Source organism: Durio zibethinus, chromosome 19 (genome assembly GCF_047325235.1).
Source record: "Durio zibethinus cultivar Kanyao isolate XHJ-2024 chromosome 19, ASM4732523v1, whole genome shotgun sequence".
NCBI lineage: Eukaryota > Viridiplantae > Streptophyta > Magnoliopsida > Malvales > Malvaceae > Durio > Durio zibethinus.
In genome coordinates, this window is record NC_143180.1 from 4713920 (window position 1) to 4786008 (window position 72089).

Here is a 72089-nt window from a genome sequence, read left to right on the forward strand (position 1 = left end):
TATTGATTGAGGTTAAGCCACAATTTTACAAACAAAGACAATCCAACCTTTCTCTGCCATGTTTGGATTTCACGAGAAGAAAACATTGTCCTTAGAACCACAACAGTAAAACCAAAAGACTATAATCGGATTAAATGAAACATTGATACAAGGATCACATGTCATTTTTGGACTAATCCAACAAGCATATTACATCAATTTATTTACAAGATACCTAAAATGGAGAAATCTATAATTTTTTTTTTTTTGTATCATTTACTTGTTATAATAATTAGATGTTCATTCATTAGTTTTGAATTCAATAAATTTTATTAGAAAAGAAACAATACCATTTAATCTATTTATTTTTATTATTATCAAAATGATATTTTCAGTAAACTAGTTTTACTTTTATGGTGGAACTGAAGAATGGTAAAAAAAATTAGTTTTCTTTGATGATCTTATCTCAACTGAAGCTTACTATTATTATTTTGTGTAAGTGGTATGATTTTACACTTTTTCACTGTTTGACAGCAGTTTTGATCTCAGTTTTACTGGCCTAATCTTAATGATTAGATAATTTTACTTAATGCAGTAGTTGGGTACAAATAATTAAGTGAAGGAAACGTTCCTACATGTAGCTTAGGTTTTCAACACTAATATATTGCAGTTTGGGCAAGAAAGAAATTAAAGATTTATTTTAATTAAAAGAAATTAAAGATTTATTATAATTAATTATGTTTAGGAATCTGACTATTTCTAAAAGCCTTGCAGATTCTTAAAAAGGCATTTGGTTTAGGAGAATTCAAACATTTTGTCTTAGAATCTTACTGTTGGGTATTTATTTTCAACGTTTAGATTAGGGTAATCTGATTTTAAAAAAAATTGATGAATTTTCAATAGTACCCAAAGTCCTGAAATTAAAAACCCACCTCTCCCTGTGGTATTCTAGAATTCTAGAGAGAAGTAACTTTATTTCATAATTTGACCTGATTAAAAAATTATGAAATATCTATTATTATTTTGAAAAGCAAGTTTGAAGATGAATATAAGCCAATTATAGGTTTTTGCTGATAAAAAATTTGGTTTATATATGACGTTTGACATAAAAACACCTTCAATAATTTTTTACAAAAAATTGAATGGTGTTATTAAAAATGTTTCTCATCAAAAACATCTTGAATAATCTCCTTCAATTTTTATGAAGAGATTATTCAAGGCGTTTTTGGCCAGAACAACCTGTTCTTCCTAAATACCTTGATTCAAGGCCAAAGAATTTCCTGTCACTACCATATAATATTCATCTTGACTTGGGGATAAATAAAGCATCTATGTTTTTTTTTCTCTCAAATATTTTATAAACTGGACTTTCTAGAGACCCCCAATGACCAATCCTAGTATGAATTGCTAAAGATCAAATAAGTTCAACATTGATTCCTTCAGACATGTCACTTGGGCAAATGCGTCAATTTAGAAAACAAAACCCATTCTTTGACATTTCAATCTAACAATAAGGATATAATTACACCCTTCCCATTTAGATTGAAAAAAGAAAAGAAAAAGTAAAGATAAATAGTTTTCTTCATAATATATAGATTTTGAATACGGTAAAAGTAATTTCTAGAGAAAGAATATAAACAAGTAAAAGACTTTTTATACTTTTTTCATCATACCTAACCTAATTGTCAGGAAGAAATTGATCTTTTTTACAAATTTGATGTTGATAAATCCATAAATTTACCCAAAAATGCCTTGAATAATCATTTTAAATTTTTTGTAAGGGGTTATTCAAAGCGTCTCTAGCTAAAAATGCCTTGAATAATCCTAAAAAAAAATGGGAGAAAATTATTAAAGGCATTTTTAACACAAAATGCCTTGAATAACCTCTACTCATAGGGGTTTGTAACGAATTTTTTAAGACATTTTTTGGCAAAAAAACCTTGAATAATCCCTTCCAATTTTTACAAGGGTATTATTCAAGGTGTTTTTCTTGCCAAAAATACCTTGAATAATCCCCTCTCTTTTTAAGAGAGGATTATTCAAAGCGTTTTTAATCAGAAAACACCTTGAATAACCCCATTCAATTAATTGAATGAGATTATTTAAATTACCATCATATATGCCAAGGAGAATGTAGTAATTATTAAGGATTTAATATACATGGATTCCCTCTAACCAATTGAGCCTGATAATGCACTTTTTGGAGTGTAGACACCCAATTTGGTCCAAGCCCGGATCAATTGGGCCTAGGCCCATTTTATTTTTATTTTGTATCTTGTATTTTTATTTTTTGTATCTTATTTATTTATTATTACTATTTATTAATATATATTTTTTATTATTATTTATCTATTGATATATATATACTTTATTATTAGTTATCTATTATTATTATTATTATTTATCTATTAATATTTTTATCTATTAATATATTATCTTTATTTTATTTTTTTCTTTTCTTTCTTTCTTTTTCTGCTTACCCGATTGGGATTAGGATTAGGAATAACTGATATTCTGGCGTAAATTTGGCGCTGGCAGAGTTGGGATTGGATTCCAAGATTGAATCCAAATCCTAAAGGGAATTAGGATTTATTAGAAACTTTCTGATCAATTCCTATAAATAGGTGCTGGAATAGAACAAAAAACACATTGACAGAGAGAGAGCGAAAAGAGAGAAAAAAGGCGTTCAAAAAGGTCAAAAACAATTTCAGGATTTTTTTGGAGAATTTTAAGTGAATTTTTTTTGGAAATTTTTGAAAAATTTCTAGATTCCGGTTGAATTTTCTGACAAAGTTTGAATTTTTCGATTACTTTTTCGGCACCAGTTGAATTTTTCAGCTAGCTACCCAGTTTTCGGTAACTATTTCCCAAAATCGACCAACTTTTCAACGAACTTTTGACGAAAAACCCATATTCTGGTGACATTTTCTAGAATCTGATGAGATTCAACCTGAGTTCTTCATTTGTTTAGAGAGAGAAGAAGAGGAAAAGAAGGGAAGAGAGAGAGAGGGAATGAGCGATCTGCTGAAAAACAGAGGTTAGAGCCTTTTATACCTCGTTGAAACGACGTCGTTTTGTGCTTAAGAAAATCTCAAGATCCGTGCGTTCCCATTCGAGCGATCCGACCCGTAGCGCACCAGATCCAGCGACCCGCTTCTAGTGACCTGGGTTCGAGCCTAGTCGAAGCCGAGTCGAGCCGAGCCGAGCCACGTACTCCCAAGCCGCGTCTCCGAGTCGTTTTCTGCCTCAAGCTGAGCCGAGAACCGATCCAAGGTTTTTGTTCTTTTTTTCATTTATTTTTTATTTTTATTTTTATTATTTATTTTTATTTTTATTATTTATTTATTGATTAGATTAGAATTATTTAGTACTTTTTATTTTTTTTTTTATTTAAATAAAATTCAAAAAAAATATTTTTAAGAGAAAGTTGAAAATATCAATTTTCCTTGAAAATAAGTTTTCTAGAAAATATTTGAGGAAAAGTTGAAAGTTTTAATTTTCCTTAAAAATAAGTTTTCTAAAAAATATTTTTGAGGAAAAGTTAAAAATATCAATTTTCCTTGAAAATAAGTTTTCCTTGAAAATAAGTTTTTTTAAAAAATATTTTTGAGGAAAAGTTGAAAGTATCAATTTTCCTTGAAAATAAGTTTTTTCTAAAAAATATTTTCGAGGAAAAGTTGAAGGTATCAATTTTCTTTAAAAATAATTTTTTAAAAAATGTTTTTTTCGAGAAAAAGTTGAAAGTATCAATTTTCCTCGAAATTAAAGTTTCAGAAAAAGATTTTGGGGAAAAGTTGAAAGTATCAATTTTCCTTGTACAAAACAATGAATTTTTAAAGAGAAAAAGATTTATATCTAAAGCTGAATCATTATTATTTTTTTTTTATCTTTTTTCCTTTTTGTTTCTTGAATTTTCTTTAATGTTAAATAATCCGACGATGAAGTCTCTGCAAATGAAACAATAGTTTCCTTGCATACTCCTGAGGTGAGAGAATTTTTCTCAATTTTTTGCTAAAAGTATTAAAGTCAATTGAGAATAATTTCCAATAATTAATTACTTGATAAATTTTTAAGGCTTATTGATAACACAAAATTAAGCTGGTACCATCTTTCGATGGGCATTATGGGGGTTTTATAACCTTCCTCACACGTAACCGAACTCCCGAACCCTGTTCTGGTTAGTAGACCTAAACCTATTCTTTTAGAGACCCTTAAGCTCAAGTGTTCTTTGAAAGGATAGATTCCTTATGTGGTCAATTGCACCTAGAAAAAAAAAGATTGGTGGCAACTCCTTCAACCCAATGTCTAGCGATAGATCCCAGATCTCGACGTTATGACAGTTTGGCAACTCCGATGGAGACGTCTGAGAGTCAAGCTAGCAAACAAATTTGTGTTATCCGAAAGCCTAATAAAATTAAACCTTTTGTATGGATTCTTTTATTTACTTTATTAATTATGTCATTCATATGCATATGCATAACATGAGCTCTATACCCAAGCTCTATCCCTCTAGGAGAGAGTAAAATACCTATTACTTTCGTGAGGTTTAATGCCTCCGTAATGGCTAGCAAAATACTCCCACTCAAATTGAACCTTTTTTCGCTTGTAGCTTGTAATGGGTGAGGATTAGGGTGCCTTACTAGTCTATGATGGACAATGATGTAAGGAGCAATTTGGGAACCTTTAGACTTTAACCTCAAACCACATATAGTGAACCTTAAGATTGCCTAACCTATAGATGAGCCATCATTCTTCCTTTTTAGAATTGACCAAAAGCATAAGGTTCATTCCTTTTATTTTGTGTGATGTTTTAATTTACCTAATCATTTATTTATTATTTTTTTTGGGCATACTAACCTTTTTTCTCATTCTTTTGCATTGGTTCATGCTCATATCATAAAGTTACATAAAGAACATTTGCTTGAAAGATGATCTTCAACAAAAATTTTTCATAGACTCCACAAAACGACTAGTTTGTTCTTCATCTGTATTAGCACCTTATGAGTCATCCAATGAAGTAAGGGTCCAGTCAGAAAAGATTCAACTGAAGATGGGAGATTGCTTACCAATCGAACATGATTCTACCTTGTCTCAAGAAACATCTATCTTCTTCAAACAAAATAATCTGAAAGATTTGGTTGATATATGAAAGAAGATGAGTCCTTCAACACAAGAGCAGTTTTGCCAGAGACACGGGCATATAGCACACCTTCTTGTAGTAGTTGTCGATGATAAACTAATCAAAGCTTCAGCCCAATTCTGGGATCTTGCATACAAGTGTTTCATCTTCAATGAAGCTGATATGACACCGACCATCGAAGAATATTCAACTTTGTTGGGTTTGCACCTCAAGGCTCCTGATAAGATATATGTCAAAAAACACAAGTTAGGATTTCGTAAGGGTTTGGCTCGACTCATGGGGATAGACAAAGAAGTTGTGGATTCTCATACAAAGAAGAAACAAGAGCAAGTTTGCCTACCTTGAAAGTTCTTTCATGAATTTTTAATGCAACATGTCAACGAATAACTGGGATTAGATGTATTTGCCTTAGCTATATATGGAATGGTGATATTTTCAAAGGTTTTAGGTTATATTGAGATAGCGGTGGTTGACTTCTTCGAGAGTGTGATCAATGGCTGTAACCCTTCAATGGTAATATTAGCAGAGACTATCAGATCTTTGAGTTACCGTCATCGAAATGGAAGGCACTTTATAGGCTGTATACAGTTATTATACTTATGGATGAAAAGCCATTTCGAATGGAGAAAAAGTATTTTCTCAAAGCTTTATATCCGTAATCGAGCTCCGATTAATGAATTCTGTGAAAGTGGGTGGTCAGAACAAAAGTCTAAAAAGGAATGGATAACTTTCCTACAAAAATTGACCAGTGCTGAAGTAAGATGATTGGCCTCGTGGATGAATCGTGAACCTATGTTGTATCAGTGTGGGGATAATACAATGGTCTCACTTTTGGGTTTATGGGGAGCGATAAATCATGCACCACTTCTAGTGAGCAAAGCAGTTTAGGGCAAAACAGTTCATTCCTATGACGCATGGGCTTCATTAGTTAGATTTCTCTTACAGTAAGCCAAAAGCATTTCAGAGGATGAATAAGATGATTAAAGCATGGAAAAATCCCTGAAGAGTGAGTCCTGGACCATTTACTGATAAAGTCACTCTAGGTTATTTACCTTGGAGAGCAAAATGAAGACAAGAAATGGTATTCACTTATGAAAGCTTTCAACCACCAGCGGGAGGAAAGCTTGAAGTGACACCATCAGAATTAAAGCTTACGACAAAAGAGTTTGAGTCTGAAAAGGATAAATTAAAGCAAGAAATCCAAAAACTTCAAAAAAAAAAGATCAGTGGAAAGATAGAGCTGAATGTCATGAAGCCAGAGTTTGCAAGATTGCTAGAGAATGTGATACAATTATTGAAGACTTAGCAGAGCTACACCCAGAACACAAAAGGTTATGTGTGAGAGAAAAGGCCAAAGAGATAACCATTGTTGAGATGACTGAAGAGAATGCAAGATTGAAGCAAGAATATGCTGAATTGGAAGAAGAAAGTACCTAAGTACAGATAGAGAATAACATGCTGAATAGCTATCTAAGCAGGCTGAGACAAAAGTTGAATGAACAAGAAGACCATATTGCTACATTGGTTAGAAAGCATACAGAGTTATCATACCAAGTCTGGTGTGATAAAAGAGAGAACTTAGGAAGACAGAAATACATTGAGCACCTAACAATCCAAATTTATAAAGGGGTACGTAAGGCAAGAGAGATGGTAAAAGAGGCAGAGACATTGAAACAAGTGGTGGCCCCAGTAAGAAAGCATGGGCAGTGTCTATTAAACTTCATCAAAGAAGCTAAGGCCTAGTATGAGCAGATCAAATGATTTTATGGTTATAACTCTAGGATGATAAACTCAATGTAAATAAAAGTTTTTTGGAATAAATGAAATCTTTAGTTAAATATCATCTTTAAGGCAAATGTTCTTTGCATACATGCATTTTCATTCATTGCATCCTTACTCGTTACACTTAACAAAGTAACCAAGAGATAGTCATACAAATTTCCTAATTTTAAGATATGATATTCAAGGTTCAAGGATAGCTCTATCTAGCGAGAACCATGTCCATCGATATAACACAAGAGCTAGAGCCAAATAAATGGTGCAAAAAAATTCTCACAGATTTGAAAAGTTAGAGAAAGCACAGAAGAAGATTGAGAATGAGTTGAGCCAGATTCTAGATGCTTTCAATAAGCTGAACAAGAGAAAAAGAATAGAAGAAAATACAAGCCAACAAGGTCCCCTATCACAAGAAGTGGCCGACCGTTTGTATCCTTCAGGTTTTGGTTCACCTCAAGCCCAGTTTACATAAGAGGTTCCACCATAACACTTCACATATCCTACATATCCAGGAATGTCATCAGCCTCAAATTCAAGACATTACCATAGCTATGTAAATCCTGTCTTTACTGAAAAGGTAGTAGAATCGATTTTTAATCTAGATGACTTGAAAAAAAAAAGAGCAGGAAAAAACAAAGGTGGTAGAATCTCAAGAAGATCCAAAGATTAGTATGCTTGAACAAAGGCTACGAGCTGTAAAAAAGATTGGATTTTATGGTTCTGTTGATGTTGCTGGGCTATGCTTAGTCTCGGATGTAGTCATTCCACCAAAGTTCAAAGTACCAAAATTTGATAAATATAACAGTATGAAATACCCAAAAACTCATATTATCATGTATTACCGAAAGATGGTAGCTCATGCCCATAATGAAAAACTATTAATTCATGTTTTTCAAGATAGCCTTATAGGCTCTGCTGCCAGGTGGTATGTCCAGCTGGATAGAATACACATTCGTTCTTAGAGCGATATGGCTCATGACTTCATCAGTCAATATCGACATATTATCGATTTGGCTCATGATCATTTGTCTTTACAAAACCTGAAAAAAAAGGCAAATGAGTCTTTTAAAGAATACGCCCAGAGATGAAGGGATGTAACTTCTCAGGTACAACCTCTTCTGACTAAGAAAGAGACTACAGTGTTGTTTGTTAGCACCTTGAAATCTCTTTATTATGAGAAGATGATAGGGAATGCAATCAAAAATTTTACTGATATGATAATTTCGAGAGAAATTATTGAGAGTGCCATCAAGAATGACAAGTTGAAAAGAGGTAAAGCATCCAACAAAAGAGTCCCAAAGAAGAAAAAGATTGAAGCTCAGGCTGTAAGCTTTAATAGATAGTAATTTGGGGGTTATCAACCCTACTCATCACAAGGATACCTTTCATATTACCCTACTGTAAATAACACTTCTCTTTACCCATACCAACTATTCGTACAGTCATCTTATCCCCAAACATATCAACATCTTTTTAGGCCTCAGAATACCACATATAGTCCTAGCACTCAGCCTACCCTAAGACCCCAAACTCGTCCAGCTAGCCCAATTGGTGGTTCACAGGAGCAATGAACTATTCATGAAAAACTTGTATTTGACCCAATTCAATGACCTATATAAAATTATATCGTGAGCTCTATAACAGTCATCTGATTGTTCCTAGTAAATTAAAACCCCTCAAGCCATCGTACCCTAAGTGGTATGATCCAACAGCCCATTGTGACTATCACTATGAGATTGCTAGTCACTCCACTGAAAATTACATCGTTTTGAAACACAAAGTGCAACAGTTGATCAATGATGAAATGATTAGCTTTGATACAGGAGGGATGACTGCACCAAATGTTAGTGATAATCTTTTGCCTAATCATAATGTGAATGCTTTGAGTGAAGAACAGGAGTACCATTTGAAGAAAAAAGTGACAGATATTAAGACACCTTTTAGTCAGTTGTTTGATGTTTTATAGAAAGATGACATGATACAACCAATGAGTTCGCACAACTATCATTGAGTATATATAGCTGGCACTAGTTGTAAATATCATAGTGGGGCAATGGGTCACTCTATCAAAACTTATGAGCAATTTCACCAAGAGGTGCAAAAGCTTTTGGATTCATACCAGATGAGGTCTACAAAATACGAAAAGACTTAGGAAGTGTTGAAGTGTCCATGACTAATAAGCTTGCAAAGCTGTTTCCATAGTCGGTGACAATTCATTGTGGGAACAAGCCAAAGTCAATCATAATCAAACTTATTCCTAGGTCGATAACTTTTAAAGTTTCAACTTCTTTCCTATATAAGGATGATAAAGCTGTGCCCTAAAAATATTGTTGCGATACAGTAGTTTAGGGGCAAGAAGAGGATGTCTCTAAAGCTGACACCTCTAATATAACTAGTGTAAGAGGCATTACCCGAAGTAGAAGGTGTTGCACTCTAGAAATATTAGAGAAAGCTAGAAGAGAGAAAGCCAAGGAAAGAGAAGGATGAAATAACTCTGAAGTAAAACCTGAGAAAGATCGCCCGAAGTCAGTGTCAGAAAAAGAGGCTTGTGAATTTCTGAAGTTGGTAAAACATAATGAGTATTCAGTTGTTGAATAGTTGAACAAAATGCCAGCACGAATTTCATTACTATCACTACTATTAAATTCAAAGCCACACCGAAATGCCTTGCTGAAAAAAAATATTGAACCAGGCATATGTGGCACATAATGTATCTGTTGAATATGTGAACCACCTGGCTGGAAATCTAGTCATGCCAAATTACATTTCATTCAACGATGATGAGATTTCCTCAGAGGGAAGGAGAAATGCCAAGGCTTTATATATCACAATCAAGTGCAAAAACCATATCATAGCCAAAGTCCTTATTGATAATGGCTCTGCTATCAATGTGATGCCTATGTCAACTTTGGCAAGGTTACCCATTCACTACTCTCATATAAAAGACAGTCAGATGATCATGAGAGCTTTTGATGGGACTAGAAAAAAAGTCTTGAGGGATATCAAGATGCCTTTACAAATTGGGTCGTGCACTTTTAATGTGAAGTTTCAAGTGATGGATATCTCTCCACTTATAGCTATTTATTGGGAAGGTCATTGATTCACATGACAGGTGCTGTGCCCTCTACCTTACACCAAAAGATCAAGTTTAATGTAGAAGGTCAATTGGTAATGGTAGTTGGGGAGAAAAACATGCTAGTGACCTAACCATTGAATGCTCTGTATATAAAAGCTATCGAAGAAGTAGTAGAATGCTCCTATCAATCTTTTGAGCGAGTTAATTCTGTAGGTGAAGGACTTAAAAATTAGTCTTTTTCAACGATAGTGATAAGCCAAGTCATCAATAAGCACTGGTATCCAGGATTAGGGCTGGGCAAGAACTTGCAAAGAATAAAAGAATCCCTGACAGTGGTAGACAATAGTTAAAAGTTAGGCCTAGGCTATGAAGTAACAGAATGGGAGATCAAAAGAAGGCCAGTAGGTAAAACAGTAAGATTAATGGTTATCCCACACCTGTATAAGACTTTCAGACTTGAAGGATTCATGTACCCAGATACAGAAAAAAGCATGGAAAGAGCTTTTACCTAGTTAACCATTCATGTTATTGAAGATGAAGTGGAGCTTAATCAAGAATGGTGGGTCTACCTTTGTCTGCCAGATTATAAGCTGAACAATTGGAGTGCCATTGAAGTGCCTTTGACCTTTGAAACTAATTCAATGTAATTGAAACATCCCAATAGCTATTGCCCAAGGCATTGGGGTGATCTTTCTTGTTTAGGCCATTTATCTTTTATTATTCTAATAAAGATTAGAAAAGATGCATTTTCATTCATTTATTCTTGTGTCTTCATTATTGCCATTTTTTCAAACACATCTTGCCAACATATCCCATTTCATTCAATTTCAAGTCCTTAAATGAACATAAAGATAATTATAATAACAATCAAGAGGTTAGTTTTAAAAATTCGATTAACATTGATGAACTTGACAATGAGGAAAATTCTGAGGAATATGTTATGCCTCTAGACCTAATGAGATTGATTGAACAAGAAAATAAGCCAATTGAGCCTCATCAAGAGATAGTTGACTTAGTGAATCTGGGAGATGAAAAGAATAAGAAAAATGTCAGAATTGGTACTTTACTTTCATCAGGAGATAGGTAACGTTTGGCATATCTACTTTGGGAATTCATAGATGTGTTTGCTTGGTCTTACCAGGATATGCCAAGACTGAGCACGGAGATAGTCAAGCACAGATTGCCCTTAAAGCCAGAATGTAAGCCAGTCTAACAAAAACTGAGGCGAATGAAGCTTGAAATGCTACTAAAGATCAAAAAAAAGGTGAAGAAACAATTTGATGCAGGTTTTCTACAAGTGGCTAAGTATCCAGAATGGGTAGTCAATATAGTACCAGTTCTTAAGAAAGATAGAAAAGTACGAATATATGTAGACTATCGTGATTTGAATAGGGCTAGTCTAAAGGAAAACTTTCATTTGCCTCATATCGACACACTGGTAGATAACATAGCTAGGCATTCAATTTTCTCCTTTATGGATGGTTCTCAGGGTATAATTAGATAAAAATAGTTGTAGATGATATGAAAAAGACCACTTTCGTGACTATATGGGGAATATTTTGTTACAAAATCATACCTTTTGGGTTAAAGAATGCTACAGCAACATATCAAAGGGCCATGGTAACACTCTTCCATGATATAATGCATAAAAAGATTGAAGTGTATGTAGACGATATGATTGCAAAATCTTGTGAGAATGAAGATCATGTCACCAGCCTAAAAAAGTTATTTGAGAGATTGAGAAGGTTCTAGCTCAAGTTAAACCCAGCCAAGTGCACCTTTAGGGTAAAGTCAGGGAAGTTACTAGGTTTTGTGATCAGTGAAAGAGGAATTGAAGTCAATCCAGACAAGATACAGGCCATTCAAAATTTGTCACCTCCGAGTACACCAAAGAAAGTTCAAGGTTTTCTGGAAAGATTGAATTACATTTCTCGGTTTATCTCTCAACTTACCTACAAATGTGATCTCATATTTAAGCTTCTCCACAAGAATAATCCTGAAAAATGGAATGAGAAATGTCAAGTGGCTTTTGATAAAATTAAGTAATACTTGTCAAACCCTTAAGTGTTGATGCCACCTGTTCTAGGAAAACCTTTAATCCTATACTTGACAGTGTGTGAAAATTCAATGGGATGTGTACTGGGGTAACAAGATGAGTCTAGCCGAAAGGAGAGAGCTATTTACTATCTAAGTAAAAAGTTCACAGAATATGAATCCAAGTATTCTTCATTGGAGAAAATGTGTTGTGCATTAGCGTGGACTGCCAAAAGACTCAGACAGTATATGCTCTATCATACCACATGGCTTATAGCAAAATTAGATCTAATTAAATATATTTTTAAAAAGCTTTTTTTGTCTAAAAGAATTGCTAGATGGTAAGTAATGCTCTCGAAATATGATATTATATACGTAAGCCAAAAGATAAGAAAATGGAATGTTATAGCAGAGTTCCTTGTAGATCGTGCTACTAAAAAATATGAACCAATGAGGTTGGAATTCCCTGATGAAGATCTAATGACTATTTCCCAACTGGAGAAAGGGAAGCATGAAGAAAAGTGTTGGAGAATGTATTTCGATGGAGCTGCAAATGCCTTGGGACATGGAATTGGGGCGATTTTGATTTCTCCCGAAGAACAATACTGCCCTATAACAGCAAGGTTAAATTTTAATTGCACAAATAACATTGCTGAATATGGGGCATGTGTCATGGGTTTACAAGCTGCTATAGATAGAAAAGTGAAAGCATTAAAAGTGTTTGGGGACTCAGCTCTAGTTATATATTAGTTGAAAGGAGAATGGGAGACGAGAGATTCAAAACTCGTTCTATATCATAAGTATATTTTAGAGTTGATAAAGCAATTTGAAGATATCCAGTTTGATCATTTACCTCGAGAAGAGAATTTGATTGCCGATGCTTTGGCTACTCTAGCTGTAATGATTTGAATTAATGACAATATTGACATTCAGCCTATCAGGCTAAATGTTAAAGATATGCCAGCTCATTGTTCCAATGTAGAAGAAGAAAAGGATAGGAAGCCCTAGTATTATGATATTTTACATTATATTAAGGATCAGCAATACCCAGTTCAAGCAACAAAAAATCATAAAAGGGTCATCCGAAGATTAGCTATGAGTTTTTTCTTGGATGGTGATGTTCTGTATAAAAAAAGTCGTGATCAAGTATTACTTAGATGTATAAGTAAGGCTGAAACAAGAAACATTGAAGAAGTACATGATGGAATATGTGGGGCACATGCTAGTGGAAATATGATGGTGAGACAGATCATGAGAGCAAGATATTACTGGTTGGCAATGGAGAGTGATTGCATTGACTATACTCGTAAATGCCATAAATGCTAGATATATGCTGATAAGATCCATGCTCCGCCATCTACTTTACATGTTATGGCACCACCTTGGCCATTCTTAATGTGGGGCATGGATGTCATTGGTCCTATCACCCCAAAAGCTTCTAATAGGCATAGATTTATTTTTGTGATGATAGATTACTTCACAAAATGAGTGGAAGCAGCATCATATGCAAATGTAACATAATCTATGGTTTGGAAGTTTATAAAAAAAGAGATCATTTGTAGATATGAACTTTCGAAGAGAATTATTTCAGACAATGCCAAGAATCTAAATAGTAAGATGATGCAAGAAATATATGCTCAATACAAGATCAAGCATCATAACTCAGCACTATACCGTCCGAAAATGAATGGGGCAGTTGAGGCAGCCAGCAAGAACATAAAAAGAATTCTTGAGAAGATGATCAAGACTTATAAAGATTGGCATGAGAAGTTACCATTTGCACTGCATGCATATCGAACGTCAGTTCGCACCTCTACTAGGGCAACCCCATTTTCTTTGGTTTATGAGATGGAAGCTGTACTACCAGTGGAAGTGGAGATCCTATCCTTGAGGATTCTAAAAGAAATTGGATTGGAAAAAGCTAAATGGATTTGAGAATGCTATGAACAGTTAAATTTCATAGAAGAAAAGAGATTGACTGCATTGTGCCATGGTTAGCTATATAAAAAAAGAATGATAAGGGCTCATGACAAAAAGATTCGACCCCGTTGCTTTCGAGAAAGAGAGTTGGTCTTGAAGAGAATCCTCTCAATCCAGCATGATAATAGAGGAAAATGGACTCCGAATTGGAAAGGGTTGTATATGGTGAAACGAGCTTTATCGGGTAGAGCACTGATACTGACTGAGATGGATGGAAATGATTTACCCTACCCTATAAATTTTGATGCTGTGAAGAAATACTATGCTTGAAAAAAAAGAGAAAAAATGAAATGAAAAAAAATGAAAAGAAAAAAAAAGTGAATGAAAAAGGAAGACTCAAGGCGAAAACCCTAAATGGGCAGTTTGAGTCATAGGGGGTTTATCTAAGTTGAAAACCTAAAAAGGCAGCTTAGATAAGGGACTACATCATCAAATTTGAAAATCCATTAGCATAGAGACTAGCAAATTTGGAAGAGCTCTAAGTTGTTGAATGCATTATATGGTTGGGATTTTAGAAAAATCTTGAGATGTGTTATCATGATTGTCCGATTGTTTATTTTTGGGCTTTGTCTCCCCATACTTATCCATGTAATTCCTTATTGGCTAAAGTTTGCCAATATTTTTTTCTAATAAAAGACATTCTATTTCACCCTTTATATGCCTCTTCTGTTGACTGTTTCCCAACCATTCTTATTCTTTTCTTCTTAATACTCTACAATGGAAGAAGTGTGCAAATGCATTCTTACTTTTTGAGTTTGAAATAATGATTGATAAATGAATAATGGCATGAAAGATTTTTACATTACATTGAAAAAGTCAAGAGTGATAAAGGTAGAATCGAGATGTTCAGTTCCTGATAAGAACATTGAATTTGGAAAGAGATTTCTTATAGGAAGAATGTAAGAATTGAGTGGAAGAGATGATTGAGAGCTATGCTAGCTCGATCTTAGAAGAGTAGCATAATTTGGTCTTTGAAGAATCAAGGGTTTGGGGCCCAAGAAAAGAGCTTGAGAAACTTGAGTACCACAATTGAATAGGAATCAATTAGCCAACATTCGCATAGCATGCATTGAATTTCACATGCATTACATAGCATATACTACATTCAAGAAAATATAGTGCATAAATTCAAGAAGCAGGGGTATTCCAACATCCCACATAGAGAAGATAAATGTGAAGACATCTTTAAATTTGAGAAAAAGCTTGTCAGGTAAGTTTTTAATCCTTGAAATAGGATATCTCTCAATATCAGGGTTGATTTATAAGACCTTTGGGCATAATCTCCTGAAATTCTCTCAAACACGATTTTCAACTCCTTTGGACATGATTGTCAAGGAGCAATTTCTTTTTCAAAGTTGTGATGCCTCTGTTTAGAGGAGCTTTGTTTATTTTTCCAAAGTTATGGAGCCTCTACTTAGAGGAGCTTTGTTTATTTTTCCAAAGTTATGGAGCCTCTGTTTAGATGAGCAATTTACTTTCAAAAGTTGTTGAGCCTCTGATTAAAGGAGCTTTGTTTATTTTTCAAAGTCATAGAGCCTCTGATTAGAGGAGCGATTTACTTTCCAAAAGTCATTGAGCTTCTGATTAGAGGAGCCATTTATTTTCCAAAAGTCATTGAGCTTCTGATTAGAGGAGCCGTTTTATTTTCAAAATTGTTGAGCCTCTGATTAGAGGAGCTTTGTTTATGTTTTTCAATGTCATTGAGCCTCTGCTTAGAGGAGCCTTGATCAAAATTTTAACCAAAAAAAAATGTGAAGTTGAGTCTTGAATGGGTGTCTATGTCTTTGCACAATTCTTGTCCCACAGAAAATGTGCAAAGAATGGTAGCTATAGACACCCAATTTGGTCCAGGCTCAGATTAATTAGGTTTGGTCCAAATTGGTAGGCCTATTTTATTTTTATTTTGTATCTTGTATTTTTATTTTTTGTATCTTATTTATTTACTATTTATTTATTTATTATTACTATTTATTAATATATATTTTTTATTATTATTTATCTGTTGATATATATATACTTTATTATTATTTATCTATTATTATTATTATTATTATTATTTATCTATTAATGTTTTTATCTATTAATATATTATCTTTATTTTATTTTTTTCTTTTCTTTCTTTTTTTTTTCTGCTTACCTGATTAGGATTAGGATTAGGAACAACTGAAATTCTGGCGTGAAATTAAGGCTGGTAGAGTTGGGATTAGATTCAAAGATTGAATCCAAATCCTAAAGGGAATTAAGATTGATCAGAAACTCTTCTGATCAATCCCTATAAATAGGTGCTGGAATGGAATAGAAAACACACTGACAGAGAGAGAGCGAAAAGAGAAAGAAAAAAGGCGGTCAAAAAGGTCAGAAGCAATTTCATGATTTTTTTAGAGAATTTTAGGCGAATGTTTTTTGGAGATTTCTGGAAAATTTTTAGATTTCGATTAAATTTTTCGACGAAGTTTAAATTTTTTGGTGACTTTTCCGGTACCGGTTAAATTTTTCGGCCAGCTACCCAGTTTTTCGATAACTATTTGCAGAAATCGACCAACTTTCCGACAAACTTCCAACGAAAAACCCAAATTTCGATGACATTTTCTAGAATCCGATGAGATTCAACCGAAATTCATCGTTTGTTTAGAGAGAAAGAGGAGGAAAGAAAGGAAAAAGAGAGAAAAGGAAGGAGCGGTCTGCTGAAAAACAGAGGTTAGAGCCTTTTATACTCCTTTGAAACGACGTCGTTTTGCATTTAAGAAAACCCCAGGATCCGCGCGTTCCCATTCAGATGACTTGACCCGTAGCGCATCCAATCTAGCGACTCGTTTCTCCACTTGGGTTCGAGCCGAGCCGAAGTCGAACCGAGTTGTGTACTCCCGAGCCACGTCTCAGAGCCATTTTCTGCCTCAAGTCGAGCCGAGCCGTTAAGCCAAGCCGATCCAATGTTTTTTTTCTTTTTTTTTCATTTATTTTTTATTTTTATTTTTTTTATTTATTTTTTATTATTATTTATTAATTAGATTAGAATTATTTAGTACTTTTTATTTTATTTTATTCTTTATTTTTATTTTTATTTTTTTAATTTTTTTTCTTTAAATAAAATTCAAAAAAAATATTTTTAAGAGAAAGTTGAAAATATCAATTTTTCTTGAAAATAAGTTTTCTAAAAAATATTTTTGAGGAAAAGTTAAAAATATCAATTTTCCTTGAAAATAAGTTTCCCTTGAAAATAAGTTTTTTAAAAGTATTTTTGAGAAAAAGTTGAAAGTATTAATTTTTCTTGAAAATAAATTTTCAAAAAAATATATTTTTGAGGAAAAGTTGAAAATATCAATTTTCCTTGAAAATAAGTTTTTTCTAAAAAATATTTTCAAGAAAAAGTTGAAGGTATCAATTTTCTTTAAAAATAATTTTCTAAAAAAAGTTTTTTTCGAGGAAAAGTTGAAAGTATCAATTTTTCTTGTATAAAAGCAATGAATTTTTGAAGAGAAAATGATTTATATCTAAAGCTGAATCATTATTCTTTTTTTTTTATTTCTTTTCCTTTTTGTTTCTTGAATTTTTTTTAATGTTAAATAATTCGACAATGGAGTCTCTGCAAGTGAAACAGTAGTTTCCTTGCATACTCTTGAGGTGAGGGAATTTTTCTTAATTTTCTGCTAAAAGTATTATAGTCAATTAAGAATAATTTTGAATAATTAATTACTTGGTAAATTTTTAAGGTTTATTAGATAATACAAAATTAAGCTGGTACCATCTTTCAATGGGCATTGTGAGGGTGCTATAACCTTCTATACACGTAACTGAACTCCCGAACCCTGTTCTGGTTAGTAGACCTAAACCTATTCTTTTAGGGACCCTTAAGCTTAGGTGTTCCTTGAAAGGATAAATTCCTTGGGTGACCAATCGCACCTAGATAAAAAAAGATTGGTGGTGACTCCTTCAATCCAATGTCTAGCGATAGATACACGGATCTAGACATTATGACATGCAGGATCATACTTTCCCTCAAAATCTATAATTCGACGAATCAAATTAAAGCTTCACCATGCTGATACATATTCATTTCATTGAATTGGCCTTTTAATTTCAATAATGAAATGTGATAGTTATGTATCATTTTCAATACTAAAAAATCCATTAAAATTAATTTAATTTTAGTATAAGTGATGTAGAGACCCCAATTTGTCTGGGGGTCTACTAGAATAATTCTATTAATTAAAAAATAAAAAAATAATAATGAAAATAAAAATGAAAAAAGGTGGTTGAATCTAGGTAAAATTGGGTTGAAGAGTTTGAGATGGACTGGAAGAGGTTGAATGAAATTGGGATTTTTATTTGGATTTGGATTATGTGCCTCTAAAGTCCTATAAATACAGACCCTAACTGAGGTTAAGAGAACACACAAAAAGGGGGAGAAAGAAAGCGAAAAGGTAGTAGAAAAAAGTTCGAAAAAGTTTTGGTTTTTTTTCAAAAAAATTTTGGAAATTTTTTGAAAAATTTTCAGATTCCAATTAATTTTTCCACGAAGTTTGAATTTTTTGACAATTTTTCTGTGACTTCCTAGATTCCTATGAAGATCCCAGTTTTCGACATCCATTTTCCAAAATCTAGTGAACTTTCAACCAGATTTTGGCAATAATTTTAGAATCCGATTAAGGATTCAACTAGTGTTCTTGAATCATAGAGAGAGAGGAAAAGGGGAGAAAAGAGAGAGAAAAGAAAGGAGATCTATTGAAAAAAGTCGAAATCAAGCTTTTATACCACTTCAAAATGATGTCATTTTGGGCGTTAAGAAACCCCAAGATCCATGCATTTCTATTTGGACCAACCCGACCCAATCGTGACCTGCTCCGCTGACTCACATTTTAGCCGATCCATTCCAACAAAGCTGAGCTGAGTCGCGTCCCGAACCATGTTTTCAAGTCGTTGTGATTCATTATATCATTTCTTTGACTATTGTGATTCAGTACTTTAGAAACCAAATATATATATATATATTTCATAATTGGAGGAGCAATAGGAGCAGAAAAATTATCTTCGCTAAAACCGCTCAACATCAACTCTACAAATTAATCCCATATATGTGTAGCAACTTCCAAAGCTTTTGCCACATACATGCCCCTAACGCCTCAACTGTTATGCATATATCAGTAGCCATGCATTTTTTTCGTTGGACTTAAACCAAGTACATGTACAACTTATAATTATAGGCGTGAATGCATGGTTACGTATATAATATATAATAGTCTTTTGTAACCAAGTATATATAAAAATTTTAAAACTGTTTTATTTTGCTTGAAAGGGTTTTCCATTTTTTTTTGTTCTTAATTAGCATCAATTAAAATAAAATTTATCTTGTAAAAATAGACAGGCGGTGGTGCTGGTGGAGACCACTTGACATGCTCATACTTGTATGCCAAATTTGATTCTTGCTGCCAATCGTTTTAAAGCAGATCAATAAAGATTTTATTGATATAAAATTAAACTTAAAAACATAACCCAGATAATTATAAATTAATCACTGCAATAGAAGTGGAAAATCACACATGTAAAGCAACATTCATTCCACTCGGGCTGGAAATTTGATTGTTGTCCCGCAATTATCACGAACATTCTCTTTTCCTACATTGCATAATATCACCTTGATTCCTTGTTTGTCGACACAAACTATTATCTCTGACAATAGATAATTGCCATTTGGTTTCTTCACACATCAAAGGAGTGGAGTGACATTTCCAACTTTTCCTCTCACCGCATTGATGATATCACCTCTAGGAGTAAAACCTCCCATTGGAATTGCAGCTTTGATAGCCAAATCAAGGTCTACAGTACTCTTCACCAATTGAATGGCAGTGGAATAATAAGGCTTTGGCGGCTTGGTTTGGCAAGAACCGTGTTGCGTCCACTCATGCACCCAAAACTCTTTATTGCTAGCAAAGTTACCAATGGAAGGCCAGAGTCAGCTCATGTCATTCATTAATTGCAGGGGAAAATAATTGAACTACAAAATGACATTTTGTATGTTAATAAATATAGACAAATAATTAAGGTTAGAATAAAATGAAAATCGAAACAAATGACATACCAAAGGTCGTGGATCAGCGACAATATTCGGGCACAATGTAGGAGTCAATCCAGAACTATTAGCTGGCCAAAGGCCATGCATCACTAATCTCTGTGGAAGCACTGTCAGACGATAAGGATTACTAGAACAGTACCCATTTGGCCAGGTTTGAACCAACCAGTGGTGGTCGTAGTTGCTCTGTGCGAGAGCAACAGAGCAAAGAGCCAGGAGGGGAAGGAGGGGAAGGAGGAAGAAAAGCTTGAAAGCATTCATTTCTCTTTTGATTTTTGTTTTCTTTTCAAGTTATTTCAAGTTGTGATGACACTCTATCAGGCTAATGTATTTATAGTTCTTTGTTTTAGTGTTGGGGTCGCAAGCACACTGTTTTTTTCATGAAATCGAGGCAGGCAAAGGTTGGGTTGCTTTTGTTTGTAAAATTGTGGCTTAACCTCGATTAATATCTGCCTTTCTTCTTCTTGATTTTCTTTTCTCATTCAATGTCACTGAATTAAGTATCTTTCTTATTAATTTGAAAAGAAAGATCCGCAGACATCTTTTACATTTGGGGAATATTTCATTATCCTTATATTACTTTCATTTACAAGGAACTGAGTTGGAATGGTTATCTGTCTTAATTTAATTAAGTTTTGATAAAATTGATTGTAATAACTTGGTTTTTATTGCTTTTCTGATAGTCAATTAATAAGCTTCACAATCTGTTTTCTGTCAATTTTAAGTTTGGGATTTGTTAGCAGATTTAGATATAAAGAATCAGAGTTGGAATAGCGATGAGCAATGGGATTGGCCTGCATATATGTTAACTGAGATTCTCTGGAAATTACCTGTCAAATCTATCAAGTCTAGCAAAATTTTTTTTTTTTTGTCATTGAGGGGCATACTGTTTTAGTCATTAGGCCGAGCAGCTAAAGATAAATCTAACAAAACTTGCTCAATAGAAATTATAGATTTAATTGTTCAATGTAAAATATATATAATATGATGTACTAAAACTCAAATGATGCAAATATATATATGTAATTTTCCTTTTTTCATGTATCTTAATACTATATTTTTAAATTTAATTAATTATATATATTTGTTGCTTTCTGTTTCAGTGTACTATATTTCAAAGACCAATCTCTTGAAATCCTGAATGGATGGTTTTGAGCTCAAAAGAAATTATATATATATATATAGCTCTTAATACCTTTCTTCTTCGGTGTGTACTCATCACCAGAAGCTGGCTCTGAAGTTTCTCATGATATGAAAGAAAAGGAATGCAGCTGCAAGAGATGTCCTTTCTGGAAAGTTTGAAAACTTTACACACCTAGTGGCAAGTATTCTGGTTTTGCATCCTCATTTTTGCTACCATGCTGTTATATTGTGACGTACATGGATTCTTGATATAATTTAAAACTTTCATCTTTCATTAAATTTTTAGATAAGATCGTTTTAAATACAACACGAAATCGATAAAAAGATTTATATAAAAGCGATAAGGTACATAAAAAAGTATCGATTATTTTGTAATTTAGAACATTCAACACTGTAATTGGACACTAAAATTTATCCCCCTGCATAGACTAATAGCACCTATGATCAAATTTGTTAATGCTTGTATTCAGAACAATCTACTTTCACCGAAACGTCAGAAATAGTTTTTCCTTACAAAAATCTGTGCGTACAACCCATCATCCAAGAGATTCTGTAGCCCAAGCACATGAAAAATTTGAGACAAAAAATACATCCTGTTTCAACGGAATAATTGAAGAACCAAATGTAGTTTCAAAAGTAAAGGCTTATAAGTCAGAACGTGCTCTTTTACTAACCATGCATAAACACGTCCTTACAATAATTTGAGAAAATTGAAAATGTTGTATAAATCTAAACAAAGGAAGATGTAGATAGATGGCAAGGAAGGCTAGACCTTAAACCCTTCGGCAATGGAACAAATAACAATATTACAACATTAATTAATATAAATTTCAGTATTCATCTTAATAATTTTTTGTTTTTTAGTTTTAAAATATCAATTATTTTATGTTGTCTTTTTAATCTTAAAATTATTTTTTTAGTTATTTATTTTATATATTTTATAATTTTATTTGTATGATTTTTCATTCTAATCTTAGAAATTTATTAACATAAAACAAAAAAATTAAAGCCACCATTGTACCATTTAAATTATATGATTTTCTATAAGTACTTTGATTGCAAATTTCAATGTCTTTTTATAAAAAAAAAAAAAAGAGCATATTTGAAATGACACTCGATTAAGATGTGATATTTTTATTATTATACAAATATTTTTATTACGTAAAAATTAAAATTACTATACAAATATTTGCGTTAATAAATTTTTAAAACTAAAAATGATATAATGATAGCATTCAAATTTGAGAAAAATTTTATTGTTCCTCTTACTTGTTTATTTTAATAAATTTTTATTATTTATTTCTCATATTTTTATGTATTTATAAAAAATAATAATTAATTAAAGTTTTACGTTATTGACTTAATTATTTATATAATAATAATATTTTTTAGCAATTGTTTTTCTCTTCTAATACATTTAAAATTATCATAGTTTTTTCTTATTATGTTAAGAGACTTTTTAAACATTTTACACCAATGATATGGAATTTATGCTTTCTCTTGCATGTTTAAGTTACAAAAACTTTTTATTATTATTTATTAAATTTTTTTATATAGTTATACAAACAGTAATTAATTAAAATTTTATATTATCAACTTAATTATTTACACTATAATAATATTTTCATACAATTATTTTTATATTCTAATAAGTTTAGAATTGTCATAATTTTTTTTTAATGTGTTATGACACTTCTTACCCATTTTTTGCTAAATGATACGAATTTTATACTTTTCACTTGTTCAAGTTACTTATTTGTTTTTTAAATTTTATCTATTTTTTTTATATATTTACAAAAATAATAATTAATTAAAATTTTATGTTACTTATTTACATCGTAATTATATCTTCTTACAATTATTCTTACATTCCATTATATTTAGAATTGTTATATCTATTTCTTAGTTTTGTGTTATGATACTTTTTACTCATTTTATGTCAAATGGTATGAATTTTATGATTCTTCTTACTTGTTTATATTACTTTTTTGTTTTTCAATTTTTAGCTATTGTGCTTATATATTAACAAAACAATAATTAATTAAAATTTTACATTACCTACTTAATTATTTATGTTACAATAATATTTTCTTACAATTGTTCTTACTTTTCAATTACGTTTGGAGTTGGTATAACTTTTTCATAATATGTTACAACACATTTTACCCATTTTATGGCAAATTATATGAATTTTATGTTTTCATCACTTATTTATGTTATCTATTTGTTTTTTAATTATTAGTTATTTTCTTATATATTTATAAAATAATCAATTAAAAGGTTGCATTATTTACTTAATTATTTATGTTATAATAATATTTTCTTACAATTGTTGTAACTTTCTATTATGTTTAGAATTGTCATAACTTTTTTCTTATTTTATGTCAAATGGTACAAATTTTATGTTTTTCTTATTTTTTTAGTTACCTATTTGTTTTAATTATTAGTTATTTTTCTTATATATTTTAAAAATAATAATTAATTAAAATTTTGCGTTGTCTACTTAAATATTACATTATAATAATATATTTTTATGATTGCTCTTATCATCCACTACGTTTAGAATTATCATAATTTTTTCTTAGTGTGTTATGATACTTCTTATCCATTTTATAAATGGTTCTAATTTTACATTTTTTCTCACTTGTTTACATTACCAATTTTTAAAAATTTCTATCATTTTTCTTATATAAATACAATAATAATTAATTAAAATTTTACATTGTCATCATAATTATTTATGTTATAATAATATATTTTTACTATTATTCTTACTTTTATCAAATTTAGAATTGTTATAGCCTTTTTTTAGTGTTTTACGACACTTCTAATCCATTTTATTCCAAATTATATTAATTTTACATTACTTTTCATTTGTTTATTTATCAATTTGTTTTTTAATTTTAGCTCTTTTTCTTTTATATTTATAGGAATAATAAATAATTAAAACTTTACATTATCAACATAATTATTACCTTTGCAATAAATTTTTTTATGATTATTTTTACTTTTCATTATGTTTACAATTGCCATAACTCTTTCTTAATGTATTACACTACGATTTACCCATTTTATGCTAAATGGTACTAATTTATGTTTGTTCTCACTTGTTTACATTATCAATTTATTTTTTTATTTCTAACTATTTTTCTTAAATATTTATAAAATAATAATTAATTAAAATTTTATGTTACTAATATAATTATTTATGCCATAATAATATATTGTTATGGCTGTTCTTAATTTTCATTACGTTTAAAAATTTCAGAACTTTTTTAATGTATTACGACAATTCATACTCAATGATATTAATTTTACGCTGAATGATATTAATTTTACATTTATTTTCACTTGTTTATGTTTAATTTTTAGCTATTTTCTTATATATTTATCAAAAAATAAATAATTAAAATTTCACATTCGTAACTTAATTATTTATGTTACAATATTTTTTTTTATGATTGTTCTTGCCTTCAATTATGTTTAGAATTGTCATTGTTTTTTCTTAGTATGTTATGAAATATTTTATTCATTTTACATCAAATTATACTAGTTTTATATTTTTTTCATTGTTTTGCATTACTTATTTGTTTTTCAATTTCTAGTTATATTTCTTATATATTTAAAAAATAAAAATTAGTTAGAATTTTAAATTGCCAACATCTATACTTATATTACAATAATATATTCTTACAGTTATTTTTAACTTTCATTATGTTTAGAATTGTTATAACTCGTTCTGAGTATATTACGATACTTCTTATCTATTTTATGGCAAATAGTACTAATTTTATATTTCTTCTCACTTGTTTAAATTACTATTTTATATTTTAATTTTTTTCTATTTTCCTTATATATATACAAAAATAATAGTTAATTAAAAATTTACATTGCATCATAATTATTTATATTATAATAATATATTTTTATGATTGTTCGTACTTTTCATTATATTTAAAATTGCCATAACTCTATTTTAATGTTTTACAATACTTCTTACTCATTTTATGCCAAATGATACTAATTTATTTTTTTAATATATTTATAGGAATAATAATTAATTAAAATTTAAAGTTGTTAACATAATTATTTACTTTATAGTAATATTTTCTTACGGTAGTTTATTTTTCCATTACGTTTAAAATGATTATAACTCTTAATATATTCCTACATTTCTTACCTATTTTAGGCCAAATGATAATAATTTTACATTTGTTTTCACTGTTTACTTTATCAATTTATTTTTTAATTTCTATCTATTTTATTTAAATATATACATAATAATAATTAATTAAAGTTTATGTTATCAATATACTTATTTGTGTTATAATAATATATTATTATGGTTGTTTTCACTTTTCATTATATTTATAATTGTCATATCATTTTTTAGTATATTACAATAATTCATACCCATTTTACGCTATACATGTCTTCTTACTTGTTTATGTTACCAATATGTTTTTTAATTTTTAGCTATTTTTTTATATGTTTAGAAAATAATTAATTGAAATTTTATGTTGATAACTTAATCATTTAAGTTAAAATAATATATTTTTATAATTGTTCTTACCTTTAATTATGTTTAGAATTGTAATAACTCTTTTTTAGTGTGTTATGATACTTTTTTTAGTTTAACACCAAATGATACTCATTTTGTATAGTCTATTTGTTTTTCAATTTTTAGCTATTTTCTTTATATATTTTAAAAAATAATAATTAGTTAAAATTTTATATTGTCAAGATAATTATTTACATTATAACAAATTTTTTTATTATTCTTACCTTCAATTTTATTTAGAATTATCATAATTCTTTATTAATATGTTACAATACTTTTTACTCATTTTACGCTAATTGACACTAATTTTACATTTTTCACACCTATTTACGTTATCAATTTATTTTTTAATTTATGGCTATTATATATATGTACAAAAACAATAATCAATTAAATTTTTATATTCTCATCATAATTATTTACATTATAATAATATATTTTATGTTTGTAATTACTTTCAATATGTTTAGAATTATCATAATTCTTTCTTAGTATATTATGACACTTCTTATCTATTTTATGCAAAATAACATGATTATTACATTTCTTCTTAGCTATTTACATTATCTATATTTTTTTATTTATTAGATATTTTTCTTACATATTTATAGAAATAATAATTAATTAAAATTTTATGTTGCTATCTTAATTATTTATATTACAATAGTATTTTTTATTGCTTTTACATTTCATTAAGTTTAGAATTATCAAAGTTATTTTTTTAGGTGTTATGACACTTCTAACATATTTTATGCAATGATACAAATTTTACAATTCCTCTAATATGCTTACATTAATAAATTTTTTATTCAATTTTTTAAAAATTATAATTTCTTTTATGTTAATTTTTATCCTCGAATGTATTTTTAACTATTTTTTTATATATTTATAAGAAAAATAATTAATTTAAATTTTACGTTATTAACTTATTATTTACATTAAAATAATTCCCTTAACATTTTTTTCTTACATTTAATTATATTTAAAATTTTCGTAACTCATTTTTTAGTACATTCAATACTTCTAACCTCATTTTAAATAAATTGATATAAATTTAATTATTTCTCTCATTTAATTATGTTAATAATTTTTTTTATTTAAAATATAAATTCTTTTAAGTTAATTTTTTCTTTGAAAGAATTTTTATGTTAAAAAATTTTAATTTCTTTATAATTAGTTTTATAATATTGTTTAGCTATTTTTGAAAATACCAATTACATTGAATTTTTTTAAAATGAATATTTTTAATAATAATTTTTTTTTATTTTAGTGTTTTTTTCACAAACATATAATAAAGGGAAAAATAAAAAACAATTACATAAAGTGAATATTATTTAAATCATATATAAAATTTTATAAAGTTTGTTTTGCATTCACATTACTGGATAAGCAAATTTCATCTTTCTTTGCTTTAAAATTTATTCAATGATTAAGATTTAATTATATAAATTTAATAATTATTATTTGTTAACTTTATTGTAAAGTTGAAAACTTAACTTGCTATAAAAGATCCCATGTGTATATATATATTTATGTGTATGTATGTATGTATGTATGTATGTAAATATATAAGTATGTATATTATAATTTTTTTGAGCTCAAAACCATTCATTCATGGTTTTAATAGATCAGTCTCGAAAATATAATATATCGAAATAGAAAACAAAAAATATTTATAATTAATTAAATTTTTTAAAAAATTAGTATTAAGGTACTTACCAAAAGCTATGGTTTTGTTAAGATTATTATATAAGATTAGTTTCAACAATTCTATTTTACCTTGAATCCTTAACAGCATTTTTTCTTACTTTATGTAATACGAAAAAAGTTGATTATAAAAGACAAAAAAAATGAAAGAAATTAAATTAATATAAATGCTGGAAGCATTTAAATTTAAAATGACGATTACATGTATTTTTTACATAAAAATAAGTATGAATCTGTCATTTTTTTAGTTAAAAAACAGCTTTAATTTTACAAATTTAATTTCAATTGTTAAAACATAATTTTGATTCATGATATAATTACAACCTTAAAATCTTAAATCATAATATATAGTTGAATTTTACATTAAACATTTTAATTGAAGAAATTTATTTTTAATGTGTAAGTTTTACATTTTTTTATTTTTAAATCATAATGGTTGATATTAAAAATATTATTTTTATTTAAATTAATATAAATTAAACTTTCATCTAAAGTAAAAAAAAAATACAAAACACACAGATGTAATTATAATTTTCTTTACCAATCATTGTAATTATGAATGGAATACATTAAAATTTCATAATAATTCTCATTAAAAATTATAGTAAAAATATTGAATCAAAAGAAGAAGGATAAGGAAATTAAAATCATTAGACATTTTATATTGGATTTATCGATGCTCATGGGGACTAATCCTGTAAGTATATCACATTAATTAAGATTTTGTCTAGTATTATTGTTGAAAGTAATTTTTGAATTAAAAACTGTTTTTATCCGAACATAATATTAAATAATAAAAATTTTTTGAGTGGAAAGGTTTTAGGATGAAACTCATTATATTATCTTATATTTTAAATATTATTTTTATTTTATGCATATATTTCAAAATATTTTAATTATTCATAATAATTTTAAACAATAATTTTAATATTTAAAATTTTTAATCACATTTTTATCACACTTTTTAAATACATGTTTTCTAGTCCTAATTTTTTCAACTATAAAAACAATATTAAACTAACCGTAATTCTATAAGTTACTTGAAAATGAGAAATTTATATATATATATATATATGTTGCATCATTTGAGTTTTAGTACTGTATGTTAGATATATTCTCCATTGAACAATTAAATCTATAATTTATGTTTAACAAGTTTTTGCCCCACCCATACGAATGATAGATTTGACAGGCAATTTCAAGGGAATCTCAATCAAGATATCTGCAGACCAATTCCCAATATTGCTCATCACTATTCCAATTTTGATTCTCTCAGCTTAATCTGATATCAAATCCCAAACTGAAAATTGACAGAAAACAGATTGTCAAATTCATTAATTGACAATCAGAATAGCAATAAAAATCAAGCGATTACAATCATTTTGATCAAAAGTTAATTAGATTAGGACAGATAACTAATGCAACTCTGTTCCTTACAAATGAAAGTAATACAAGGGTAATTAAATATTCCCAAAAAAGAAAAGATGTCAGTGGATTTTTCTTTTCAAATTGATAAGAAAACTAATTAATTCAGTGAGATTGAAGGAAAAAAGAAAAATTAAGAAGAAGAAAAACAGATATTGATTGAGGTTAAGCCACAATTTTACAAACAAAAACAATGCAACCTTTCTCTGCCATGTTTGGAATTCACGAAAAAGAAAATGATGTGCTTAGTACCCAACAATAAAACCAAAAGACTATAATCGGATTAAATGAAACATTGATATAAGGATCACGTCATTTTTGGACTAATCCAACAAGCATATTGCATCAATTTATCTATTAGATACCTAAAATGGAGAAATCTATAATTTTTTTATATCATTTACTTATTATAATAATTAGATGTTCATTTATTAGTTTTGAATTCAATAAATTTTATTAGGAAAGATACAATACCATTTAAATTTATTTATTTTTATTATTATCAAAATGATATTTTCATTAAACTAGTTTTATTTTTGTGGTGGAACTGAAGAATGGTTAAAAAACTAGTTTTCTTTGATGATCTTATCTCAACGTATGCTTACTGTTATTATTTTGTGTAAGTCAGACATGATATGATTTTACACTTTTTTACTGTTTGACAGCAGTTTTGATCTTAATTTTACTAGCCTAAACTTAATGATTATATAATTTTACTTAGTACAGTAATTGGGTACAAATAATTAAGTGAAGGAAATGTTCCTAGCTTAGGTTTTCAACTCTAATATATTGCAATTTGGGCAAAAAAGAAATTAAGATTTATTATAATTAATTATGTTTAGAAATCTGACTATTCCTAAAAGCCTTGCACATTCCTAAAAGAAATTAAAGTTTCACTATGCTGATGCATATTCATTTAATTGAATTGGCCTTTTAATTTTAATAATGAAATGTGATAGTTATATATTATTTTTAATACTAAAAACTCTATTAAAATTATGTTAATTTTAGTATAAGTGGATGAAAATTTTAATTAAATAAAAATTCTTCCATATAATTTATTTTATTATGTGATTGAACATTTCGAGTAAAAATAAAGACTATTTAATAGTAAAAAATAATCTAAATTTGATTTATTATAATTTTATTGTAGTTTTAACTGCGTTAGAATTGTAATAAACTTTTTACTATGCTATTTTTTTCCATTGAATTAGTTTTATATTTTATGCAAGTAACACAAGTTATAGGCCTTCATATATTTATATATATATAGAGAGAGAGAGAGAGAATAAAGTTCTTGAGCACAAAGCTTGACAACCTCAAATCTCCATATAAAGTTAATAAAGATTTTGCCTATATGTATAAATATTGTTTTAAATCACAATGCTAATCTATGTTATGTAATAAGCTATTGACATTCATAAATCGTACGATGCAAGGAACCCTTCTCTTGCAAATATTTTCATAACTCAAAATAAATTATTAACAGTAAATTTACTTAGATAATAATGAAATGGGCGTTTCTCCACCCCATTAAAAAGCATCATTCTAATTAAAATTAAAAAGATAAGCTATATTTGGTTAGTAATGGATAAGTCATTATACCATTTCTTTTGCTATTGTGATTCAGTACTTTACAAACCAAATATATATATGTATATATATATATATATATATTCATAATTGGAGGAGCAATAGGATCAGAAAAATTATCTTGGCAAAAACCACTCAGCATTAACTCAACAAATTAATCTCATATCTGTGCAGCAACTTCAAGCTTTTGTTGCATGCATTACTCTACCGCCTCAACTGTTATGCATATATCAGTAGCCATGCATTTTTTTCGTTGGACTTAAACCAAGTACATGTACAACTTATAATTATAGGTGTGAATGCATGATTACGTATATAATATATAATAGCCTTTTGTAACCAAGTATATATAAACAATTTTAAAACTTGTGCAACAGAGCAAAGAACTAGGAGGGGAAGGAGGAAGAAAAGCTTGAAAGCATTCATTTCTTTTTTATTTTTGTTTTCTTTTCAAGTTATTTCAAGTTGTGATGAAACTCTATAAGGCAAATGTATTTATAGTCTTTTGGTTTTAGTGTTGGAATCACAAGCACACTGATTTCTTCGTGAAATCCAGACAAGGCAGATAAAGGTTGGGTTGTTTTTGTTTGTAAAATTATGGCTTAACCTCAATTAATATCTGCTTTTCTTCTTCTTGAATTTTTTTTCATTCAATGTCACTGAATTAAGTATCTCTCTTATTAATTTGGAAAGAAAAAGTCACAGACATCTTTTACATTTTGGGAATATTTCATTACCCTTGTATTGCTTTCATTTACAGGAAACTGAGTTGAAATGGTTATCTGTCTTAATCTAACTAAGTTTTGATAAAATTGATTATAATAACTTGGTTTTTATTGCTTTTCTGATAGTCAATTAATAAGCTTCACAATCTGTTTTCTATCAATTTTAAGTTTGGGATTTGTTAGCAGATTGAGATATAAAGAATCAGAGTTGGAAAGGTGATGAGCAATGGGATTGGCCTGCATAATGATTGGTTAGTACTAAGATCATAAATACTTAATTGGAGAACAAAATTTAGAAATTTTTTTTTAAGTGAGGCTTGTAAAGTTTTTTAAATAAATATGATTGAATTAAATTTTAATAAAAAACTGAAATATTAATAGAGTATTACAAAAAATTTAATAATATGTAAATAAATTATTAAATATATAATTTATAATTAAAATTTTTTAGTACTTGGTAAAATTTTGTTAAATTTTTTATCAAAAATTAATATCTAAAAAATATATTAAATTTTTTTAAAAAATTTTTAAAAAATTATACACTTGATTTATGTATCAAAAACTTTCAATTTATTGATTTTGATTTTGATTTTAATTTTGATTTAATTATTTTTAATATAAAATTTTATAAATTTCACTTAAAAAACGTTTTATAAGTCTTGTTCTTAATAAGAAGGAAATGTTAAGTTGTGTTAAAAGGAATTTGCTTTTACTTTGTTTTATCCTTAATGTGAGCCAATGGTTAGAGGTATTTCTGGGTATGACTTAAATGGGTTTGAGTTAAGCTTATAGTTGATATTAACAATTTATATGTTTGCTTAGATTTGGCTCAATTTGATATTTTGGGTTAAAATTTATAAAAATTTTATAAATTTCACTTAAAAAACGTTTTATAAGTCTTGTTCTTAATAAGAAGGAAATGTTAAGTTGTGTTAAAAGGAATTTGCTTTTACTTTGTTTTATCCTTAATGTGAGCCAATGGTTAGAGGTATTTCTGGGTATGACTTAATTGGGTTTGAGTTAAGCTTATAGTTGATATTAACAATTTATATGTTTGCTTAGATTTGGCTCAATTTGATATTTTGGGTTTAAATTTTTCTAAGCCTGATCCATGTTAAAAAAAATAAAATTCAAGTCCATCAATTAAATTCAATTTATGTAATAAAAATACTTTTTTTTTAAATATAAAAATTAAGATAAAATTTACATATATATAATTATAATAATTTAATTATATATATAATTCCAGCCAGATCCAAGCGCTTCAAATTTTGTGTTCAAAGTCCAATTTAAAATTTAAATTCGTCTAAAATTTTTATCCAAATCCTTAAAATCTTTAAAATATGAACAAACTTTTGGACCTAAACTGATAGTCTGGCTTTTAAGTAGGCCTACTAATGATCAAAAGGTGTAAAAATAAAGCTAAGTGAAAGAGTTGTCTTGCATTCCTTTTTTTTTTCTCTCTTACCATTTTTCATCTTTTCTATTGATTTATTTTTTGTCAATTTTTTAATATAAATAATCTCCAATACTTCAGTAAAATTAAAAATATTTTTATTTTTATCAAATATCATTGGTTATGGTATGCTTACTTTTTAATTTGATTTTGATAAAAATTTTGAAAACTAAATAATCTAATTCTCTTACATAAATCAAACGTTAAAACAACCAACGATTTTAAAATTTTTTCTAACCCGAATCATCCAAGATCCCATTCAAATTTTATATATTTAATACTTTTGTCTTTATTGTCCATCAACATATATAAGTATATGATTAAAGAAAACAATAATTTTACATAATCTTTATATATTGAGAAAAATTTTATGCTTTGCACAACTGTCTTACGTATAAAATCTCATATTACATTTTAGCATAAAATCAAGAATCCGATTTTGGTGAGTTAAGAGACATATATATCAAGATTGTACATATGATTTTACTACTATATAAAAAAACACATTATTAATAGCAAAGAAAGAACATTTTAAAGTTTGTCATACCAAAAATGGAAGAAAAGAACATTATTGAAGTTGCCAAAGCAGGGAACATGATTGAAATTGACATGAAAACTATGTATTTTTCCGTAAATGTCAATATCAAATTCGACATCCACACTCAATCTAATCTACTTGAGAACAAAGTCTACCAAATTTAATTTAAGTACCTAAAGTATTGAAATGAAAAAAACCATTCTTTACTTAACTATTAATTGTGCATTAAAAAAATAGTGATTCGTCCAATTTTTAATTATTTTTCAATTACATATTATTTTTAAGATAATTTTAAAATATCACCTATCATAACATTTTCTACTAATTATTATTTTTTTTTGTATTCACTAATTTGTTTTAAATAAAAATTTAAAACAAAAACAAAAAATATATGATACATAACTAATTATAAGTGCTTTCTTTGTAATTTTTCATTCATAATAATTTCTAATTTTCATTGATAATCATTATTAGCGATAGCATTCTTGCATAGCATAGGAGTCAATCCAGAACTATTAGTTGATCAAAGACCACGCATTAGGAGTCAATCTAGAACTATTAGATGATCAAAGACCACGTATTACTAATCTCCATGGAAGCATTGTCTACCCATAAGGATTACCAGAACAATACCCATTTTGCCAGGTTTGAAAAAAAATAAAAAAACTAGTCTTTTATCTCTTTCTTTAAATAATTTGCTATTCTAACTAAGTGATTGTATTTAAAATGATGAATGACAATCTTTTTCTATCCTTCGCATAAAGAAAAATTATTCACTTATTGCCCATTTGAGTCTATTAAATTTCTTGTTCCAAAATGAACACTGGCCAAGAATCATCTTTTACACTAGGAGGCAAAATAAGGATATCTTCAAGAGCCAAACTTCAAGAAAAGAGTTTGATATTAAAAGCATCTAACATGCACCTTGGAGATGAGAGCTTGAGGTAAAAAATTAATGAGGTTTAAGTTAAAATTCCAAAAACTCAAAAAAGTAGTTTGCTAACGCCAAAGTTAAATGTTAAAAAAGAGTAAAAAAAAAGAAAGAAAAATATGTACTTCGAAGATGAGAATTTGGGGCAAAAAGTTAATGAAGTTTCAATTAGAATCCAAAAAAAAAAAAAAAATGGAGCAAAGAAAGAAATACATGTATCTTAGATATGAGAATTCGAGGCAAAAATTGAATAAAGTTTCAGTCAAAATCATAAGTAAAGCTTCAAGAAAATAGAATGCTAAAGTTGAAGTTAGATGTTTCAAAAAAAATTAAAAAAAAAAGAAGAAAAAAAGCAAAGAAAGGAAGACAAGCTCTTTGAAGATGAAAGCATAGGGTAAAAATTGAATAAAGCATTAATTAGATTGTCAAGTAAAAAGAAGACAGAATTAAAGGAAAAAGAATGCTAAAGCTAAAATTAGATGTTTTTGAAGGAGTAAAGAAAGAAAGACACATGGCTTTTTATCTAAAGAATGCTCCATAAGATCTTTGGCCTAATTACCTTGAATAACATATTTTTGGGCCTATTTAACCATTCTTTTAGAAACTTAAACTTTGGCCTATATTACATATCTTGAAAAATCCATTCTAATTAAATGCAAACACTTGAATTGAAGAGCTATAGCCTAGAAAATTTGTATCTACCCATTAGTATTTGGTAAGATTTTGCCAAGTTCTTCATTGCTAGAAAATATAGCTCTAAGGTAAAAACCTAAAAATGGCAATTTAGAGCTAGAACCATTCTTGAGGCCCCAAAAGAATTTTTGAGTTTCAATGTTCTATCCAAAATAAAAGTCTCAATGCAAAACCTTTTGAAGGATTAGTACCCATTAAAAACTTTATATTTCACTAAAGAGTGAAAATAAAAAAAAAAACTAGCCTTTTTCTCTTCCCAAATCTTTTTCAAAAAATAATGGTTAGTTTTAACAAATTGAAATATCATGTTTTTAATAAAAGAAAAGCATTTTAGAAAAATGATCTTTTTTGTGAGACCAAGAGTAATCCTTGCAATCATTATCGAACCTTTCTTGAGATATGTCTACCAATAAAAAAATTGAATTGTCAATTACCCTCATCCCTAAGCATTCCAAATAGTAATCACCAATTTTCAAGAGATTCAAAAGTCATTAGTTTTCAACTTTTCTCATTAATTATGAAGATACTTTATGTAGGGTAATTTTGTGATCTCTTTTAAAAAGTTCAGAGATTATTTGAGTATTTTGTATAGAATACTAAGATCATCATTGGTGAAGAGTAAACATTAAAAATTTAAACAAAGATCATTTGAAAGAAAAAAACAAAATGGGTATTTACATTTGCATTACTTGCAAAAGACATTTGACCTACATGCTGAAAAAAAAATTGCATTTGCATCAACTACATGTGCATCATCAGAAAGACATTTGATCTATATGTTACAAAAACAAAAAGAGTCCTCACATTCGCATCACATGGGTTCAAATTTGTATAATGAGAAAGACATTTGATCTACATGCTACAAAAAAAAAAAAAAAAAAAGATATTCGCATTTGTGTCACTTACATTGGCACTAACATTTACATCATGAGAAAGACATTTGACCTGCATGCTGTAAAAACAAAAAAAGACATTCGTATTTACATCAATTGCATCATAACCAAGGCATATGCATTATAATAAAGACATTTGATCTACATGCTACAAAAATAAAAAAAAAACATTCACATTTACATCACTTGCATTCGCACTTGGATGTGCATCATGAGAAAGATATTTTCATTCATATTTACATCATGAAAAGGACATTTACATTTGCATCACTTACATGTGCATTATGAAAAAGACATTTGATCTATATGCTGTAAAAACAAAAAAGACATTTGCATTTGCATCATTACATCTATATCATAGAAAAAGTATTTGTAGGAGCATTTACATGTAAAGAACATTGACATTTGCTTTATGAAAAAAGTCACCTGTATTTGCATCAAGCATTCTCATTCTTGAATTTGTATAGACATTTGCATTTACATCATTTTATGAAAATAGACACTTGTATCATGAGTGTGTTTGTCAATTTTGTAAATATTAGAAAGAAAAGAAAAAAAAAAAAGAAAACAACCAAAAAAGGGGGGCAAAAAGAGAAAAAGAAGTCTATCATGAAAAAATGAGAAAAAAAATAGTTTGACAAAAAATCAAAATGTCATAAAAGTTTGAAGAATGGAATAAAAAATGATCTGCAAAAAGTGGAGGGGTTGTTGAAAAATGAATAAGAAAGATGAGATATGATATAAGATAAGACTTAAGCTCAATCTAACTGACCGTCCAAATCAAACTTTAAGCCTAGAGTAGCTGGCACTTTAAGCCCAAGTTAGCTCTAAGCCTAAATTAGCTCTAAGCCTAATAGCTAGCACCCAAGTACCTGAAATTGACTAACGAAGGACTATCGAAGGAGAGGCAAAAGGCACTTTTGCACGTTCTATCTGATCCAGTTTTCTTTTGACTATCACAGGCAGCTGGCAAAGCCGTCTTTGATCGTCACGTGTTTCAAGTTGGAATGATAAGAAGAGCTTGACCGATCCATTCTGAAGGGAAGAAGCACATTGGGTTAATTAATTAAAATTAAAACTTTTCTTTTCTTTGTCACCTCCCTCTGCATTTACAGCCTCCTTCTTTTGATTTTCTAATTCTTTTTACTTGATTTTAATTCTCTTATCTTTGTTTCACCATATTCTGCTTTGCTATTTTTGGATTTATAGAAAGATCAATGGCACATCCCATATCTTTATTAATATTTATTTTTAAAGGCTTGAAATTTTAAATTTTATTCATTAATGAGGTGTCTTTTTATTATTCACTGATAGTGTATAGAAATGATACATTGTCAGTGCATGAAATATTAATCCTTAAATTTTTTTATAAAAAAAAAAGTTTGAATTGCTAATTTTAAAATAAAGCATATGAATACATACATACACATATACATTGGGAACTTAGGTGCTAATTTTAATATAAATGATTATTTATTAATATATATAATTCCCATATAGTCATTCAATTAAAATTACAATAGAAAAATACTGTAATGTATTTAAACTTATAAAGAAATTAAAATGTTCACAAAATTATTTTAAAAGAAATAATTTGCTTTCAAAATCATCGGTTCAAGTAAAAAGCCATATTTCCTTTTATTCTAAATTTATCGTTTTGTCAATGATTCTAATGCTTTACTCTGTAGTTGTCAATCTGGTAAAATTTCAATTTGTTAAAAACTAATCTTTTTCAGTCTTTTCTGTTTGGATTGTTGAAATTTGGCTTTAACATACTTGATATTGGGATAGGACTAAATCAGTTTTTCAATTCTTCAAGATTGATATATTGTTTCTTCTTACTCTAAGGTCATTGGTTTCATTGCGAATTACCTTCTTCTTCTTCTTCTTTATTTATTTATTTGTACATTTCCCTTTTGATTGCAGTTGCAAAATTTTTCTCAAGTTGCAGTTGCCATGGAATGTCATAATCCCTGTTGACAGCTTGGATGCCAAAGGCTTGATGCTCCAAAAGGCTATAGTGGTCCGCCTTTTGGACGAATTTGCTTGCAAGAAGGCCACCAAGGATCTTGGATATTTCATGGCTGTAACAACTATGGAGAGCAATGGGGAGGGCAGAGTTAGACAGAACACAGGGGATGTGCTTTTCCCTGTTGTCTTCATGGAATCACATTCAAGATGTTCAGAGGAGAGATTTTGGAAGGAGTTGTACACAAGGCGCTAAAACATGGAGTTTTCTTGAAGTGTGGACGAATTCCAAACATCTATCTGTCTCACGTAAAAATGCCCGACTATCATTTTGTGCCTGGAGAGAACGCTATCTTCATGAATGACAAGTACTCGAAGATTGAGAAGAATGTTGTCATCCGATTTATTGTGATCGGAACAAAGTGGATGGAAGCAGAGAGCGAATTTCAGGCATTGGTAAGTTTGGAAGGTGACTACTTAGGACCAGTTTCCTGAATATAACTTTTGTTTCATCTTTGTATGATTCGGATGTACTTGTTACTGCTTTCTTAGGAAGAAGTTGACAGTAAGAGTGTTGGATGTTGAACTATTCTAGTTGTTGTAAATTCGATTGGACAAAGATGTTGAATTCTAGAGCTTACTTATGATGTTAGCATCGTATAACTTGGTTCAGTTAAGTCGGTTTTTGGTTTTTTAAGTTTTTTAAAACAGAATTGAATCGACTAACTGAACAATTGCTCACCCCTAGTCAAGTCTAGCTTTCATTTCAGAAGGGTTTTTGTTTCAATGGATGGAGCAGTAGCTAAGGAAGTAGTTTGAAAGGATACCAATTACTAAGGCAATGACTAGTGTAGATTGAAGCAATGCAAGGATGAGAAAGAAGAAAAGTCGGGATACCATTATTAGATTGATCGATAAAGCTTTGTTGCATAAAATTACCTTTGGCTTGCACACACAGCTATATATGTAAGCTGTGAATATAAAGTAGTGAAGGTAAATATATTTATTTGTTTAGAATCAAAATCATATTGGTTTCACATTTCTTCATTTGTTGTAGAGAAGAATTAGTGGAAGTAATTGCTATGCTTTAGTTAATTGTTTATAGAACCCATTTTATTTCTCATGTTTAAGTATTTCTGCTTCTAAGATTATTCTTTGTTTCTCAACCAAACTTCTTTCTTTATTTATTTAATTCAATCTGGATAGTAATCAATAAAAAGATTAATATTTTCATCTTATAATAAGAATTATAATGATATATAACCTTAAATCTGTCTACATATGGACATGATCCAATGTAATTTGACCAGAAAAAAATTAACAATATGAATTTGCTCAATTCAAACTTGAAAAGATTTAATCTCTAATTAATCTGATTTTTTTTTTTGGTGCTGTGCCAAGTTTATTAAAGTAGTCAAAAGGCTACGATAAGTGTATGTATAATTAAATTCAAATTTTCAAATGATATCCATTTGGATAAGTGACTAATTAATGTAGGGATAATTAATAACACACTGAGAAACTTTGTGTAAAATATATTCATCGATCGATTGCCATAAGATGTATACAATTATATCAAAACAAGATTGTTTATTGTATTATCTATTCATTTTAAATACCGGACAGAAGCTAAATTTCTGAAAATCTCCCTTCCCTCATAACGCATTTGCAGCAAAAATAATATATATCAGAAGCATACTACCTACTGGCTACTGAGGATTAGATGGCCAAACTGCTGCACCAATTGAATCGTACCTTCAATTGCCCAATAAGCAAAAATTGTTGGACGTCGGACAACAAATCAACACATCTCAAACCAATAATAATTATATAATCACAATAAAATTTTAACTTTCTCTCTAATGCACGAAGACATAGAAAAAGAAGTTATTTCCACTGCCTAGAAGAGATCAACAGGGGATCAGCTTGGCATCTGTTACCGGCATAATGGGCACAAGTGAGTTGTCTCCAACCACCTAAAAATGTAATCATCATGGAAAACATGTCTGCAAGGCATCGAGCCAACTTCGTTTCCAACCAAGAACCAAGAACTCCTCCAAACAGATAGTACATTGTTTCTTGGAACTCAAATCCTCAAGTCTTCTCTTCTTTTTCAAGGAAAAAAACCATCTTTATCGTCATCTCCAAATTTCATTCTTTTCAAAGCTTTAATAAAAGACTTGCCAGCAGGCTTGAAATTCAATGTCGTCAATGACTCATCAATCACATGATCAAACTTATCAACTGCTTGAACAATTACTAATTCCAGGACCAACTTTTTCATTTTATGCCCAAGATTAATAGGGTCTCTATCAACCACTCATGCAAAAGACAAGATACCCGGAATAAAGACAGATTGAAGGAATTTTGGAGATACACCTGTGTTGGCAAACAAAAAAAGTAAACTATTTGGACCATCATCTTCAAATAAAATCATGTGATGAGGATATAAGGCCGATAGATGGAATGTTTCTACAGTTGTTTTGAACCTCTAGCTCTATGTTGAAAAAATCGTATGGTATGCAACAATAGAGATCTTCTAAACGACTATCTATTGGATGGCCAATTTCGAGATAGTAATTGGAAGCCATGCTAATATTTAGGAAACAGATTTTTAGGTTTTTGTTGTTTTTATTTTGAGAATATGGAATTTGTTGGTAAATGAAAAAAAAAAAATGTAAATTGGAGGCTTACAAAGATTTTCATGAAAGTTACGAATTTTGGAGTTAAAAAAATCGACTTATGCACATATATAGAAGATTAAAACCTAATTAATTTGTTTTCGTCAACCCCTTCCTTCGAATTTACATTGTGAATTGAACTCTAATTAGGAGTATATCTCTAATAGGGCTTAGGAATTTGCAATATGTGGCAATTAGTTAATTACTTTTGTTTCTTAAATAAAATATTCATTTTATTTTCATATACAAAGCATTCTTTTTATACATTCAAGTAATTCTAATAAATTTTATTAATAGAGAAGTATTATAATGTCAGTTTCTCTTAGCAATAAGTAGGAATGAAATATTCATATATAATAATTTATATATATTATTATTACATATAAAATAATTTTTATAAATGCAAAGTTTTAATTTTTTATAAAATAAAGTTTGAGTTGCTAATTTTAAAACAAAGCAAAGGAATACATTTATACACATATACATAGGGAACTTAGGTGCTAATTTTAATATAGATGGTTATTTATTAATATATATAATTCCTATTGTCATAACATATAGATTCGTAAATCTATAGTTAGACTTAACAAATGAATGGAGTCACCACCAATCTTTTTTATCTAGGTGTGATTGGCCACTTAAGGAATCTATCATCTTAAGGAGCTCCTAAGCTTGACTAAAGGTCCCTAAAAAAATAGTTTGGGTCTACTAATCAAAACAGGGTTCAAGAGTTCGGTTACATGTGGAGAAAGTTATAGCACCCCCATCTGCCCATCTAAAGGATAGTACCCTATTATTTTGAATTCGTTCTATGGTCCTGAGTCTAATGGTTTCAAATTTTATATTAAATATTGGAAATAATCTTTAAGATTCTCCATTAATCTAGTAGAACTCATAAAAACATATTTTCTCACCTCAAGAGTATTCAAAAATCCCATTTGATATCTTGAAGAGGCTCCGTCGTCGAAAAAAATTTATTTAATATTTTTTAGTCGAAAATATATCTAATTATTCTACAATTTGGGCCAAATTAGAAATATTTTCTCTTTTTTTTTAATTTCTAAAATTTTCACCATTTGGGCCTATTTAGAAATTCTTTTTATTTCTTTTTTCTTTTTGGAAAGAAAATAATATGACAATTATTCTTATTAAAATTTCATCTAAATTATTCCACCATTTGGGTCAAATTTAGATAAAATTTCTCACCTAGAGATTTCTTAGAAATTTACCATTTGAAATTTCTAAGGATCTCATCCTTGAATAATTATCAAATATTTTCAAACCAAATTTTTATTTGGAAAAGAATACAATTACTTTTATTGAAATTTCATCTAAATTATTCTACCATTTGGGTCAAATTTAGACAAAATTTCTCACCTAAAGATTTCTTAGAAACTTACCATTTGAAATTTCTAAGAATCTCATCCTTGGGTAATTTGTATTTAATTCCAAAAATTTATTATTTTTATGTTTTTATGTTTTTTTTATTTTTTATTTTTTTGTTTGAAAATAAATATTAATTATTGTTATTGAAATTTTATCTAAATTATTCCATCATTTGGGACAATTTTAGACAAAATTTCTCACCTAGGAATTTTATAAAAATTTACCATTTGAAATTTGTATAAATTCTATTACTGGATAATTAATATTTATTCTCAAAATTTTTATTATTTTTACTTTTTTTATTTAATTTAATAAAAAAATACTAAGGAAAAAAAACAAATACTTAAATAAAATACTTAAATAAAATAAATAAGAAAATACAAAAAAAATTTGAAAACGGCTTGGCTTAGGGCTGGGAAATGGCTCAACTTAAGACAGAAGAAATGACTTGGAAGCATGGCTCGAAGACTTGGCTCAACTCGGCTTGGCTCTAGGGATCAGTTGGCACACGGGTTAGCGAATCGGGTTGTGATCGGGTCTGGTTGGCTCAGGCAAAAACGCGCGGATCTTCTGGGATTTTTAATGCCAAAATAATGTCATTTTTACACTGGTATATAAGCTGAAATTCAATTTTTTTTAGTAGATGCCTTTTCCTTCTTCTCTCTCTTCCCCTCTTTTCTCTTCTTTCTCTCTAACAAAACCTAATTTTCGATTAAATATTTAACTGAAAACATGAAAATTTTGCTGAAAACTGGAAAATCTACTTGAAAAACTTAAGTTTGGCTGGAAAGTTCGTTGGAATCTGGATTTTTTCCAGAAAATTCCTAGAAAAAAACCAAAAATTCAAAAACAATTCCTAAAAATTATAGGATTGTTACTAACACCTTATAAACACTTTTTTTTTGCCTCTGTTTTCTTTATATTTCATGTTCTATTTCGTTCTATTTCATCCCTTCAGATCTGTGTACTCAAGCTTATATTTATAGGTATTGATCAGAAGAATTTCTAATCAATGTTGATTCCTCCTTTGACTGGGATTCAAGATTATCAATATTTGAATCCCAGTCCAACCCTACCAACCCATAATTCACTGTAACTTTTTTCTTTTTGTTTTTATCACCTAAAAAACTAATAATAAATCTAATAAAATAAAAATACAAAAAAAAACAAAATTAATAATTAGCCTAATAAAATAAAAAAATAATAATAAAATAAATAGAAGAATGGCCAATTGGGCTTGATAACCTAGGCCCTATTGAGCTGGGCCCATTGGCCTTAGGCACAAACCCTATTGGACCAAGCCTAATGAGCTTGGGCCTGGACTAATTATGGTGTCTATAGCTGCCTCTCTTTGCACATTTTCTATGAAACATGAATTGTGCAAAGACGTAGACACCCAATTAAGACTTAACTCGAAACTTTTGTTTTTTGTTTTTTTAAATAAATCGCTCCTCTAAATAGAGGCACCACAACTTTGAAAAAAATAAATTGCTCCTCTGAATAGAGGCAATAGAACTTTGGAAAAATAAATGGCTCATCTGAATAGAGGCAACAAAACTTTAGAAAAATAAATAGCTCCTTTGAATAGAAGCAACAAAACTTTGGAAAAATAAATTGCTCATTGACTTTCATGACTGAATGAGTCATAGATCATGTCTGATGGAATTTGTAATGGAAACTCAAAGATTCATAATTTGAGTTCTACATTCAAAGGTTCAGATTCGCAAGAACCTTTCAGCTTCGCAAGAATTCACTAAAATTTGATTCTCAAAATTTCAGTTTTGCAAGAATCCAAATTTGCAAGATCTCAAGATTTGTCTTTACAAATTACAAGACTTGTATCCAACATTTAAAGAATCTCATTTGAATTTTGGAGATTCACATCTAAAAGTTCAAAGCTTCTCATTTGAGTTCAAAGTTCACATGCAATAAAACTTAGAGTTTCACGTCTAACCTTAAAGGTTCTCACTCAAAAATTTAGAAATTCGCATCCAAAAGTTGAGTTCGAAGCTTTTCATTTGAATTTTGGAGATTCACATCCAAAAGTTCAAAACTTTTCATTTTGGTTCAAAGATTCACATTCAACAAACTTTAGGGTTCCACACCTCAAAGATTTTCATTTTGAAACTAAAAAATTCTCATTTGAGTTCAAAGACTCCCATTTGAGAACTCAAAAATTCTCATCAAAAAATTCATAATTTGTTTTTTTAAGTGACTCAAAATTGTGCATGCAATGAATGTCATGATTAATGATGCTAATATTTTCTCAATGATGCAAATGCAACAACCTAGATTCTCATAATGCCACATTCTAAGTCATAATTCAAATGCTTACTGGCTAATGCAAATATATATCCAAACCGAAGTTTCAAATAATCTCCAAACAACAATGCAAACGTAATGCATGTAATGTGGATGTCAATGTCATGAAATTCTAATCAAAATGTGGTAATATGGTACTCAAGACCCCACCATCTCACATTTTCTCCTTGTTTAGCTTTTCAACACTTTGGAACAAGCTCCATCAACTGATCATCATTATTTTCATCACTTGATCACCATCTGCAGGCTTCTCAACTCCAACAATGTCAAAACAAGTTTTGTCCATTGCCCCACATGACAAGCTTCTCAGCACTAGCCATTAGAGCATAAATTTCATCTATTGACCCACATTATTCTCATCACAATTCACAAGCTTCTCAACACTAGCCATTTTAGAATGAATTTTGTCCTTTGATTCACATTATGTTCATCACTTGATCACCATTGACAAGCTATGTCAACCAATTCATCCCCATATTCATCATTTGGTCACACCATGTGCCTTTTCAAATCATCCCTTTTTAGGTTTCTACCATTTCTTTCTTTTTCTCTTATCACCTTGGATGTCTCTTCAAAAGAATGTAAGACTTTTTTATACACATTGTCATTCATTCATCACCATTTCAATTCTTAACAAATATAATGCATTCATACATTTCCTTGATTTATTCTGAGGATGTAACAATAAGAGAACACAAGGTGAATTACTAGAAAGGTAATCAATGATGAATGAGTTTGGTACAAAAACAAATAGAATGGAAACAAATTGGATGTATGTCATTGGGATGAATGGTATATCCAAACAATGAATATTTAAACAATTCTGAATATTAATCCAGGATTTTTTTTTTCAAAAACTCATTCCATTAACTTTCAAAATCATATTGAGCTCATTGAACTTTACCTCTAGCTCTGAGGGATCTTCAAATGTCTTTGATCTTTCATACATGCATCCAACTCTCAACTTAGAGATTTTTCTACCCAAATCACCCTTTTGAGTTTTTAATTTGAGTCTCCCTTTTCTCTCTTTTTCTTTCTTTTTTTCCCTTTTTTTCTTTTTTTTTTCATTTTTTCTTTTTCATCATTCCCATCCATTAGTGTAGACACCCAATTGGGTCCGGGCCCAGATCAATTGGGCCTGACCCAAATGGGTAAGGCCCATTTCAATCCTGTATATTTTTTCTTCTTTTGTATTTTATGTATTCTATTATTATTATTATTATTATGTATATCTTTATTTATTTATTTATTTTTATTCAGATTAGATTTATATGTATTTTATTTATATAGTTATATATTATTATTATTTTTTTTTTGTGTAATATATTTTTGGGTTTATCTTATTTTATTTGTTATTATTTTTTTTTTATTATCTGTTAATTCTATCTTCTTTTTCCCAAATTATCTGATATTATTTTTCAATTTTTGATTTTCTTTTCTAATTATCTAGTTTTTTTTTTATTTTGATTTTGGAGGGCTGAGATTGAAGGCTGAAGAATCCCATTGGAAGTGGGAATTCAATCAGAAGAGTCCAGTGGGATTCAAAGATTGAATTCCCGTCCAAGGAGGAATTGGGATTGATCAGAAACTCCTGATCAATCCCTATATAAAGCACCTCCTGGAACAGTTCAAAAACACACAGAAAACAGTAAGCAAAGCTACTGATTTGAGAGAAAAGGAGGCGTATAGGAAGCTAGGAAAAGTTTAGGAGTGGTCCGGGAGTGAGAAAAAAATTTTTAGAAATTTTTGGCGAAAATTTTTCTGGAAATTTCTGGGAAATTTCCAGAATCCGACGAAAATTCCGGCGAAGTTTGAATATTCCGGCAAGAATTCCGGCCAACCTTGAAGTTTTCGGCGACCAGCCCAGTTTCCGGCGAAGAATCCCAGAAACCGGTGATCTTTCGGCAACTTCCGGCGAACTTCCGGCGAAATTTTCCAGATTCCGACGAGAATTTCCAGAATCCGGTGAAATCCCACCGGTGTTCTTCAGTTTCTAGAGAGAAGGGAGAGAAAAAAAGGAAGAAGAGAGAGAGAGGAGGAGAGCATTCTGCCGAAAAAAAGAGGTCAGTGCCTTTTATACCCTCCCAAAACGACGTCGTTTTGGCTTTAAGTTAACCAGGGGATCCGCGCGTTTTGCCGAACCCAACCCGACCCGAGCGTCGACCCACTTCTGACCCGCGCGTACTGCCCCTCCTCCAAGCCGAGCCGAGCCGAGCCGAGCCTCCAAGCCGCTCCCCTGAGCCGTTTTTTCTTCCTTGAGCCGAGCCGAGCCGCGCTGATAGCCGAGCCGCTCCAGGTTTTTTTTTTGAATTTTTTTTTATTTGTTTTATTTGTTTTATTTGTTTTATTTATTTATTTATTTTTATTTTTATTTATTAGATTAGGTTTATTTAATATTCTTTTTATCTTTATTTTTTATTATTTTATTTTCTTCAAATAAAAATAAAAAATTCTAAAGAAAAATATTTTTAGGGAAAAGTTGAAAGTATCAATTTTCCTTAGAAATAAATTTTCAAAAAATATTTTTAGGGAAAAGTTGAAAGTATCAATTTTCCTTAAAAGAAAAATAAATTTCCAAAAAAAAATATTTTTAGGGAAAAGTTGAAAGTATCAATTTTCCTTAGAAATAAATTTCCAAAAAAATATTTTCGGGGAAAAGTTGAAAGTATCAATTTCCCTCAGAAATAAATTTCCAAAAAAAAATATTTTCGGGGAAAAGTTGAAAGTATCAATTTTCCTTAGAAATAAATTTTCAAAAAAAGGGGTTTTTGAGGAAAAGTTGAAAGTATCAATTTTCCTTGAAAATCAAAATTTCCAAAAAATATTTTTGGGGAAAAGTTGAAAGTATCAATTTTCCCTACAAAAAAAAAATCATTCTTTCCTTCCTTTCTATCTTAATTTTGATTTTGTTTTTTCTTTTAAATAATCCGACGACGGAGCCTCTGTAAGTGAAACAGTAGTTTTTCTTGCATACTCTTGAGGTGAGGGAATTTTCTCAATTTTCTGCTAAAAGTATTAGAGTCAATTGAGAAAAATTTCCAATAATTAATTACTTGGTAAAATTTTAAGGCTTTTGGATAACACAAATTTAAGCTGGTACCATCTTTTGATGGGCGTTGTGAGGGTGCTATAACCTTCCTCACACGTAACCGAACTCCCGAACCCTGTTCTGGTTAGTAGACCTGAACCTATTCTTTTAGGGACCCTTAAGCTTAGGTGTTCCCTGAAAGGACAGATTCCATAGGTGGCCAATCGCACCTAGACAAAAAAGAAGCTTGGCGACTCCCTGAAAGTCAATGTCTAGCGATAGATCCCCGGATCTAGACGTTATGACAATTAGTGGTATCTCCACACTTCAATCTCTAAAAAATGTAACATGATTCTATTATTCCATCACGAGCATGCCTTAGCCCAACATATGATCATTCAATTCAAGCACTCACATTTGATCAAAATAAACTTTTTAAAGGTTGTAATGTAGGCCATGCTGAGGGGTCATGAAAGAAATGGGCAAATAGGCTCAAAACATGTGTTTAAAGGGTTCAAAACCAAAGGATCATTTCTCATCATTTGAAACAACTTGGCATTTTACCCCATTCCACATCATTTCACCACTTTTTCTTTCTTTTCATCTCATTCCTCACAAAAGGACTCTCATTACTTTGCCCCAACTTATTTGTGGTAATTTTCTTTTCTCTTTTTCTTTCATTTTGCTTTTCTTTCCTCTTTGAGACCTTTTATGATATTTTTATCTTTTTTTTTCAAAAAAAGCCCCCCAGTGTGAAGTGTGATCCTTGGTTAGGGTTCTTTATAAAAAAAAAATTATAATAGGCTCAAAGGGATAGCAATGAATGGTTTTTCAAATGGTAAAAGAAAGATAGCCATTTTTCATCTCAAATGTGAATGCTTTCCTTGAAGATCATTTATTGAACAAAAACAAGCTCATATATATTTATAACAGACTGCACATCTTTATGACACATCTATTTCACATTTGCTATTAGCTAGCTTTTTTTTGCCCAAATAATCTCCTTAGAACAATGTAAATGAGTTCTCAAAATTAAATCTTAGAATTATTGTTATCATTGTCTAAACATTCATCATTGAGAATTCAAGAATGAGAATAAAAAAATGAAATAGTTGCTGAGATGAAAGAGAAAATGTAACAAAATGCATTATCCTTGCCTTTTATTAAAATGATAACAAATGAAGTCCTATTGCATAAAAAAAATCCTAACATTACTTTAAAAGAAATCCTAGAATGATAAGTAGAATTCAACCGACCTTAACATCCTTTTCAAAATTATGCCTCTATGCAATCATGTATAGAATTTTTATTAATATCTTGCTCCCCTGATTCATCAAAGCTCACTAAGCCTTTTTGGATCAAACTTTGCACTTTATGTTTGAAAGCAGGGTAAGTTTCAATAGAATGACTCATGTTCCCATTATGATAATCGCACGTTGCATTAGCGTCATACCACTTTGGATAAGGTGGCTTCAATAGTTCTAGAATAACCGAAGATACCAAGTTGTTCTTGACTAGTTTTGGGAATAACTCAGTATAAGTCATGAGGATCGGGTCGATGCTCACTCTTTCTTAGTTATCCCAAGATCTCCTTTAACCACTTGCTTGGTTGTTAGGCTTTGAAGCTGATGCAGGTACTTGAAAAGCTAATTGGTAAGTTGGTGGGTAAATTGGTTGTAGATATGGTTGATATGGGTAGAGTGAGGTATTATTCATAGTAGGATAGTATGAGGAGTAACCTTGTGGTGGATAAGGTTGATAACCCCTGTACTGTCTATCATAACTCATGGTTTGAGTTTCGACCTCTTTCCTCTTGGGCACCTGGTTTCCTTTCCTTTCAACTTACCATTTTTAATGGCATTTTCAATGATTTTTCACCTAAGATCATCATATCAGCGAAATTTTTTGTTGCATTCCCTATCATCTTTTCATAATGAAAAGATTTCATGGTGCTTACGAACAATACTGTGGTCTCCTTCTTAGTCAGAGAAAGCTGCACTTGATAAGCAATATCCCTTCACCTCTGGGCATATTCCTTAAATCACTCAATTGCTTTCTTTTTCATATTCTATAAAGCAAGGCGATCTGAGGCTAAGTCCATGATATGCCAATATTGATTGATAAAGTCATGGGCCATATCACTCCAGGAGTAAATGCTAGTCCTATCCAGTTAGATATACCACCTAGCAGCAAAACTCGTAAGGCTATCTTGGAATGCATGCATCAATAGTTTTTCATTATTAGCATGAGTTGCCATCTTTCTATAGTACATGGTAATGTGGGTCTTCGAATACTTTGTACCATCATACTTCTCAAACTCTAGCACCTTGAACTTCAAAGGAATAACCACATCTAGGACTAAATAGAGCCCAGCAGCATCCATAGAACTATAAAAATCAACTCTTCTCATGCTCGTAGCCTTTCTTTCAGCATACTAATCTTTTGATCAGCTTTCGAGTTCTCTAGTGACTTACCCCTTTTTGATTTTAACTTTTTGTTCTTCTTTAGACCATCCAAATCAAGGACCTGAACTGGTTTTACTATTTTTTTGTAAAGACAGGATTTACATAACTTCGATATTGGCCAGGGTTTGAAGCTGATGGCATTCCAAGATATGTGTGCCCTACAGGATAAGTAAACTACTGGGGTAATGGACCTTGTGTGGACTAGGCTTAAGGTGGCCTAAAACCAAAAAGGTATAGTGGGTCATCCATATCTTGTGGTAGATGGTCCAGTTGACTGGTATTCTCTTCTACTCATTTTTCCTTATTTAACTTATTCAAAGCTTCTAAAATCCTATTCAACTCCCCTTCTAGCTTCTTTTAAGCTTTCGTTATCCTCTCGAGATTATTGAAATTTTCTTGTTCCATTTGTCTAGCTCGAGCTCTTGTGTTGTATTGATGAATTGATTGTATGGAATTCTTGGTTGATGGAGCTATCCTTGAACCTTGATACCATAGTTATGATAAAAAATGATATGTTTTACGCATGGTATGTTTGTGCATGAATGAAATGTACATTTTTATGGATGAAATAAAGATGATGTAGATGCATAATGTTACATATGATAATGAAAATGATGCATGACATGATAATGCAAATGTACAAAGTCAAACAAAATGGTTAATTTCATGGATGAAATAAAAGTGATACAGATGGAAGATGTTACTTATGACAATGAAAATGATGTATGCAAATACACAAAGTCAAACAAAATGGTTAATTTCATGGATAAAATGAAAGTGATGTAGATGCAAGATGTTACTTATGACAATGATGTATGCAAATACACAAAGTCAAACAAACAAAATAGTTAGATCATAAATTGTTCCTTCTTGTGTCCTAATTTTGGGTTATATCTATTGATGGGTAGGAAATGCTCTAACTTAGGTTGATCTCTTAAGGGTGAACTATGTGCAAGGTTAGAAGATTTTGACCACTAAAAGGTTTTCAAATTATTCCTTATATCATCGTCCATCACAGACGAGTAAGACAGTCCAATCATCACCTATCACATGCTACCAATGGAAAGGATTCAATTTGAGTGGGAGTATTTAACTAGCCATTATGAAGATTATCATCTCACAAGGGCATAGGTACTTTACTCCCTCCTAAAAGGGACGAAGCCCGAGTATAGATCTCATGTAATGTAAATGCATGTGATAGTGTGTGTGAATGAACATATGGGTTTCATGCCCCAAAAATAAAAAACAAGACAAAACAAAAAAATGTTAGTAAATAGATAACACAAATCATTAAAACCATTAGACCAAAGGATATGATAAATTCAAAAATTATGGCTTGACTCTCTAGCATCCCCAGTGGAGTCACCAAACTGTCATAACATATAGATTCGTAAATCTATTGCTAGACTTAATAAATGAATGGAGTCACCACCGATCTTTTTTATCTTGGTGTGATTGGCTACCTAAGGAATCTATCATCTTAAGGAGTTCCTAAGCTTGACTAAGTATCCTTAAAAGAATAGGTTCGAGTCTATTAACCAGAACAGGGTTCGAGAATTCGATTACACGTGGGGAAGGTTATAGCAACTCCACATGCCTATCCAAATGATGGTACCATATTATTTTCAATTCATCCTATGGTCTTGAGTCTAATGGTTTCAAATTTTATATTAAATATTGGAAATAATCTTTAAGATTCTCCATCAATCTGGTAAAACTCTTAAAAAAATACTTTCTCACCTCAAGAGTATTCAAGAATCCCATGTGATATCTTGGAAAGGCTCCATCGTCGAAAAAAATTTATTTAATATTTTTTGTCAAAAATATATCTAATTATTCCACCATTTGGGCTAAATTAGAAATATTTTCTCCTTTTTTTTAATTTCTAAAATTTTCACCATTTGGGACTATTTAAAAATTCTTTTTATTTTTTTTCTTTTCAGAAAGAAAATAATAGGACAATTATTTTTATTGAAATTTCATCTAAATTATTCTACCATTTGGCCAAATTTAGACAAAATTTATCACCTAGAGATTTCTTATAAACTTACCATTTGAAATTTCTAAGAATCTCATCCTTGGGTAATTTGTATTTAATTTCAAAAATTTTATTATTTTTATATTTTATTATTTTTTGTTTGAAAATAAATATTAATTATTATTATTGAAACTTTATCTAAATTATTCCACTATTTGGGACAAATTTTGACAAAATTTCTCACTTAGGAATTTTATAGAAATTTACCATTTGAAATTTTTATAAATTCCATCATTGGATAATTAATATTTATTTCCAAAATTTTTATTATTTTTACTTTTTTTCATTTAATTAATAAAAAATAGTAAAGGAAAAAAAATAAATACATAAATAACATACTTAAATAAAATAAATAAGAAAATACAAAAAAAAATCGAAAATGGCTCGGCTTAGGGCTCGAAAACGGCTCGGAAGCATGAGTTAAAGACTCAGCTCAGCTCGACTTGGCTCTAGGGATCAATTGGCATGCAAGTTAGGGAATCGGGTCGAGTTGGCCTAAGCAAAAATGTGCAGATCCTCGGGGATTTTTAATGCCAAAACTATGTCATTTTTACACTGATATATAAAGCTGAAATTTGATTTTTTTTAGCAGATGCCTCTTCCTTTTTCTCTCTCTTCCCTTCTTTTCTTTTCCTCTCTAACAGAACCCAATTTTTGGTTAAATATTTAACCCAAAACTAGAAAATTACTCTGAAAACTAGAAAATTTGGTCGAAAAATTTAAGTTTTGCTGAAAAGTTCACCAGAATCTGGATTTTTTCCAAACAATTCCTAGAAAAAAAACCAAAATTCGAAAAAAAATTTCTAAAAATTCTAGGATTACTGCTAACACCTTCTAAACACTCTTTTTTCTTTTTACCTTTGTTTTCTTCTATTTCGTCCCTTCTGATCTGTGTACTCAAGCTTATATTTATAGGCATTGATCAGAAGAATTTCTTATCAATGCTGATTCCTCCTTTGATTGGGATTCAAAATTATCAATCTTTGAATCCCAGTCCAACCCTATCACCACATAATTCAAGGCAACTTTTTTTTTATCACCTAAAAAACTAATAATAAATCTAATAAAATAAAAATACAAAAAAAAACAAAATAATAATAACAATAATAAAATAAATAGAAGAATGGCCAATTGGGCCTGAAACCTGGGCCCTATTGAGTTGGGCCCATTGGCCTTAGGCACAAACCTAATTGGACCAAGCTTAATGGACTTGAGCCTGGACTAATAATGGTGTCTACACCCATTAAATCATTCAATTAAAATTACAATAGAAAAATGCACTAATGTATATAAACCGGTAAAGAAATTAAAAAGTTCATAAAATTATTTCAAAAGAAATAAATTTTCATCAATCAATCATCATTAATATTATCTCTTTATAAATCTACTAACAATAAATTATTGTTTAAACTTTTAATTACTTTTATTTGTTGAATACTCTAATATCTATTTTATTTTAATATGCCAAACATGTTTTTATTTGGTCAAGGAAATTATAGTCATTTACTATGCAGGTATTAAGTTACAATATCTATGTAGATTGTACACGTATATTCGTGATTAAACCAATATTCAATTATATATTCATGAACTAATTTACTATACAAACATATATTTATTGAAAATAAACCAATTCTTCAAGTTATAGTGTGGAACGACTTTATCTAAAAGTGCATATCAACTTATTGATTATTTAATTACTTTATATTGCAGGCTATATGGGTTATTGGACTGGAACTCGGGCTTAAATGAATAAATGTGGGCCATGTTGGTAGGCTATATGTGTTACAAGCCTATTTAATTTTTTTCCGTTTCTATTATTAAATATGTTATTATCGTTATACTAGACGAGGAAAGAGAGAAAATTATGACCTACAGTATCCGATATTCACCGATTGCAGTTATGTTGAGTATTCTACTAAGAATTACAAATGATGAAAAGGGGCATTTTATATGGTTTTGTCAAGAAATATCAGCAGTTATTCTCCTAGAATTCTTTCTTCTTCTCTCTTTCTCTTTCTTTCTCTTTGTTTTTTTCTTCTGCGATCTATCTGTTTTCGTTATTTTGGAAATTTAAGCTGTGTCATTTTGATATCAAAGCATCGACCAGGCAATCATGGTGGATGGAGTCCCTACTAGGATGCAAAGGAAATCCAACAAAATGAACAGGAAATCTCTAAGCTTTAGATGAAATCCAGTAGATCGATGCAAAGATGGAGAGGTAATTTGAGGAGATAGATGTAACATAGGTTTGGAGTGATACAGAATAAGCTACAAGAACATTTGAAAAAGTTCTTAGTAGCTCGATGTCTAACAAGCAAGAGGGAGACTTTGTCTCCGTTAGCAAAACACAAAGGAAGCGGGGAATAGAGCCTGTTTCTGATTGCGATACAGACAAATTTTCCTCGAGTGGAATGATGCTCAATAGTTCTTCACATTCAGATCAACCCAAGTACTTGTTTTCTAATTCATGTAAGTTGTTTAATGGTCATGATTTCAAGGATTGAGTTTTGAAACTAGAATATCACTTCAAGGTTGACAGAATACCTGCGATTATGTTGATTAACAAAGTTTTTTAAAAAATTAACACTTGTCTTATTAGAATATATTTATAAAAAAATTAACAATTTGATTAATTATTTAAATAGATATAATGAGTTTTTAAAAAGCCCAGTTCTTACCCATTTTATGATAAATGATACAAATTTTACACTTATTCTCACTTGTTCAAGTTACTTATTTGTTTTTTAAATTTTATCTATTTTTCTTATATATTTACAAAAAAAATAATTAATTAAAATTTTATGTTACTTATTTATGTTGTAATTATATCTTCTTACAATTATTCTTACATTCCATTACGTTTAGAATTGTTATACCTATTTTGTAGTTTGTGTTACGACACTTTTTACTCATTTTACGTCAAATGATATGAATTTTATTATTTTTCTTACTTGTTTATGTTACTTATTTGTTTTTTAATTTTTAGCTATTGTGCTTATATATTAACAAAACAATAATTAATTAAAATTTTACATTACCTACTTAATTAATTATGTAACAATAATATTTTCTTACAATTGTTCTTACTTTCAATTACGTTTAGAATTGTTATAACTTTTTCATATTATGCTACAACACATTTTACGCATTTTAAGGCAAATGATATGAATTTTACGTTTTCATCATTTATTTATGTTATCTATTTGTTTTTTAATTTTTAGTTATTTTCTTATATATTTATAATAATAATAATCAATTAAAAGTTTACGTTATCTACTTAATTATTTATGTTACAATAATATTTTTTATAGTTGTTCAAACTTTCCTTTACATTTAGAATTGTCATAACTCTTTTTTTATTTTATGTCAAATGATACAAATTTTATGTTTTTCTTTTTCTTTTAGTTACCTATTTGCTGTAATTATTAGATATTTTTCTTATATATTTTAAAAATAATAATTAATTAAAATTTTATGTTGGCTACTTAAATATTTACATTATAATAATATATTTTTATGGTTGTTCTTATCATCCATTACATTTAGAATTATCATAACTTTTTCTTAGTGTATTATGATACTTCTTACTCATTTTACATTAAATGGTATCAATTTTATATTTTTTCTCACTTGTTTACATTAACAATTTTTTAAAATTTCTACCATTTTCCTTATATATATAAAATAATAATTAATTAAAAATTTACATTGTCATCATAATTACTTATGTTTCAATAATATATTTTTACTGTTATTCTTACTTTTAGCAAATTTAGAATTGTTATAGCTTTTTTTTAGTGTGTTATGACATTTCTAACTCATTTTGTTCCAAATGATATTAATTTTATATTACTTCTCATTTGTTTATTTATCTATTTGTTTTTTAATTTTAGATATTTTCCTTTTATATTTACAAGAATAATAAATAATTAAAATTTTATGCTATCAACATAATTATTACCTTTGCAATATTATTTTTTTACTATTATTTTTACTTTTCTTTATGTTTACAATTGCCATAACTCTTTCTTAACGTGTTACAATACTATATATCCATTTTACACTAAATGATCCTAATTTACATTTGTTCTCACTTGTTTACATTATTAATTTATCTTCTAATTTCTAACTAATTTTCTTAAATATTTATAAAATAATAATTAATTAAAATTTTATGTTACCAATACAATTATTTATGTTATAATAATATATTATTATGGTTGTTCTTAATTTTTATTACGTTCAAAATTTTCATAACTTTTTTAATGTGTTACGACAATTCATACTCATTTTACACTAAATGATATTAATTTTACATTTATTCTCACTTGTTTACGTTACCGATTATTTTTTTAATTTTTAACTATTTTTCTTATACATTTACAAAAAAAATAAATAGTTAAAATTTTACATTCGCAACTTAATTATTTATGTTTCAACAATTTTTTTTTCGTAATTGTTCTTATCTCTAATTATGTTTAGAATTGTCATTATTTTTTTCTTAGTATGCAATGAAATTTTTTACTTATTTTACTTCAAATTATATTAATTTTACATTTTTTCACTACTTTACGTTACCTATTTGTTTTTCAATTTTTAGTTATATTTCTTATATATTTAAAAAATAATAATTAGTTAGAATTTTAAATTGCCAAATAATTACTTATATTACTGTTATAACGTATAGATCGTAGACCTACTACTAGACATGGATTAAAGGAGTTGCCACCAACCTTTTTTGTTTGGGTGTGATTGATCACTTGATATAAATTATAATCTACAAAACCAGATTTTAAGTTCAGAGTACAGTTACGCGTAGGAAAAGTTATAATACCCTCACAATGCCCATTCATAGGATGGTACCAGTTTAATTACAAATTATTCAAGCCTAAAAAATTTTTATGTTTTACCAAAATATTTAGTATTGAAAATTAATCTTAAAATTGTCCTAATAGTTTGGTAGCAATTTAAGATAATTTTCTCACCTCAAAAGTATTCATAAAGACTAGTGTCCCGCTCCAAAAATGCTCCATCATCGGATTTATTATAATATTTAATTTAGAAAAATCAATAAAGTTTCCCAATAGTTTGGTATGATTTACTTTGAAGCAGATCTCTCAATAATTTGGTGAGATTTTATTACCAAAAGATTTGTAAAAATTTTAAACAATTTCATTAAGTCTCCCAATAGTTTGGTAGGACTTAATTTATGAAGCAATCCTTTAATAATTTAGAGGATAAAAATTATTTTTTATTTTTTACTTTTTTTTTGGAAAATTGATTTATAGAATTTCCTAATAGTTTGGTGGATTCCATTTTAAAAATTAAATCCATGAAAATTCTTCAATAGTTTGGTAGAATTCATAAATTTATTTTGTAAAGATTTTTATTTTAAAAAAAGATTTTTTAATTTATTCTTTTAAACTTATTTGAAAAAGGTTTTTTATTTATTTCATATATAAGTACAAAAAAATCATAATAATAAGTAATGTATTTTTTTAACTTAAAATAAGAAATAATAAAAGTAAATCAAAATAAGAAAAATAAGAAAAATAGAATCAAAACAGAAAATGGAGAGGAAAAGGGAAAGAGATTATCTGCAATCGGGTAGGGTTGTGCATGGTAAAACACATAGATTTAGATGCCTCAAATTTTAAGCTTTTCTTCAGAAGTGTTTTGAGTATGTCTCCCTTTCTAAAATGGTTATTTTTCTATCTTCTTTTTAATTGATTTTCAGAAACTGATGATTAAATCTCAAAAGCTGATAGAGAATTTTCAAAAACCTAACAAATTATCTAGAAAGCTAAACCCAGGAATCCCTAGAATGCAAAACCCTTATAGAAATTGAAATCCAAAAACACCAAATCCCAATTTTCAAAAATCTAAACAAACCAAACTTAAAACTTAAAACCTCTCGGTTACTAAACAAATTTCTCTCTTTTTCTCTCAAGAGTTTCTACACAATCCTTTTTTTTTTTATCCCCATTTGCTTTGATCACAAATTTATATAGGAATTCGTGCTAAATTAATTCCCCTTAAATCTATGATTTATTTGATTTTTTGGTTTAATGAGAATTGATTCTGAAATTAAATCCCAAAATCTCTTCCTTTCAATTTAATGTGAATAGATTATGGAATTAAATCCCGACAATCTCTCCACATCATTTTTAATGCCAATTAATTCTAGAATTAAATCCCAAAAATCTCTCAATGACGATAGAAGCCCAATTCCAAAAATTATTCTCGAACAAAATAGGGTGTTTACAATTACAATAATATTTTCTTACAATTGTTATTAACTTTTCTTATGTTTAGAATTATTATAACTCTTTCTGAATGTATTACGACACTTTTTATCTATTTTATGCCAAATAATACTAATTTTATATTTCTTCCCACTTGTTTAAATTATTATTTTATTTTTTAATTTTTAGCTATTTTCCTTATATATATACAAAAATAATAATTAATTAAAATTTTACATTACCATCATAAGTATTTATATTATAATAATATATTTTTATGATTGTCCTTACTTTTCATTACATTTAAAATCGCCATAACTCTATCTTAGTGTTTTATAATACTTCTTGCCCATTTCATGCCAAATGATACTAATTTTACATTTCTTACGTGTTTATGTTATCAATTTATTTTTTAATTTTTAGTTCTTTTTGTCATATATTTATAGAAATAACAATTAATTACAATTTAAAGTTGTTAACATAATTATTTACTTTACAATAATATCTTCTTAGGGTCGTTTTTTTTTTTTTTCATTATGTTTAAAATTATCATGACTCTTAATGTGTTCCTACACTTCTTACATTTTTTAGGCCAAATGTTATTAATTTTACATTTGTTCTCACTTGTTTACTTTATCAATTTATTTTTTAATTTCTATCTATTTTATTTAAATATTTACATAACAATAATTAATTAAAGATTATTTTGTCAATATAATTATTCATGTTATAATAATATATTATTATGGTTGTTCTTACTTTCCATTATGTTTATAATTGCCATACCATTTTTTAGTGAATTACAACAATTCATACCTATTTTACGCTATACGTTTCTTCTCATTTGTTTATATTACCAATACGTTTTTTAATTTTTAGTTATTTTTCTTATATGTTTAAAAAATAATTAACTAAAATTTTATGTTGGTAACTTAATTATTTATGTTAAAATAATATAATTTTATAATTGTTCTTAATTTAATTATGTTTAAAATTGTAATAACTTTTTTTAGTGTATTACGATACTTTTTTTAGTTTAACACCATATTATACTCATTTTACATAATCTATTTATTTTTCAATTTTTAGCTATTTTCTTTATATATTTTAAAAAATAATAATTAGCTAAAATTTTATGTTGTTAATATAATTATTTGCATTACAATAATAATTTCTTATGATTGGTCTTACTTTCTATTATGTTTAAAATTATCATAACTCATTTTTAGTATTTAGGATACTTTTTACCCATTTTATGTTAAGTGACACTAATTTTACGTTTTTCACACTTATTTACATTATCAATTTATTTTTTAATTTATAGCTATTATATATATATATATATACACACACAAAAACAATAATCAATTAAATTTTTATTTTTCCATCATAACTATTTACGTTATAATAATATATTTTACATTGGTAATAACTTTTAATATATTTAGAACTATCATAATTCTTTCTTAGTATGTTATGACACTTTTTACTTATTTTATGTAAAATAGTACGATTATTACATTTCTTCTTAGCTATTTGCATTATCTATATTTTTTTTATTAGATATTTTCCTTATATATTTATAGAAGTAATAGTTAATTAAAATTTTATGTTGCTATCTTAGTTATTTATATTACAATAATATTTTTTATGGTGTTCTTACATTTCATTAAATTTTAAATTATCATAGTTATTTTTTAGGTGTTACGACACTTCTAACATATTTTATGCAATGATATAAATTTTACAATTCCTCTAACATGCTTACATTAATAAATTTTTTATTACTTTTTTAAAAAGTATAATTTCTTTTATATTAATTTTTATCATTGAATGTATTTTTAACTATTTTCTTATGTATTTATAAGAAAATAATTACTTTAAATTTTACGTCATTAACTTAATTATTTACATTAAAATAATTCTATTAACATTTTCTTCGTTACATTTAATTATGTTAAAATTTTCATAACTCGTTTTTTAGTTTGTTACGATACTTTAATATCATTTTACATAAATTAATATAAATTTTATTATTTCTCTCATTTGATTATGTTAATAATTTTTTTATTTTTATTTAAAATATAAATTATTTTAACTTAATTTTTTTCTTTGAAAAAATTTTTATATTAATATTTTTTAATTTCTTTATAATTATTTTTATAATATTTTTAGCTATATTTGAAAATACCAAGTACATTAAATTTTTTTTTAAAATGAACTTTTTAATAATTATTTTTTATTTTAGGGTATTTTTCATAAACATATAATAAAGTGAAAAAAAAAAAAAACTATTACATAAAGTGAATGTTGTTTAAATTATGTATAAAATTTGATAAATTTTGTTTTGCATTCTCATTACTTGATAAGCAGGTTTTATCTTTCTTCACTTTTAAAATTTAATCAACGATTGAGATTTAATTATATAAATCTAATAATTATTATTGGCTGACCATATATATATGTATATATATGTATGTATACTGTAATTTCTTTGAGTTCAAAAAAATCCATTCGTGGTTTTAAGAGATTGGTCTCGAAAATATAGTACACTGAAATAGAAAACAACAAATATATAATTACTTAATTAAATTTTTTAAAAAATTAGTATTAAGGTACTTACCAAAAGCTCTGGTTTTGTTAAGATTATTATATAAGATTAGTTTCAACAATACTATTTTGCCTTGAATCCTTGACAGTATATTTTCTTAGTTTATGCAATACGAAAAAAGTTAATAATAAAAGATAAAAAAATTTGAAAGAAATTATATTAGTGTAAATGCTCGAAGCATTTGATTTAAAAATGATGATTACATGTATTTTCGACTTAAAAAATAAGTATGAATCTATCATTTTTCTAGTTAAAAAAGAGCTTTAATTTTACAAATTTAATTTCAAGAGTTAAAACTTAATTTTGATTCGTGATTTAATTACAACCTCAAAATCTTAATTCATAATATATAGTTGAATTTTATATTAAATATTTTAATTGAATACATTTATTTTTAATTAAAAATTGATCTCTATAGAAATTTGAAGAGAGATTGACATATATTTGTGTAAGTTTTACATTTTTTTAGTCTTAAATCAAAATGGTCGAAATTAAAAATATTATTTTTATTTAAATTATTTATAAATTAAATTTTGATATAAAGTAAAAAAAAATATATATAAAACATACACCAATGCAATTATAATTTTCTTTACCAATCATTGTAATTATGAATGGAATACATGAAACTTTCGTAATAATTCTCATAATATAGTACATTGAAATAAAAAACAACAAATATATACAGAATTAATTAAATTAAAAATATATATATTAGTGTTAAGGTAATTACCAAAAGCTCGGGTTTTGTTAAGATTATTATATAAGATTAGTTTCAACAATTCTATTTTACCTTGAATCCTTGATAATATATTTTCTTACTTTATGTAATAAGAAAAAAGTTAATTATAAAAGATAAAAAATTGAAAGAAATTAAATTATTGTAAATATTCGAAGCATTTGATTTAAAATGATTATTACACCTATTGTCTACTTAAAAAATAAGTATGAATCTGTCGTTTCTAGTTAAAAAAGAGCTTTAATTTTACAAATTTAATTTCAAGGGTTAAAATATAATTTTGATTCGTGATTTATTTACAACTTCAAAATCTTAATTCATAATATATAGTTGAATTTTTTATTAAATATTTTAATTGAATAATTTATTTTTAATGTGTAAGTTTTATATTTTTTATTCTTAAATCAAAATGGTTGTAAGTTTTATATTTTTTATTCTTAAATCAAAATGGTTGAAATTAAAAATATTATTTTTATTTAAATTAATTATAAATTAAAACTTTGATCTAAAGTAAAAAAATATGTATATGCAAAACATACGTAGATGTGATTATAATTTTCTTTACCAATCATTGTAATTATGAATGGAATACATTGAAATTTCATAATAATTCTCATAATAAAAATGATAGTAAAAATATTGAATCAAAAGAAGAAGGATAAGGAAATTAAAATCAATAGACATTTTATATCGAATTCATCGAAGCTCATGGGGACTAATTCGGTAAGTATATTACATTAATTAAGATTTTTTTTAATATTATAGTTGAAAGTAATTTTTAAATTAAAATTTGTTTTTATCCGAACATAATGTTAAATAATAAAAAAATTTTGAGTGGAAAGGTTTTCAGGATGAAATTCATTATATTATCTTATATTTTAAATATTATTTATTTTATGTATATATTTTAAAATATTTTAATTACTTATAATAACTTTTAACAATAATATTAATATTTAAATTTTTAATCACATTTTTGTCGCACTTTTTAAATACATGTTTTCTAATCCTAATTTTTCAACAATAAAAACAATATTAAACTAGACGTAAATCTATAAGTTACTTGAAAATGAGAAATTTATAAATTTTTTTTTTTGCATCATTTGAGTTTTAGTTCTGTATGTTATATATATATATAAATATATATATATATATATTTTCCATTGAACATTTAAATCTAAATTTCTGTTTAACAAGTTTTTCCCACGCACGTACGAATGATAGATTTGACAGGCAATTTCAAGGGAATCTGAATCAAGATATCTGCAGACCAATTCCCAATATTGCTCATCACTATTCCAATTTTGATTCTTTCTCCATAGCTCAATCTGCTATCAAATCCCAAATTGAAAATTGACAGAAAACAGATTGTCAAGTTCATTAATTGACAATCGGAATAGCAATAAAAATCAAGCGATTACAATCATTTTTGTCAAAGGTTAATTAGATTAAGACTGACAACTAATGCAACTCTGTTCCTTACAAATGAAAGTAATACAAGGGTAATTAAATATTCCCAAAAAGTAAAAGATGTTAGTGGACTTTTCTTTCCAAATTGATAAGAAAACTACTTAATTCAGTGAGATCGAAGGAAAAAAGAAAAATTAAGAAGAGGAAAAACAGATATTGATTGAGGTTAAGCCACAATTTTAGAAACAAAAACAATCCAATCTTTCTCAGCCATGTTTGGATTTCACGAAGAAGAAAACAGTGTGCTTAGAACCCCAACAATAAAACCAAAAGATTATAATCGGGTTAAATGAAACATTGGTCTAAGGATCACATGTCATTTTTGGACTAATCCAACAAGCATATTGCATCAATTTATCTACAAGATACTTAAAATTGAGAAATCTATAATTTTTTTTGTATCATTTACCTATTATAATAATTAGATGTTCATTTATTAGTTTCGAATTCAATAAATTTTATTAGGAAAGATACAAATCCATTTAAATCTATTTATTTTTATTATTATCAAAATGATATTTTCATTAAACTAGTTTTATTTTTATGATGGAACTGAAGAATGGTTAAAAAACTAGTTTTCTTTGATGATTTTATCTCAACTTAAGCTTACTGTTATAATTTTTTGTAAGTCAGACATGATATGATTTTACACTTTTTCACTGTTTGGCAGCAGTTTTTATCTCAATTTTACTAGCCTAACTTAATGATTATATAATTTTACTTAGTGCACTAGTTGCGTACGAATAATTAAGTGAAGGAAATGTTCCTGCATGAAGCTTAGGTTTTCAACAGTAATATATTGTAGTTTGGAAAAGAAAGAAATTAAAGATTTATTATAATTAACTATGTTTAGTAATCTGACTATTCCAAAAAGCCTTGCACATTCCTAAAAGAAATTAAAGTCTAACCATTCTGATGCATATTCATTTCATTGTTAGCCTTTTAATTTCAATAATGAAATGTGATAATTATGTATCATTTTCAATACTAAAAAATCCATTAAAATTAAGTTAATTTGAGTATAAGTGGGTGAAAATTTTAATTAAATCAAGATTCTTCCATATAATATATTTTGTTACGTGGCTGAACATTTTGAGTAAAAAAAATTATTTAATAGTAAAAAATAATCTAAATTTGATTTACTATAGTTTTATTGTTGTTTTAATTGCGTTAGAATTGTAATAAACTTTTTGCTACGCTATTTTTTCCATTGAACTAGTTTTATATTTTATACAAGTAACACGAGCTATAGGCCTTGACATATATATATTTATATATAAAGTTCTTGAGCACAAAGCTTGACAGCATCAAATATCCATATAAAGTCAATAAAGATTTTATCTATATATATATATATATAGTTTTAAATCACAATGCTAATCTATATTAGGTAATAAGCTATTGACATCCATAAATCATATGATGCAAGGAACCCTTCTCTTATATATACTTTTATAATTCAAAATAAATTATTAGCAGTAGATTTAATTAGGTAATAATGAAATGGGCGTTTCTCCACCCCATTAAAAATCATCATTCTAATTAGAATTAAAAAGAGAAGCTATACTTGGTTAGCAATCGATAAATCATTATACCATTTCTTTGGCTATTGTGATTCAATACTTTACAAACTAAATATATATGTGTATATATATATATATATATTCATAATTGGAGGAGCAATAGGAGCAGAAAAATTATCTTGGCTAAAACCACTCAAAATCAACTCTACAAATTAATCCCTTATATGTGCAGCAACTTCCAAAGCTTTTGTCACATGCATGCCCCTAAAGCCTCAACTGTTATGCATATATCAGTAGCCATGCATTTTTTTCGTTGGACTTAAACCAAGTACATGTACAACTTATAATTATAGGAGTGAATGCATGATAACTTATATAATATATAATAGCTTTTTGTAATCAAATATATATAAAAATTTGTAAAACTGTTGTATTTTGCTTACAAGGGTTTTCCATTTTTTTTTTTGTTCTTAATTAGCATCAATTAAAATAAAATTTATCTTGTAAAAATAGACAGGCGGTGGTGCTGGTGGAGACCACCGTACATGCTCATACTTGTATGCCAAATTTGATTGTTGCTGTTTGTGTGTAAACCAATCGTTTTAAAGCAAATCAATAAAGATCTTATTCATATAAAATTAAACTTAAAAACATAACACAGATAATTATAAATTGATTACTGCAATAGAAGTGGCAAATTACACATGTAAATCAGCATTCATTCCACTCGGGCTGGAAATTTGATTGTTGTCCCACAATTGTCACGAACATTCTCCTTTCCGACGTTGCATGATATCACCTTGATTCCTTGTTTATCGACGCAAACTGTGATCTCTGACAATAGATAATTACCATTTGGTTTCCTCACACATCGAAGGAGTGGAGTGACATTTCCTACTTTTCCTCTGACCGCATTGATGATATCACCTCTAGGAGCAAAACCTCCCACTGGAATTGCAGCTTTGATAGCCAAATCAAGGTCTACAGTACTCTTCATCAATTGAATGGCAGTGGAATAATAAGGCTGTGGCGGCTTGGCTTGGCAAGAACCGTGTTGCTGCCACTCATGCACCCAAAATTTCTCATTGTCAGCCCACTTACCAATGGAAGGCCAAAGTCTGCTCATGTCATTCTGTAATTGCGGGGGAAAAGATTTGAACTACAAAATGACATTTTGTATGTTAATAACCACAATTGCAAATACATCCAAATAATTAAGGTTAGAATAAAATGAAAATCGAAACAAATCGCATACCAAAGGTTTTGGATCAGCGACTGTATTTGAGCACAAAGTAGGAGTCAATCCAGAACTATTAGCTGGCCAAAGGCCATGAATCACTAATCTCTGTGGAAGCACGGTCAAGCCACAAGGATTACCAGAACAGTACCCATTTGGCCAGGTTTGAACCAGCCAGTGGTGGTCGTAGTTGCTCTGTGCAAGAGCAACAGAGCAAAGAGCTAGGAGGGGAAGGAGGAAGAAAAGCTTGAAAACATTCATTTCTCTTTTGATTTTTGTTTTCTTTTCAAGTTATTTCAAGTTGTGATGAAACTATATCAGGCTAATGTATTTATAGTCTTTTGGTTTTAGTGTTGGGGTCACAAGCACACTGTTTTCTTCGTGAAATCCAGACGAGGCAAGCAAAGGTTGGGTTGTTTTTGTTTGTAAATTGTGCCTTAACCTCAATTAATATCTGCTTTTCTTCTTTTTGATTTTTCTTTTTTCATTCAATGTCACGGAATTAAGTATCTTTCTTATAATTTGGAAATAAAAATCCACAGACATCTTTTACATTTTGGGAATATTTCATTATCTTGTATTACTTTCATTTACAAGGAACTGAGTTGGAATGGTTATCTGTCTTAATCTAATTGAGTTTTGATAAAATTGATTGTAATAACTTGGTTTTTATAGCTTTTTTGATAGTCAATTAATAAGCTTCACAATCTGTTTTCTGTCAATTTTAAGTTTGGGATTTGTTAGCAGATTGAGATATAAAGAATCAGAGTTGGAATGGAAATGAGCATTGGAATTGGCCTGCATATATATTGACTGAGATTCTCTTGAAATTACTTATCAAATCTATCAAGCCTGGCTTCAATAGAAATTATAGATTTAATTGTTCACTGTAAAATATATATATATAATATGCAGTGCTAAAACTCAAATGATGCAAATATATATAATTTTCCCCTTTTCAAGTATCTTAATACTATTTTTTTATTTTTAAAAATTTAATTAATTAATTATATATATATATTTGTTGCTTTTTGTTTCAGTGTGCTATATTCCAGAAACCAGTCTTTTGAAATCACGAATGAATGGTTTTGAGCTAAAAAATATTATATATATATATATTTATATAGCTCTATCTCGGGACAGTTTTCTCTTTATTATAGGTGGTAGATCATACAATACACGACTTGGTCAAGCAAAACGGAGTTATCTTTTCAATCAATGAGTAGCTTAATACCTTCTTCAGTGTGTACTCACCACCAGAAGCTGGCTCTGAAGTTTCTCATGCTAAGAAAAGAAAAAGAATGCAGCTGCAAGAGATGTCATTTCTGGAAAGCTTGAAAACCTTTCACACCTAGTGGCAAGTATTCTGGTTTTGCATTCTCATTTTTGCTACCGTGCTGTTATATTGTTATTGTGATGTACATGGATTCGTGATATAACTTAATACTTTCATCCTTCATTAAATTTCTAGATATCATCATTTTAAATATGACACGAAAATAATAAAAAAAATTGTATAAAAGCGATAAGGTCAAATAAAAGGATAGATTATTTTGCAATTTAGAACTTTCAGCACTTGAACACTAAAATTTATCCCTCTGCATGGACAAATAGCACCGATGATCGAATTTGTTAATGCTTGTATTCAGAACAATCTACCAGCACCGAAACGTCAGAAAAAGTTTTTCCTTACAAAAATCTGTGCGTACCACCCATGATCCAAGAGGTTCTATAGCCCAAGCACATGAAAAATTTGAGACAAAAATACACCCTCTTTCAACGAAATAGCTGAAGAGCCAAATGTAGTTTCAAAAGTAAAGGCTTGTAAGTCAGAACATGCTCTTTTACTAACCGTGCATAAACATGTCCTTAAACAATTTGAGAAAATTGAAAATGTTGTATAAATCGAAACAAAGGAAGATGTAGATTGATGGCAAGGAAGGCTAGAGCTTAAACCCTTTGGCAATGGAACAAATAACAATATTACAACAATAATTAACATAAATTTCAGTATTCATCTTAATATTTTTTTTTTTAGTTTTAAAATATCAATTATTTTATGTTGCCTTTTTAATCTTAAAATTATTTTTTTGGTTATTTATTTTATATATTTTCCAATTTTATTTGTATGATTTTTTATATCTTAGAAATTTATTAACATAATACAAAAAAATAAAATAAAGCTACCGTTGTACCATTTAATTTATATGATTTTTTATAGGTATTTTGATTGCAAATTTCAATGTCCTTTTATAAAAAAAAAATCAATATATTTCAAATGCCACTCGATTAAGATGTGACATTTTTTTTACTATTACACAAATATTTTTACTACTTAAAAAATAAAATTACTTTACAAATATTTACGTTAACAAATTTTTAAGACCAAAAATGATATAATGATAGCATTCAAATATGAGAGAAATTTTATTGTTCCTCTCACTAGTTTATTTTAATAAATTTTTATTATTTATTACTCATATTTTTATGTATTTATAAAAAAATAATTAATTAACATTTTATGTTATTGACTTAATTATTTATATAATAATAATATTTTCTAACAGTTGTTTTTCCCTTCTATTACATTTAAAATTATCATATTTTTTTTCTTATTATGTTAAGAGACTTTTTAAACATTTTACACCAATGATATGGAATTTATGTTTTCTCTAGCATGTTTAAGTTACAAAAATTTTTATTATTATTTGTTATAATTTTTTATATCGTTATAAGAACAGTAATTAATTAAAATTTTATGTCACCAACTTATTTATTTACGTTATATTAATATTTTTGTACAATTATTCTTATATTACAATAAGTTTAGAATTGTCATAATTTTTTTTAATGTGTTATAACACTTCTTACCCATTTTATGACAAATGATATGAATTTTACACTTATTCTCACTTATTCAAGTTACTTATTTGTTTTTTAAAATTTATCTATTTTTCTTATATATTTACAAAAAAAATAATTAATTAAAATTTTATGTTACTTATTTACGTTGTAATTATATCTTCTTACAATTATTCTTACATTCCATCATGTTTGGAATTGTTATACCTATTTCGTAGTTTGTGTTATGACACTTTTTACTCATTTTATGTCAAATTACACGAATTTTACGATTTTTCTTACTTGTTTACGTATTTATTTGTTTTTTAATTTTTAGCTATTGTGCTTATATATTAACAAAACAATAATTAATTAAAATTTTACATTGCCTACTTAATTAATTACGTAACAATAATATTTTCTTACAATTGTTCTTACTTTCGATTACATTTAGAATTGTTATAACTTTTTTATAAAATGCTACAACACATTTTACACATTTTAAGGCAAATGATATGAATTTTACGTTTTCATCACTTATTTATGTTATCTATTTGTTTTTAATTTATAGTTATTTTCTTATATATTTAAAAAAATAATAATCAATTAAAATTTTATGTTATCTACTTAATTATTTATGTTACAATAATATTTTTTATATTTGTTCTAACTTCCCTTTACATTTAGAATTGTCATAACTCTTTTTTTTATTTTACGTCAAATGATACAAATTTTATATTTTTCTTTTTCTTTTAGTTACCTATTTGCTGTAATTATTAGATATTTTTCTTATATATTTTAAAAATAATAATTATTTAAAATTTTACGTTGTCTACTTAAATATTTACGTTATAATAATATATTTTTATGGTTGTTCTTATCATCCACTACATTTAGAATTATCATAACTTTTTCTTAGTGTGTTATGATATTTCTTACTTATTTTACGTTAAATGGTACCAATTTTACATTTTTTCTCACTTGTTTACCTTAACAATCTTTTAAAATTTCTATTATTTTCCTTATATATATACAATAATAATAATTAATTAAAATTTTACATTGTCATCATAATTATTTATGTTTCAATAATATATTTTTACTGTTATTCTTACTTTTATCAAATTTAGAATTGTTATAGCTTTTTTTTAGTGTGTTATAACATTTCTAACCCATTTTATTCCAAATGATATTAATTTTACATTACTTCTCATTTGTTTATTTATCTATTTATTTTTTAATTTTAGATATTTTTCTTTTATATTTACAAGAATAATAAATAATTAAAATTTTACGTTGTCAACATAATTATTACCTTTGCAATTTTTTTTTACGATTATTTTTACTTTTCTTTATGTTTACAAATTGCCATAACTCTTTCTTAACGTGTTACAATACTATTTATCCATTTTATGCTAAATGGTCCTAATTTACGTTTGTTCTCACTTGTTTATAGTATTAATTTTTCTTCTAATTTCTAACTATTTTTCTTAAATATTTATAACATAATAATTGAGTAAAATTTTATGTTACCAATACAATTATTTATGTTATAATAATATATTATTATGGTTGTTCTTAGTTTTCATTATGTTTAAAATTTTCATAACTTTTTTAATGTGTTACGACAATTCATACTCATTTTACGCTAAATGATATTAATTTTACATTTATTCTCACTTGTTTATGTTACCAATTGTTTTTTAATTTTTAACTATTTTTCTTATACATTTACAAAAATATAAATAGCTAAAATTTTACATTCGCAACTTAATATTTATGTTACAATAATTTCTTTTTTTTATAATTGTTCTTATCTTTAATTATGTTTAGAATTGTCATTATTTTTTCTTAGTATGCAATGAAATTTTTTAGTTATTTTACTTCAAATTATATTAATTTTACATTTTTTCACTACTTTACATAACTATTTGTTTTTCAATTTTTAGTTATATTTCTTATATATTTAAAAAATAATAATTAGTTAGAATTTTAAATTGCCAAATAATTACTTATATTACTGTTATAATGTATAGATCTATAGACCTACTACTAGACAAGGATTAAAAGAGTTGCCACCAATCTTTTTTGTTTGGGTGTGATTGGTCACCTGATATAAATTTTGATATGCAAAATCAGATTTTAGGTTTAAAGTACAATTATGCGTAAGGAAGGTTATAGTACCCCTACAATGCTCATTCATAGGATGGTACCGGTTTGATTTCAAATTATTTAAGCCTAAAAAATGTTTATGTTTTACCAAAATATTTAATATTGAAAATTAATCTTAAAATTGTCTAAATAGTTTAGTAGCAATTTAAGATAATTTTCTCACTTCAGGAGTATTCATGGAGACTAGTGTCCCACTTTGAAAAAGCTCGGTCATCAGATTTATTATAATATTTTATTTAAAAAAATCAGTAAAGTTTCTGAATAGTTTGGTATGACTTACTTTGAAGCAGATCTTTTAATAATTTGGTAAGATTTTATTACCAAAAGATTTGTAAAAATTTTTAAGAATTTCATTAAGTCTCCCAACAATTTGGCATAACTTAATTTATGAAGCAATCCTCCAATAGTTTAAAGGATAAAAATTATTTTTTTATTTTTATTTTTTTGAAAATTGATTTATAGAATTTTCTAATAGTTTGGTGGATTCAATTTTAAAAATTAAATCCATGAAAATTCTTTAATAATTTGGTAGAATTCATGAATTTATTTTGTAAGGATTTTTATTTTTAAAAAAAAGATTTTTTAATTTATTCTTATAAACTTATTTGAAAAAGGTTTTTTATTTATTTCATATATAAGTACAAAAAAATCATAATAATAAGTAATGTATTTTTTAATTTAAAATAAGAAATACTAAAAGTAAATAAAAATAAATAAAATAAAACAAAAAGAATCAAAACAGAAAATGGAAAGAAAAAGGGAAAGAGAATACATGTGATCGGGTCAGGTTATGCATGGTAAAACACATAGATTTAGATGCCTCAAATTTCAGGCTTTTCTTCAGAAGTGTTTTGACTATGTCTATCTTTCTAAAATGATTATTCTTATGTCTTCTTTCTAATTGATTTTCAGAAACTGACGATTAAATCTCAAAAGCTGATAGAGAATTTTCAAAAACCCTACAAATTATCTAGAAAGCTAAACCCAGGAATCCCTAGAATGCAAAACCCTTACAAAAATTCAAATCCAAAAACACCAAATCCCAATTTTGAAAAATCTAAACTAACTAAACTCAAAACTTATAACCTCTTGGTTGCTAAACAAATTTCTCTCTTTTTCTTTTAAGAGTTTTTGCATAATCTTTTTTCTTTTTTATCCCCATTTGCTTTGATCGCAGATTTGTATAGGAATTCATGCTTAATTAATTCAACTTGAATCTATGATTTTATTTGATTTCCCTTTTAATGAGAATTGATTCTGAAATCAAATCCCAAAATCTCTTCATATCAATTTAATGTGAATAGATTATGGAATTAAATCCCGATGATCTCTCCACAACATTTTTAATACCAATTGATTCTAGAATTAAATCCCAAAAATCTCTCAATGACGGTAGAAGCCTAATTCTGAAAAATATTCTCGGACAAAATGGAGTGTTTACAATTACAATAATATTTTCTTACAGTTGTTATTAACTTTCATTATGTTTAGAATTATTATAACTCTTTCTTAATGTATTACAACACTTTTTTTATCTATTTTATGCCAAATAATACTAATTTTATATTTCTTCCCACTTGTTTAAATTATTATTTTATTTTTTAATTTTTAGCTATTTTCCTTATATATATGCAAAAAAATAA

At 27.9% G+C, this 72089-nt stretch overlaps 2 protein-coding genes and 1 pseudogene across 2 annotated transcripts; 1 reads left to right on the forward strand and 2 right to left on the reverse strand.

Annotated features, from left to right (window-relative positions):
- Positions 1-19689: 19689 nt before the first annotated feature.
- Positions 19690-20313, reverse strand: LOC149513370 (extracellular ribonuclease LE-like). Its single transcript, XM_089748649.1, has 2 exons — positions 20062-20313; positions 19690-19881 (listed from the first exon to the last, which is right to left on the reverse strand). The coding sequence occupies exons 1-2, from the start codon at positions 20311-20313 to the stop codon at positions 19690-19692; spliced, it is 444 nt and encodes a 147-aa protein (XP_089604775.1).
- Positions 20314-34016: 13703 nt separating this feature from the next.
- On the forward strand, positions 34017-38305 carry LOC149513371 (DNA-directed RNA polymerase V subunit 7 pseudogene; annotated as a pseudogene).
- Positions 38306-64825: 26520 nt separating this feature from the next.
- LOC149513372 (extracellular ribonuclease LE-like) lies at positions 64826-65718 on the reverse strand. The gene is made up of 2 exons (XM_089748996.1): positions 65452-65718; positions 64826-65355 (listed from the first exon to the last, which is right to left on the reverse strand). Exons 1-2 carry the CDS (start codon positions 65692-65694, stop codon positions 64915-64917), a joined length of 684 nt encoding a protein of 227 aa, XP_089605122.1. The 5' UTR covers positions 65695-65718; the 3' UTR covers positions 64826-64914.
- Positions 65719-72089: the final 6371 nt, after the last annotated feature.

Coding starts and splice junctions, on each gene's coding strand:
- LOC149513370 (XM_089748649.1), bottom strand. CDS start 20,313: ATGAATGCTTTCAAGCTTTTCTTCCTCCTTCCCCTCCTTCCCCTCCTG. Junction 19,882..20,061: donor TCGCTGATCCACGACCTTTG/GTATGTCATTTG, acceptor TGGGTGCATGAG/TGGACGCAACACGGTTCTTG.
- LOC149513372 (XM_089748996.1), bottom strand. CDS start 65,694: ATGAATGTTTTCAAGCTTTTCTTCCTCCTTCCCCTCCTAGCTCTTTGC. Junction 65,356..65,451: donor TCGCTGATCCAAAACCTTTG/GTATGCGATTTG, acceptor GTCATTTTGTAG/TTCAAATCTTTTCCCCCGCA.